General features: G+C 33.6%; 1 protein-coding gene across 2 annotated transcripts; it reads left to right on the plus strand.

Moving 5' to 3' along the window:
* The first annotated feature begins 27,009 nt into the window (after positions 1 to 27,009).
* LOC149544929 (uncharacterized) lies at positions 27,010 to 39,423 on the plus strand. Of its 2 annotated transcripts, XM_089795473.1 has the most exons (7): positions 27,010 to 28,430; positions 29,321 to 29,461; positions 30,562 to 30,673; positions 30,860 to 30,921; positions 35,476 to 35,706; positions 35,930 to 37,861; positions 38,110 to 39,423. In XM_089795473.1, exons 1-7 carry the CDS (start codon positions 28,398 to 28,400, stop codon positions 38,680 to 38,682), a joined length of 3,084 nt encoding a protein of 1,027 aa, XP_089651599.1. In that variant the 5' UTR covers positions 27,010 to 28,397; the 3' UTR covers positions 38,683 to 39,423. The 2 variants fall into 2 exon arrangements, with proteins under 2 accessions (XP_089651599.1, XP_089651600.1); XM_089795474.1 differs by lacking the exon at positions 30,860 to 30,921 and having other exon boundaries at positions 27,024 to 28,430.
* Positions 39,424 to 72,089: the final 32,666 nt, after the last annotated feature.

Raw genomic sequence — 72,089 nt, forward strand, 5'->3', positions numbered from 1 at the left:
CTTTAGGCCCATTTAAGGGTTATTCTTGAAGATCCATCTTCTGATTTTCCTAATGTGACATTTAAGATTAGGGTTGATCAATATATAAACTTAGTTCCTATTTCATATATTGAAATCTTCCTAATTTTTAAGTTAGATTTTAGTTACCTTGTAGCTCTTACATTATATACCTTTTGATTGGGTAGTTAGATCATCCCTATCTTACCTTACTTGCATTTTGATTTTAGATGTCATCATTTTTGTTATCTAGATATCTTTTGTGTGCATTGGTAGTGAGATTCGCTTTTGTATTCATTTAGATACATCTAGAACTACTTTATATGCACTTCTCTCTTCCTAATGTTGCAAAGTTTATTTAAAGCATATTCTCACCACTCTATCACCTTTGGGATAAAATAACATCCTCTTATTAACTCACCTTTACAATACATTCCCCCTAAAAGAATCAATTTAATGTATGTGATGTTGCTTTGTCCACTCTTATATCACCTTATAGGGAACTATTAGAGAAAGAATATGATTTTAACCTCTCTCAATGCTCTTCCTCTTTGTGGAGGAGAGTTGAGGATTGATGTTAACTCTTCTCCTAATATAAGCCTTGTCTATGAGGACACTTTTTCTAGAAATGATATTATACCTTCTTTCATTTTATCCCATTTTTCTTCTAGATTTTTCTATCTTGATAAATATATTCTGACCTTTGATGATTCTCCTATTTGGGATGAACCCTTGGATAATGACATGGATTACTCTCTTCCTTATGAAAGAACCTTAGTCCAACAATATTATTTATTGTTTGATACCTCTTCCATTTCCTTTCGACATGACATGCTTGATGTTTCTCCGTCTCTTAAAATATACCCCCCTCGTAGGGATATTTTAGAGCAAGAGTAAGATGTTATAAACTATTTGCCTTCATTTGACACTCCTATTAGTGATAAAGCATTGATGGAAGTCCAAATTTCCTATTCTAAAGAGTCCTTAGTAAAAGAGGATAATATCGATCTCCATAATATTCTCCCTTCTAGTGGTGACCTAATTAAGACTCTAGAGCTTGATCTAGCTAATGTTCTCAATATTCATGCTCAATATTTGATGGTCAACAACCTGTGATAAGTGTTTTCATCTCAAACTTCTAATAAACCTCTCATCATGATTAAGGATTATCCTCAAATGAGTATCAAAGATAAATCTAGAGATCCTTTGGATTATCATTTGGTGGCTTACACCTATCATACAAGAAATAATCATCAACCTACTATTTCTCTACCATCTTTTCAACCCAGTCTTCCTCCTCGACCATGTCTTCCCCAAAGTATTGGAAAGGACTATGATTTAGTAGAGAACTTACATAATACCCCTCCCAAGATTTCTCTTTGGAATATTCTTCAAACTTCTCCTACATATTATGAATCTTTGCAAAACTATTTAACCACTCTTCCAACTCCTCCTCCTAGATAAGATAACATCAATTGGTTTTTTCAATGCAGGAATGCTACTCCTATTTCACTTTAGATTGTTTTTAGTCAAGGTAATTTTCCTCCTAAATAAATTTAAGACTTATATGATGCTCTTATGGCATCATTATTCACCAATTAAAGTAAGTCCAAATATTTTCTATACACCTGTTCATCTTATGTTTGGACCTCTTAATTATAACCTTATTTTGGGTAGACATTGGTTACATAATATGCATGCTATCCCTTCCACTCTTCATCAGAGAGTCAAGTTTATATACAATAATGAGATGTACATAGGTCACACAGATGATAGACTAAATAGTTGTGTGAATGCTAAATCAAGCAATACTCATGTGTTTATTGAGGAAGAATAATCTCAAGAATCTAGCAATGATCCTCCTTCGTCTAGTTTTCTTTCAAATAATGATTGGACATCCTTAGATTTCAAACCAAATTTTGTCAAAGAATAAAAATTTCTAGACCTTCAATTTATACAATCTAAATATGACAGACAATTCAAAGTAACTCCTATTTCTAAACACTTTAGTAACAATTTTGTCACTACATCCACTCCTAATAATTTTTTCAAACCTAGTTGTGATGACATAGTAACTAAGGAAGCTCCACTATCTCTTTTTGATATGGCTTCTTGTTATGGTTTTGATTATCATTTTTTAGAAAACATGGTTTTACAAGGATTTAAATGCCCTTAGGAAATGGGGGCACAAGCATTCTTATGTACTAGGATTTAATCCTTGTAAGAAAACACAAACAATTAACATTATCATCAATTGTAATTCAATACGTGTTTAACAAAGTTTTGAATCTCATTCTTTTTCCACATCATCAAATACATCTTCTCCTATTAATCAATAAATAAATTTTCCAAAACTTCTTCATTCTAAGGTGATTACTAGTAAAAAAATCTATGAATCTTCTATTTTGCATGTATCACTACTATTGATCACTCTACTAATGATTGTCAATATTTACATTTAAAAATAAAAAATAAAAATTACAGTGAGCTTATTCACATATCTTGTCACAATGCTTTCAATTTCAACCCATGGTTTTACGAGTATTTAAATGCCCTTAGGTAATGGGGGCACAAGCATTCTCATGTACTAGGATTTAATCCTTGTAAGAAAAAACAAATAATTAACACTGTCATCAATCGTAATTCAGTATGTGTTTAACAAAGTTTTGAATCTCATTATTTTTCTACATCATCTCCTTCATCATCAACTATATCTTCTCCTATTAATCAATAAATATTTTTTCCTTAACTTCTTCATTCTAAGGTGATTACTAGTAAAAAATTCTATGAATCTTTTATTTTGCATGTATCACTGCTATTGATCACTCTACTAATGATTGTTAATATTTACATTAAACAATTAAAAATATATATTTGTAGTGAGATTATTCACATATCTTGTCACAATGCATTCAATTTCAAACCTGATTTCTCTAAATAACATCTAAGACCCTATTATGTTGTTCCACACTATGTAACATTGCTAGTCTATCCCTTTAGGGATTATTATTTTACATGGTCCAATTTGTGAGTGGCATAATGGGTCATATTTTCCCTTGTTTCCACACTTGGGGGCAAGGGCACCGTATCCATCTCTTTCATTCTCTAAAGGATCCACTTTTCCCTTGGTTTAGTGTTGTTTGTTTATCACATGACATCCGATCTTACATCATTTTCAATTGGGTTTCCCATGGTAAATAAATCTCTTACCTTAGACCCTAAACAATGTATCACCCTTCACAAGGATTTATGTTTTACTTCTTACATGGTATCTCTTTGCGTTCTTCCTTTCCATGACCTCAAAGGATCTATGACCTCTTTGGCTTGGACTAAGTGTTTCTTGTGGATATTATCTTGTTGAAATTACTTTGTCCTTGTTCATCACTTCCGTAAGATGCCAAAATGGGCATTTATTTTTCCATCTTATGGTATTGCATATATTATTTGTTCATTTCAAGCATAAATATATAATACAATAGCATTACACAACTTTCTAGGGCTAGATACTCTTCCCTTTTACATATTTTGGATTGGTTAACTAACATAACACAATTTTCTAGACCATTTGACCTATCCTAACACATATACACACCATCCTTGTAATATAGGAGTACTATATCATAGGACTGTATACAGGTGAATTCTCTAGAAGGTGTAAACTTTGTAAGATTGGTTATTGGGAACAAAAAGCCCCTGGACTATTTGATCCTACATATTTGATTTTATAAAGGATTGACTGCCAGACACACAACCTTGGTAGGCTATTCAATCCTATCCTTGGCAATTCATAGTAAGACACACACCTTATTAAGTGAGGTAATCATCTCTCTCTCTCTCTCTCTCTCTCTCTCTCTCTCTCTCTCTCTCTCTCTCTCTCTCTCTCTCTCTCTCTCTCTCTCTCTCTCTCTCTCTCTCTCTCTCTCTCTCTCTCTCATGCTAGTAGGATTAAATCATGGAGTTATATTATTGTTGGTGGTTCTCTTTTTTTTCCTATGTGATCACTTATGCTCTTGTAATTTCTTTCCATATATGATATTAGTGGGTGAAGAATTTCTAATTGAAACCTCTTTTAATAGTTGATTTGGAATTTTTTTTAAATTACCAACCCCTTTTATATCTCTTTTTTGCATTCTCATGTGTATGGATGTCAAGTTTGGATCCTTAGTCTGGGAACTTATGTCCTTAGACTTAGTGATGTCATATCTTTGAAATTTGTTTCATCATTCATATTCTCTCTCTTCCTTTACTATGAGTTTGAATTGCATCATACTCCCACTAAAGTGGAGGCTAAATGTATCTGTTAGATAATTGAGAAGGGGGGTGGGGGGGATGAATCAGTTATCATCAGGTCCTTCAAAAATTTTCACCACACTTCTAACAACTTTAACTTCCCAGTAATTAACTCAATAAATACAATAAACTTAATCAACGTTATGCATAAAAGAAGTTCACTTCCTATATCAAGTCTCCGTTTCATTAACTGAGTCACAAAAATTCATAACAATTTCAACATTAAACATGATTTAACAATCGAAACATTCATGAACACATTAACATCGTGATTTTTAACATGGAAACCCGATCAGGGTAAAAAAACACCTAGTACTAGTCCCAAAATAATTTCATTCTTCTGAAGTGAGCTCGGTTAAGTGTCAACCCTATTAAAAGTTACACACACACTGTTAAGTATAACCCTATTAAGAAATTCTCACCAAAGATCATCTAGACCTTGTCATTCTTCAATAAGTGGCCTCTCTAAAGTACTTACAAATATTCAATGCAATGTCATCATACAGATGGATTTACAAATTAAGACTATCTAATCTATTGATTAAGAGATTTTATGCTACAATGGTTAGAGGGTATTAATGAAATGATATGTTAGAAATACAAACTCATTTTGTTTGATTAGATCTCCATTTTTCTCAATACCTCTACTCACTTACTGGCCATCACATCAACACTTCAATTATCCTCAACTTTTCTTAATAAGATCTCTTTCACCACTTCACATCTACTTGGCTATCAAATGGACCTGCAGTAAATTCCTTCTCAATTATCTCTTATATAGACAAGTTTTTGCCAAGCTCTAGCCCTTTCATAAATTTTTCCACTTAATCACAATTGTCGATTAATCTTTTCTAGCTCAAATTAGTTGAATCTAGACACACATTCACTTCAAACTTTGAACTTCTCCTTTGATTTCCAAATACACTTCAAATATCCATCATTATATCTTCTCTTGTTTATTCCAAATGTTTATCTTGCTAACAAACTTCATCCTTATCTTAGAAACTTCTCAAAAAATCTAGATCTTTGTATTATGTCGGTTGCAAACTCAAATTTTCACAAGCTATTTTACCTTTACCAAATTGTGTTCTTCCTTTATCCACCTTCTCCATACCTGATTAATGTTGTGATCAATTAATGTTGTTATGTAGAGCCTAATCAAACTCAAAGGTTAATTTTTCCCCACTTTATTCGGTGTGGTTTCTCCCTAGATTTTTCTTGGGGGGGGGTTTAGGGGCATCACCCTCAAGATGGGGTCAAAGAGTAGCACCCTTTGCGAGATCCTAGGGAAAAGCACTAAATGTGCCCCCTTTCGCAGTATAGGGTGGGATCGAGGGGCAATGCCCTCATGAGGGTTTTAGGGGGTAGGGCCCCTAGAAGTTCAACTGACTTTATTATTGTAAAAGGCATCAACTGCTATTTTTCTAAAGGGTGACTTATTCTAGTCCTAATTTTGTAAGCAACAACGAGATTAAATAAAATGGATTAGGGTTGGGGATTTCATAATGAGCGATGAGATTGGAGGTTCTTGCGGTAGTATTGAGATGTAAGGGATTACACATTGTAATCATGTTGTAATCATTCGACAATAAGAATATTTGACTCGTTGTTGGTGGACGTAGCCTAGGGATTGGGTGAACCACATTAAATCTTTGTGTCTTGTGTTCTCTACTATGTAATTTATTATTTTTTGATATAGGTTATATTTGCATGTAATTATTATTTATGTCTCTTTAATCCTAATAGCTAACATTAGACTTGTTTAGTGGTGTAGAAGAATCCTTGGGTTGTTGGCAATCTTGCAACACCCAACAATATATTTGTTATGTTCTATTTTACACTTATTTGTCTGATGGTTTGTATTGGAAAAAAACTTGTTTTTTATTTCTAGAATCAGTGTTCTTGGCTTCATATTGGGGACATATAATGGATTATTAACCTAAGTGCATGTAATCCTATGTGACATTTAGTGAAAGTTATGCTTCATCTTCTCGGGTGTTGATTTCCTAGATTGTTCTTCATGCAATGCGTGATATTTAATTTAGCATGGTACTATATTTAAGAGTTAGCTTATATGCTCTTGGATCTAGGAAGTTTGTTGACATGTGGACCTATACTTGAGGCCACATAAAGTTATTTGATGTATTATGTATTTGGTCATTAATTCATTGGATTAGTCTTATATTTAATGTAATACACAGTTCCTATTATTGGAGATTGTAAACACAAAACCAACATGTGTGTCTTGAAGGTTATATATGTAATGTCCTTGAGTCTTAAAAGGTAGTGGAAAGTGGAGTTACTCGTGAACAAGAAGATAGAGCTTGGATAGAAAACTTTGGTTTGTAATATGGAATTATAATTAGTTGTAACCAAGAAGGCCTTACAACTTGGCATGTAGTATATTTTATCATGTGATTTGTGGAATGTATGGTAAACATTTGATGTAATTGGGGATTTTCTGATAATAAGGTGTTTTATTACAATTATATCTTGTGTACTTTTATTGTGTTGTATTTGTTGGGGGCTTGGTAATCTCCTTTGGAGACTCACCTTCCTTGCATTGCATCACTCAGTTACCTCTCCACTTTCTCGGTTAACACTGACTCACTTACTTAACCTTTCATCTTCTTTATTTATCGATCATCATCTCAAGCTCGATGTAACTTACCAATTCTTCATCTTTTCACTTGCCAACTCCATTCCTACTTTTACCAACCAAAGTAACTTGTTTATATATCATCTCAACACTTCATGAAATCATGTAAAATAATCAAATGCATATTATACTAGCATAGAATGATTCATCAGTTTCCTAATTAATATCACATACTCAATGTCACTTATACATTCAAATTCTTTCGTATATCAAACACAATTGCATCTACATTGTTAGGATATTCTCTATTGAAAGATTTACTTCTACTACATGTTAGATTTCCTTTATTTAAATTTAAGGTTGATTGTTAAACCAAGGATTGAACAAGAAAACCCCCTAGCCACCACCAAAATAAAATTTCATTGTTTGCATGTGCCTATATACTGGTTTTCAAAGCAATGAATAGATCTCAAAACTATGTTTTCTATACTTGATCAAAGTTTTAAATTTTGTGCAACAACCTCATCCCTTAGTCCCTTGACCCTCCAACTCATCTTTGACCCTCTAAGTCAATCCTATCTTGAGGCCCTCAAAATTGTAGGTCTAATAGATGCTAGTTATCATGTCCCAGATCTAGAACAATTTTTGTTTCTAATTGAGCTTGATAGTAGTTCTTTAGATCCAAGTTGATCTCCTTAATTGGATTTAATATTATTTTTGTACCTCATTTTTTTTTTTTTTCATATCATTAATCATTATGTTCCATACCTGATTAGTACATGCACTTAGCTCTCATACATGGTTTTTCATCACTTGCATTTCAATTGGCCAATCTACTTGCACTTTACATATACAAAATCAAATCAAATAAAAAAATAACATAACAAATAAAGGGAAATACATCCTATAGAAAAATTTCCTTTCATACATCCTTGAAAGGGATTGGATTTAGCATTAGCACCACTACATCCATTTAGGTAGTGCTAATCAACTTTACACTCATTTTAGGGTTATGGCTTAAAGCCCCTCTTTCTCTTTCCCTAATGTGATATTTAAAATTAGGAAAAATAAATATACACACATTAATTCATATTTGACACATATTGGCGATTCCTATACTTTTATGTTACAATAGCTTGAGCATGGATTGTTTATATAACTTATACAATACTTGCATGAAATTAAGTAATCATCAGATGAAGTGAGAAGGTCCTCTTTAACATCAATTTGAGGATCAAAAGAAAAAGGGCCAACTGTACAAGATGAGAAAATGATAATATTTTTCATTGGGGCTAGAAATTGATAGGGAAGGTTTCATGAACCAATCATAGGTTCATGATCTTATTCTTCTTGGAATAATTCTAGGGTGTCTTCACCACATCACTCATCACCTATAGGACCTTTATTGTCTAATGATCCACTAGACTCTCTAGCCAACCCAACTACCAAGAAAGATTCACCAATCAAGCCAAAACTTGATGCATTCTTGCTCCACTAACCATAGCCCTTAAACCATCTTAAAGGCTCTTGACCTCCAAATATTGTACTTAGCCTTGTAGAGGTATGGAGGTATCTCCAAGTGCTGCAATTAAACCAACTAGGGGTGTTAGAGTCCTACTTGGTTCAACTCTCCATATGATTTCATCAATTCTTCAAAATAGGCCTAATAGGCTACTAGCCCCAATTAGGTCTCCTACTCAAAGAAAATAGGGATTTTCTCTCAATACTTCCAAAGAAACCCTAAAAATTTTATTAGGATTCTTGGATCATGTGGCAACCCCTCAAGGATTTTTGGGGTCTTGGGGTCACCACCTTTCATACAGTACCCTAACTCAAATTGTGTGAACTTAAGGTTTTTTAGGCTCTTACTGGCTGCTCTGCAAGTTGGAAAGTTTTAGGCTAACAAATGGATTGGTGTGACCACCCCCTATAGTGCCTCTCCCATTTGCTTTATGTAAGTCGTCCTGATGGATGCTAGCTTGACGATCTTTCTTTGTGATTTGATTGTGCTACGAATATTTACATTGTTGTTGCAGTAATCTTTTACTATTATGCAAATGAATGATTTAAATAGATTATTTTAATTGAATTAATTAGATGCTTTAATTATGCAATTTTGTATAATTGTTGCTTCAATTATTATATATTGTGCATCTGCACTTGATTGTGTTTGTTCATTGTGTGGGACTTGTATCCCTGGCAGTGACATATGGAGTTAGCTATCAGACCTTTCATGTTGAGCCAATATCGTCCCTGCATGGATGATGTATCTTGTATTGATATTTTAATCCTCTTGTAATTGGTAAATCTAGATTCATAATGCATTATGTGATTACACCCGTAAGTGTGTCTATGCATTTTGGAATCCACAGTGATTGTGAAAGTTATCTAATTATTGTGATTTAATGTCTTAAGGAAATTTTATATTGATTTAACTTATTTTAATTATCGACAACTTTGTTGTAGTTGAATTCCATTTAATTGTAATTGCTCGATTTTGGTTTGGGTTGAGAAGGGATTTAATTAAGTGAGACAAGTGTTTGTGAGACTCAAACTCCCAGATATAGGTTAGTTGAGGGATTGTTCATTTGGGGTTGGGTTGGGAACTCCCATTGCCTTTGGGCACTGATTTTGAGATGAGCATGGGTATGTAAGGTAGATGTGTGGAGTGGCTTCTCTTGTATACCCCAGTTGTATTCTGATAAGGTAGCATGAAGAAGTTTTAACAAGTGATAACTAAATTAATAAATGGGTACTAAAACTTAATATCAGATAAGTAAATGCCTGTACAACGTATCTGAGGGCATGGTGTGATGGTTTCCTAATGGATTCATTTTGCATTAGTGCGGTAGTTTCCTAAGGGATTCATTTCGTACCCAATATAGCTTGGGCTTTCCAATGCCAAGCAACTTACACGCTGCTAGAGTCTCTATATAGTTATCCATAGAGGTTTTGACAAGTGATCATATGTATTGCATTATCTTCATGAGCATATAGATGTTGGTATCACGTTCTTGTTTGGTGTGTGTGTTATCCATAGGTGGTTGCCTTATGTGATTGTCGTTGAGTCATTATCTCCATTAGCACGACGTGAGTGGGCCTATGGGTTCCACATGATTGGGAGACATAACTACCTATACCATTGCTAGGGATTGGTCCACAAAGATTGTCTATTTCTAGTTTGAAGCTGGTGCTGGATATTCACTTGATACTTCGGTCTATCTGGAGTATGTTCTCTAGTGATTTATGTTTTACTTTGGATGCATTTGCTATCATGTTTAGATGATGATTAGTATGTTACTTGATGCATTCCTTTATCATGATATTGTATCACATTTCTAGATGATGTTCCTTACCATTGCTTTGGATAGTGTTTCTATTGATAGATTAGCATGATTGGATGTATTTTTCCCTTATGTTGTTATTGATAATATAGGTAAGAATGATCTCATGATACAACTCCAACTATCTTGTTGGCAATTTGAGATTCATGCTTGGGGGACGGCTATGACCTTTGAGGTCTCATGATGCTATTATGGATGGGAGCAACCGAGCATAGTTGGTTTTAGTTTGGTGGCTTCACTACTTATGTTTTCCTTCTTATGATAGTTGATTTATGCACATGTATGTTCATTGCAATGTTGATTTCCATGTGATTACATTAGATGCTATGGATTAGATGTTGTGGATTAGGTTGTATTATTTGATCTCCTTTATGCTCTTGAGTGATCATTCCTTGATTTACGTGGATCTAGTACTCCCCGGTGTGGAGGTTTCATGTTTTTATGCATTATCTTCATGCTTTGATGTTGTGCTATTAGCATTCCTTGCATGGGAATGTCAGTTTCTTACATGAGAATGTATTATCTCGCACAGTTATACATTCTCCCTTGCATGAGGATATGTTCTCTCGCACAGGCATCTACTTCCTCATGCACATCCATGCAGTTTGTCACATGCAGTAATGCACTCTCTCATGTGCAACAATGCAAAGTCTTGCATGAGATTGGAGGGAAGAGTTTCCTCGCACAAAAAATAGTGGGCATGTAGGTTTGGCCAAGGGAAGTTTGGAAGTTGATTTTGGATGGCCTATTGGATTCCACACCTTCCTAATTGAAATTTTTTTTTGTACAGGGTATAAAATATATCATCTAAGTATATGCAGTGATTCATTTGAGATAGGCTCTAGACCTCTTTGAGTTAAGATAAATATTCTAAGAAATTTTAGGGCTTCAAAAATTCAAACTTAGCCAAATTTTAGGGCTTTAGGATTTCAGACTCAGCCAAATTTCAAGATTCAACATTTATCTTTCAACATTGTGTCCAGTAGATGAGTGGTTGTAATTTGGAGCTCTTGTCTTGTGCATGATCATTGTTGGTCTCTACTTGTAATCCTTGATTATGTTATCATTAGTGGAAATGGACTTGTATGTTTAACCATGTTAGAAACTTGTTCTTTGGGGCTTAAAAGAACATCTCTCCTTGTGAATTCTCATGATTCATGTGATCATTGGTTCGTAAGTTATGGTTTTGTGCTTGATCTTTGGAAGAGTTTGTAAGACTTCTGCTGGTGTAGGTGAACATGTGAGTTTAGTCGTGTTTCCTATTCTTATTGCTTTGTTTAGATGTTTCATTATTGTACTTGATTACTTTATGTTGTTGTTAGTAACTTATCTTAAGAAAAATATTATTGAGTGCATGTTTATCCTTGTGTTCCAAGGATCTCTAGGCACAATATTGCACCCCCTATTCCCAAAATATTGGCAAGACTCCTGTCTTTAAATTCCAAAAGGAATTTTGACTCTATCCATTCACCTATGCAAGTTATGTTGTTTGCACTTCAGTCTTCCCTAGCGAGATTCACCACAGGCTTGCCTAGGGAAAGACATTAAAAATAGCTTCACAACATTTTAGGGCCCAAGCGTCTGTACAATGTATGTACATGGAATCTTCTCACTATTCCCAAGAGGCCATTTAGAATGGATGGTGAGAAAGTGAGTTAGTACCCCATCTTTGCCAACTGCCTAGACAAAACCAATGACAAAGCCAAAACAAGAATATTTACAAAAGGAAAAAAATGTGCACAAAATCCCAAATTAATGCCACACAAAATTAATGAAACATCTAAAATACTCACAATAGGTGTTACAACACTAAATTCAATCCTCTAACTAACCACTATCATGGAAAATACACAAAAAATGCCCCAAAACTTCAAACTCCAATATTTAGAAGTTCTCTTCATACAATGGATCTCCAACCCTACATTTTGGTCAGGGCATGTCTTATGTAGGGTGGTTAGGAAGTTACTTACCCCTCAGGGCTCCTTCTCATTGATTTGCAATATTTGGACAATGTTGTCCAATAATTTTTCGAAGTTGCAAAGTTGCACAATGCAACTTTTACACTTTTTGCTTCTTTTTGGCAAGTTTTTGCACAACTTAACTAAATGAGACCCAATGCTCTTTTAACCTTACCAAAGACCTTAATTATGGTAGAAAAATGATTCTAACTCATCCTATACCTTATTAACCTTATGCTGATGTCATCATCAACTTTGTACAAATCAGGAGCTTTTACATCTTACTAATCCCTAATTGCACCTACAAGTGTCCTAGGACTCTTCAAACAAAACCCTATTGCACTCTAACCATGGTCCACGTGACCTTAAAATAAATACTCCCAAAATTCCCTTAAGCCACACACACACACAACAAAATAAAAACTTGGATTGATTAAGCAATCCTTAGGTGCTCATGTGCACTGTGAACCAATGAAAAATTACCTTTAAGGATGAGGTTGACCTTGACTTGAACCCCAAGGTACTGACTTACAAGAAAAATGTAACGCCCCGCCAAGGGATCCAAAAGAATTAACCTAAAGTTTCACTAAGTTTGCTAAACATTTTTTTTTTTAAAGTAAGAAAGTATAACATACACATCAAACACATAGTAGCGGAAGCAATAACATGTAATCATTGACAAACATACATTGCAAGTTACATTTCTTAAAGATCCCAAGACGTTGAGTCACGTTTAAATTTAATTAAATCTAAGTCTAACAACTATCACATACATATGAAGAATAATCAGAAAGTCTCATGTCCATAATATACATTTGTTCCGAATGCCTCTCGGCAAATTAATTCGGAATGCTCAATCATCCACTGTACAAGTCACAGGGTATGAAAGGCTTAAAAGAATATACATATGTAAAGATCAAGATACAACATCCTCAAATCCATGATACAAAGTACAGTAAAAATACATGAAACTATTCACCATACATGATACATCCATACATCCATAATGATAAAACATCTATCATAAAATCTAACCATCCATCATAAAAATCCAAGAACATAGTGAAGGTAAATGCCAATCACGAAAACTCCAGCCACGGTGACCACGGAACGGATCTCAATGGTAAGAGTAAAAGCACTACCACCCGACTGCGTGGAACCTAAATGGTCCACTCCCACCGCGCTGAGGAGATAGTCTCAAGTCTCAAATAGGATAACAAAACCTATAATCATAAATACTCTCTAAGTCCAAGAAATCCTATAAGTATGCTAACTCAAGGGTTCCTAAAAAGATCGACATCTAAATCACAGAGGTACCACAAGACACATAGGAAACCTAATATGCAAGCGGGAAAGTGTCATCGCAAAAGTCACGTAGAAGTTACCCGAGCAATCCCTTAGGAATCCCGGGTCCCTACTGATCCTGCGGCCACTGGTATCCTCTCGTACTGACGAGGCCTACTATGGAATGCAAGGTCGTAACCAAGCGTTCTCTCTACCCCATCCTAGTCTGTACTAGCACTCAAGGCATGGGAGAGAACATACAATTATCTTGTTAGGTTCATTTTCTCTCATTTAGTGTAAATGTTTTCACTTATTAAAAACGACTTACAATGGGTTTCTCAAGGCAGCCTCTTAGGGCTCCGACCCCCATTGCAAGCCACTTCCCGACTCTACACATAGATAACCTACCCTAGGCTCACGAAAACATAAATCAAAGAATCATAATAAAACCACCTCAGTCCTATACAAGCAACTGAAAAACATCATAAAAGATAAGCCACAAAATTACATCAGTTCTTCATGAGCAACAGATAAGCATCAAATAACAATCACATGATCACGACAATTCTCTATCAGCAACTGAAGGTATCAATGATAGATCACAAAATCCAATGGTTCTCCAATAAGCAACGAGAAAGTATCCCAATAGTAAATTACAATACTGATCGAAGACTCCAAAATGGTCATCAAATATAACTGATCGAGACTTGAAAATGGTTAAGTCAAGTATCTCAAATACGTACATCTCAGCTTCACACAAAGAAACTGGAAAGCAATAACAAACAGTAAATACAATCATGTCATAGAGCACTTCATCACATTACCATGGTCAGGTTAAGAAAGATCGAAACCAAATCATCATGACATCACATATACAACCCCGAGCCTCTGGTAACAACCTAAACTGGTCAACGCTAAACCAACCCCAAAACATTCAAAGCACAAAGACAACATCAAAGTCTCAGAGATTGGATCTGAAAGTATATTATTTGAGTTAAGGTAAGGTTTATGTTTCAGTTTAATGTCGAATTTCAAGTAACAAAGTTTTCATATCTACCCCTTTACGATTAACCCATTTCTATAATAACTTCCATTAAGTCAATCTTCCAAATCTACTATTTAATCAGATAATATTCATTATTAATTAACTTTAATTAAACTAATTTTAATTAAATTAATCAATAATCATTTGATCTAATTACTTATTTTAATCTAACCATTAATTGTTAATTTATTAATATTTAACCAAAATTATTAATAAATTAATATTTACAAACTATGTTAAATGCATTATTATTTAATTATTAAATATTAATAAAAATTAAAATCTTTATTAATTAAAAATATATATATTAAAAATTTATTAATTAAAAATTTTATATAATAATAAAATTTGTTTTTATAAATTATAAAAATTATATAAAAAAAAAAAAAACCAAAAACATGTTTAAACATACGTTTATAGCCCGTCGGCTGAAGAGACCACTGCGGTCGCAGGGCCTGCGGCGGCAGGTACTCTGTACCTGCCGTCGCAGTACCTGCGACGTAGGTACTGTCGGCCCGCCGACAGTGGGGGTGGGTACGGGGTGATTCCCTCCCCCCACTAAATTTTTTTTTTTTTTTGTTTTATATAATATTTTTTTTGAAATTTAATTTTGTTTAAATATAAATATGCATATATAAATATATAGATTTATAAATATACTAATTCAAATCCTTTTTAATATATATAAACGTATAAATATATATTAAAGAATTGCCTCTTTTCTTTTTTATATATTGGTATAGTAATAAAGTCAACCATCCAAACTTCTAATCTAGAATTTCGGTATTAGATTCAACCCTTCCCATTTAAATCTCATGTATACAGAATTTTATAAACAAGCATCTGATAAATTCCAATATCATAATGTTTAAGTATTCCTCACAGAGAATTTCATATTTACAAACCCCAGACACGAAGAAGACAGGAAAGGATAATTGCGTAATAAATCGATAATCGAAAACACAAGACCCTACCTGATCTTGATGCTATTATGCAATCTCCAGGAACTGTAAAAGAATTCGCTCCTCTCAATAACCTTCCTCTGGAAAACTTTCTTGGTATCAGCTTTCTGAAATTCGCTTCCAAAAATTGTCTCTCCAAAAATTCCCGTCCAACTTCGTATATCCCAAAAATGAACCCCCAAAGTTGTGATAAGCAATTTCTCCTCAATTCGGGGCACTAATTGTGCGTTTACCCGAGAAGACTCTTTGCACAACTCAGTTAACTCCAAATTAACCTTTATTATCTTTTCTTATTTTTTTGCATTCAACTTTCATGCACATTAAGTTGAATTATTAAATAACTTTATTTAAAATTCCACTTGACTTCTATTCTTAATTAATTTATTACTTTAATCTTATGTGCACTTTTAAGAAATTAAAATAACATTATTAATTTCTATAATTTAATCTTTTAATTTAATTCTCATATTTAAACTCATGCTTAGATCATGCGATCTAGAATTCTTAATAATTTAATATCTTTCAACTTTTAATTTATTTTAGAACTTAATTGATAACATATTTAATTAATTTAAATAACAATAATATTTAGCATTTATTTAAAAATGAACTCCAAATATATTATTATTAAATTAAATAAATATTACTCTGTTCTAAATTCATCTTTGAATTTTAATCTCCAAATTTAATTCTTTTATTTAATTAATTAATTAATTAAATATAAAGATATCATAATAATTCTCTATTAAATTAAATCATTAATTAATCTTTTTAATTAGACTTAATTAATAGAAAATACACCAAGGACTCATAAAGCAACATACGAAAACCCATCATAGAAGGATACATACCAAATCAAACAAAAAGGGTTATAATCACGAAATTACATCATTTGATGCATTCAGAGGGTACTTAACTCAGATACTTGTCCTAATTATCAATTAGGACAATTGGCTAAAGGGTTTAGGATTTGGACTTAAGAGTTTATCTCCCCTCTCTTACCATTGAGACAGTGCGATAGGGTACGCTCATCTTGACAATTCAGGGAAGTTGATACCCGATACCTGCAACCTGCATAAAATCCACGCATGTACAAACACAATATTCTAAGCTAAACAGACAATGGCAGGAAGTGGTGCATCATGTAGATCCCGACTAGCAGGTGACTACGACTCCCTTCCTTAACCATATCAGAAACACCATACATAAATAAAACAACACGCACACCATACACATGCAGTATGGGGTAAGTATCCATAAGGAGCACATGGAATAATAAACCATCTAACTAATCATCATCGATAATTGAAAACATTTGAATAATCATAATACATGCGTGAAATATAGAGTACCAAGTAATCTCATCATATAATAAACTGAGTGTAAAACAACATCTGATAATCTCTAGAATAATAATACTAATCATCAAACATAAATTGGCCTAAAAGAGTTTGGCAATGATAACAAAAATGTAACTCGAAAATGTAGACTAGGGGCAGGCACTACAAAAAAAATCCTAGATCCAACAAATAATATAGGATTTGGGGGAATATGATGAGATATGTGGGAAGCATAAGAAAATATTCAATGAAAGCATTATTTTCATGATTGGAGGAATAAATGGGAAGCTAAGCATAGAAATGGATACCAACTTAGAGTTCTGAGAAAGATTGGAAGAAGAAAAAGGACCTTAAATTAAGTTATTAAATGGAATAAGAGGTCCTATTGTACCAAGCCACTAAGGAGGGATTAAAGGTCTTACAAAAAAAGTATTTAATTTTTTTAAGATGACATATTTAGCCTCCACTTTAGCAGGTGTATGAGGCAAGTCATGCTCATGGTAAAGGGAGAGAGAAGCACAAATAGATGATGAATAAGGAAAAATACAAAGAGATAGGACAACACTAATGACATGATCCCCTTAACTAAGGATCCCAATTCCACGTCCATGCATAAGGTCATGAAAGTAAAAATGAAAAACTAAAAAAAAAAAAGAGACATACTAAGGGGGTTAGAACTTAAAAAAAACTCCAAATCAATTAGAAAAAGAGGCCTCAATTGAAAAATTCCCCATCTACTAATGTCATGTCTAGAAAGCTATTGAAAGAGCATAAATGATTAGATAGTAAAAATAAGAGCATTGGCAATGATGATACAAAATCCATGATATAATCTATTAGCCTGAAAGCAAAAGAGTGAGAGGGAGAGAGACATAATTACGTCACCTATAAGATTTGTTTTTCTTACTATGAATCAAAAAAGACTAGGATTGAATAGTCTAGAAGGTTTTGTGCTTGGTAGTCAATCCTACAAAAACTTTGTGCATTTTGGAAGCTTTGCATGGATGTATGCATTCTCCTCATGAATGGATTGGGCTCTGCAATCCACTTTGAATTTTTGATCATGGGAAAATTAAAGAAAAAAATGCTCAAATAAAATTTTGCAGAAGTACTTGACATATTAGTATTTTAAATATGCTATTTTTAATTCTTTATTTCTTTTTTTAGAACTTTCTTAATGTAGAAAACATGTATGCAAATGCCTTATGGACAACAAAAAATCTCATAGCTCATACAACCAACCTTCACATCTATTCAAAAATTTCAATTACATTAAAAGCCTACCATATAGACCATTATTTCATAAAATTTTACACAACAATAAAGAACAAAGAAAGTACTAGCTTTGCAATATTTTTTAAGTTTATGTAATGCCTCTAATATCTTGAAAAGACTATTTCGACTTACAAAGAAAGAGAGATACTATTTCCAATTGTTGTTATGTTGTCCTGAAATAAAATGATATAAATAATAAATTTTCATAAACTTAAGATCGTGTAATTGTTGAAGCAAATAAAATCTCTTATTAAAAATTGGTGGTTGAAAAAATGTTGAAGTATATGAAATTATCAATTAATAATTGATGCTTGAAAACATGTTTTTGATAAAAGCAACAAGAAGAGGGTCTTGGCCTGTGGTACAAGTAGCACTAGAGAAGCATATTAACAAAGGATTAACAACTTCCAGAGAGCAGAGACAAAAGGAGCCCCACATAACTTATCTCTATAAAAAATAAACTTAGGAAAGGATTAAATGAACATAGTTGCACCATTAACGTCTAAACAACAAAAAACACTATGAGACTTTATCATAGTAAAGTAAACTAAATTGTTAAGCCACATAGGGCTAGAGTTTTTAAACATCAACATAAAGATAAAAGTAACGAAGCCTTGAGGTCTATAATAGCAAATAAGGACGAACATAGCAACCTAGATATCCCCACGCCTCTTGGACAATAGAATATCTTCCCATTCTTTATTCAGGAACTAGAAAAGCTCCTTGACCTCTTTTTCCTGGGTAGTATCAACACTAGGAACCATTCCTTGTAGAGCACATAAGTTGGTAATACTAGCATGCATGATCTTCAAGGAGGACTTGCTGATGTCCTTGAACCTTCTGTTCAAACCAGTAACCCATCTTTTAGTTGCTCTACCGTTTTGTTGAGTTGATCCACTTGGTTCTTGAGCAAGCCAAACAACCCACTAGAATTACTATTTGCAACATCAACACTTGCATAAACAACATTAGAGGGAGGGGGTGGGGGGAATTGGGGCTGACAATCTAGGGGAAGTGGAGGACAAAGGACTTAGCTCAAAATCATGCATAAAAGTGGGTGTAGGATTATTCGTGACCATGTGGCTGATATTTGGGTTTCTAGGGAAACTATCCATTTTACTTGGCACTTTGAAGGTTGCTCGTACGATTTTACCTTCATTTTAAAAACTTTGGATAGAATTTGATGTTTCCACACCTTCCCCCAAACATCAGAATTAGTACAACCATTAATAAGTAGATTATAGGCCAATTTGACAAAGAAGTCCTCATTTTGATTAAGCCTCCAAAGCACCCTATCTAGGTTACCAATGAGGGGGGATCTTATAGTCAAGTAGGAGAGAATCAAGATCAGCTACAAGAAATTTCATACCATGGTTATCCCCAACCAAAGATTCCAAGCCAATCCACTTCCCGTTGGAAATGTAGCTACCAACCGGTGACTTAATCTAGAGAAGGAGGTTATTTTAAGTAGAGGAAAACTTGTTGTTCATTAGAGGAGTATTTAGGAGCCACGCATCATCCCAAAATTTGGCATCCCGGTCATTAACAATTTACCAATGTACAACCTTCTCCAGGATACAATGACTTTTGGTGATGCCATTCCAAATTTTAGAGCCTTGGGGTTGGCCAATCTCCATAAAATGTTTATAGTAGCTTGTCCGGTCTAGGTACTTAGCCTCCATGATTTTGTGCTAGCTAGCTTTCTTGTTAAGGAGATTCCAGGTAACCTTAGCCATGAGAGCGCTATTCAAGTTACAAATTTTATGCAAACTCAATCCCTCCCCTCACTCTTAGCTAGGCATACACACCTAGTCCCAATTAACCAATGATAATCTCTTTTGTTCTTCTCCCCCTCGACCACAGAAAGTCTCTCTAGATTTTCTCCAATTTGTCTGCCATAGCTCCCACGATTTTGAAGATAGAGAGGAAATAGACCAAGATGCCCTGGAGAGTAGGAGAAACCAGTTGGAGCTTGCCAACATTGATGAGCAAGTTCCCTTTCCAACCTGCAAGCTTCTTTTGGGATCTTTCAAGGATGGAATTCCAAAATTCCCCCCTAACTATAATGTCCTGATCTCTTTAGCCTCTCAATAGATTTCTTAGCCTTTCATCCTTCAAAGGCTAAGTGGTACTAATTAAATTGATTTATTATAAAGTCATTAAATAATTTAAAAATTAAAAAGATGACTTTATATTTAATTAATTTAGGGAATTGTCAAGAAACACAACTCATCTATTGTTGGAAAGGAGTAAGCTTCCAGAATAGTGTGATAAGATAACACTTATGATTCTTCTAGAAGGGGGGGTAGGAATAATATAAAAAGAGGAGAGAGCCTCATGGGAAGGCATTCAGATTTGTTATAAACATTTACAGGTGCATTTGTGGAGCCAAGGGTGTGCAGATAATCAATTTGTCTTTGGGAATGAAAAATCCCAATGATAGCAATTTTGAGGGTGTGAAACATCACTTGAATTATTGCCAATTGGAGGTCGTATTGCAGTCACTTCATTGTGCCAAATTTGTGACCAAGGGCTAGGTGTGAAGAGGAAGAATAAGTAGGGCATTTGCTATAGGAGCTTGTTGCAGGAACACTGTATTACCTTGTCATTAGGGCATAATACCTGGAGATATTGATTGCATTGTTAGTGGAGACTCAAAGCAACTTCAAGAATCAGGTTTCTCCTGTTTATTCATGCATATTATATGCTACTGCTGTAGGCGTTAGTCTTTATTAGAATTAAGAATTTATTTATATATATGATACCAGAGTTTTGGCTTTTATATTAGTTTGTATTTAGATATTGTAAAGATGTCTTGGTTGTGGATGCATCATATGCTTTTAGTGCATTAACAGATGAAAGAAAGAATTACATTCATTGTGGATCTTACAACCATTTATTACAAGTAGAAAATTAGGGTAATTTGTGACCAGTTTGAGCAAGGCTCATTACAGTGGTATCAAAGCTTTCATCTTGCCATCCTATGATCAGTCAAACAATAGATGAGTGAGAGAGAAATTAGATGTTATAATAGGGAACAACAGAAACAACAATATTAGAATCTATAGGTTGAAGGGGATACATCCTCAAAAGCATTAAGAGAAAGAGATACCAGCAAAACAATTCAAAATATGGCAGAAGAAGAAAATAGGGATGCAAGAGCTGAAAGGAAATTTGGTACGATGCTTGATATGATGTCATGCTTATTAGCAAAAATGGATCAGTACGCCACTCAAAATCAAAACACAACCACTCAAAATCAAAACATTGCTGAACATAGTGGAGATAATGAGGGAAGGTCTATACATCGTGCTGAAGACACTAGAGGAACAACCTCTAGGCCTCTTTTTCCCACCTTTATACCAAGAGAAGAACAACCACATGCTACTTCGGCTATTTCGTTTGGAGATGAAGCTAGACAGCTTTTCGTTGCCATTGTGGACATTTTGAGTTTGTGGTTATGCCGTTTGGGCTAACCAATGCCCCTACTACATTCCAGTCTACTATGAATAGGGTATTTCATTCACAGTTGAGGCAATTTGTGTTAGTCTTCTTTGATGGTATCTTGGTTTATAGCCGGACATGGGAAGAGCATCTTGCACATCTTGACATAGTTTTGGGTATTCTTGGTAAGGAATCTCTATATGCCAAGGAATAAAAATGTGACTTGGGCATGACAAAATTATTGTATTTAGGTCACATCATTAGTGTAGAAGGAGTTCAAATGGATCTAGATAAGGTCAAGGCAATTATTGAGTGGCCTACTCCGACGAATCTGACACAACTTAGAGGATTTTGGGGTTTATGTGGATTCTATCGTAGATTTGTCAATGGGTATTCTCGCCATGCAACACCACTTATAGATTTGACTAAGAAAGGGGCTTTTGTTTGGACTCGTGAGGCACATGAATGCTTTGAGATGTTCAAATGACTTATGACTACTTGCCCAGTGCTTGCATTACCCGATCTCACTAAACCCTTTGAGTTGTAGTGTGACGCTTCAGGTGAGAGGATTGGAGCTATCCTTATGCAAGACAAACATCCAATTGCATATGAAAGCAGGAAGTTGAGGGGCCTTGAGAGGAGCTACAATATATATGACAAGGAAATGTTGGCCATTATGCTTGCATTGGCCAAGTTCAGGCAATACTTAGTGGGCAGTAAGTTCATTGTTAAAACATACCATAATAGCTTGAGACATTTCCTTGGGCAGCGAGATCTTAATGACTGTCAGCAAAAGTGGGTAAGCAAGTTGCAATCTTATGATTTTGACATTTCTTTTTTCAAAGGTTCATAGAATATAGTCGCTGATGCCTTGTCTCATCGACCACATTTAAGCTCTATGGCTAAGGTTTCAGAGGATTAGAGTCATTTGATTGTGGCAGAATATGCTAATGATTCTTGGGCTTCAAGTATTATTGATGGGTCACTACAAGATAATAGGTACATGGTGGTGAATGATCTTATCATTTACATGGGGAGGATTTTCTTGACTCCAGGATCCAAAGTAAAGAACATAGTATTAAGGTCTTTTCATGATTCACCGTTGGCAAGCCATCCTAGGTATTTCAAAACCTATCAAAAGATTAGAGAGAGGTTCACTTGGAAGGGTCTAAAATCTGATGTTCTACGATATGTTAGAGAATGTGTTGTTTGTTAGCAGAACAAATAGAACCATACATATCCTGCTAATTTATTATAGCCACTTCCAATTCCAAACAAGAAGTGGAAGTGTATATCTATGGACTTCATTATAGGGTTGCCAAAGGTGCAAGGCAAGGATTATGTTTATGTGGTGGTTGATAGCTTGACCAAGTTTGCACATTTTTTTCCGATCACTATTTCATATTCAGCCACATAGGTTGCCAAACTATTTTTTCCTGTTGTGTTTAGATTGCATGGATTACCACAAAACATTTTTAGTGATCGAGACAGTCAGTTTATGAGCAATTTTTGGAAGGAGCTTTTAAGATTGTGTGGGACTGAGCTTTCTCCGAGTACTAGTTACCACCCTCAAACAAATGGACAGATGGAGATAGTCAACAGATGGGTGGAAGAGTACAACAAAAATTATATCCCTGGGTAGCAAAAAGGATGGGTTAAGTGGATATACCTTTGTGAGTACTATTACAACACCACTTACCATATTTCTATTCAGATGACACCATTCATGGCCTTGTATGGTTATGAGGCTCCTAGTTTTCTTGATTTGTTGATAAGTGATAGTAGAGTGCCTAGTGTTGGAGACATGTTACAGGAAAAATTAGGATATCATGAGGGCCCTTCGTGAAAACATCTGGAAGGCACAAAACGAACAAAAAAAAATGCGGACCAGAAGAGAGTGGAACGCTCTTTTGAGGTTGGAGACATGGTGTATTTGATGTTGTAGCCCTATAGACAGTCTACTCTCAAGAAGAGTGGTGCAGAGAAGCTCAAGCCACGATACTATGGACTCTTCTGGGTCATTAGGCATGTGGGTGAAGTGGCCTATGAGCTAGAGTTGCCAGCGGACAACAAAGTGTACAATATTTTCCATGTATCATGCCTCAAGAAGGCATTGGGACATCATGTGGCTCCTTCTGCGATTCTACCGCCCTTAGATGATGAAGTTAAGTTGATTTTGATACCAGAGGCTATACTAGATTTTAGAGAGAAGAAATTGAGAAGCCGTGTCATTAGAGAATATTTGATTAAATGGAAGAACCTACTTATTGAGGATGCTACATGGGAGAGTGAAGAGATTCTGCAACATCCAAAGTTGAGATTGCTTGGGGACAAGCAATTTCCAGAGGGGTGGACTGTAATGTCCCCATCTCTTTAGGCTCTCAATGGATTTCTTAGCCTTTCATCCTTCAAAGGCTAAGTGGAAATAATTAAATTGATTTATTACAAAGTCATTAAATAATTCAAAAATTAAAAAGGTGACTTTATATTTAATTACTTTAGGGAATCATCGAGAAGCACAACTCATCTATTGTTGGAAAGGAGGAAGCTTCTAGAATAGTGCGATAAGATAACACTTATGATTCTTCTAGAAGGGTGGGGGGGGGGGGGGGGGTAGGAATAATATAAAAAGAGGAGAGAGCCTCATGGGAAGGCATTCGGATTTGTTATAAACATTTGTAGGTGTATTTGTGGAGCCAAGGGTTTGCAGATAATCAATTTGTCTTTGGGAACGAAAACTCCCAATGATAGCAATTTTGAGGGTGTGAAACATCGCCTAAATTATTGCCAATTGGAGGTGGTATTGCAGTCACTTCATTGTGCCAAATTTGTGGTCAAGGGCCAGGTGTGAAGAGGAAGAATAAGTAGGGCATTTGCTATAGGAGCTTGTTGCAGGAACACTATATTACCTTGTCATTAGGGCATAATACCTGGAGATATTGATTGCATTGTCAGTGGAGACTCAAAGCAACTTCAAGAACCAGGTTTCTCCTGTTTATTCATGCATATTATATGCTCCTACTGTAGGCGTTAGTCTTTATCAGAATTAAGAATTTATTTATATAAATGATACTAGAGTTTTGGCTTTTATATTAGTTTGTATTCAAATCTTGTAAAGATGTCTTGGTTGTGGATGCATCATATGCTTTTAGTGCATTAACAGATGAAAGAAAGAATTGTGTTCATTGTGGATCTTGCAACCATTTATTACAAGTAGAAAATTAGGGTAATTTGTGACCAGTTTGAGCAAGGCTTATTACACTAACCTCCTTGACCTTGAGAGAGAGACCCAAATACGTAGAAGGGAGAGTAGCTACCTTACAATCCAACATATTGATGATTTTATCCTGAAGTTTTAAATCAATATTAAAGAAAAAAATCTTGCTTTTCTAGTAATTAATGTATTGACCAGAGGCAATAGCCTAGATACTTAGAAAAGTTTTCCATTCTCTCGCCTCTAAAATTGAAGAAGCCCCAAAGAAGGTGTCATCAACAAATTGTTGGATGACCTTAGGGGGGAGGGTGGATGTAGGTTTAAACCCTTTGACAACACCATAATTGACAACGTGGGTCATGTTTCGGTCAAGTACTTCCACAATCAAATTGAAAAGGTAAGGGGAAAGGGGATCCCCCATTGAATACCCTTGGCAGGTTTGAACTTCTGGCTCAGTTTATTGTTCATGATGACCACATATCTGACTGTCTCTGCACATTCTTTGATGATATTTATGAATTTCTGATTGAAGCCAATGTGGCTGACACTTTATAGAGGAACATCTAGTTGAACTTATGATACGCTTTGGAGATGTCAAGTTTGAGCACCATGCTAGGGAGTTTACTCTGTTCCATAGACTATATGACCTCATGAGAAAAAAATGCTTGAAAAAATGTTGAAGTATATGAAATTATCAATTACTAAAATACACTAAATCCAAAATGTTAATAAATATCTATTTAAACCTTGTTAAAATATTTCAAACCATCCCAAAAACATCTCTAACATTGGAACTAATAATTATACTAAAATGAATATATTAATTTATTTTATTGCTCACGATAATTCAATTTATATTAACCAAACTAAAGATATTCTTTAAGAATGATAATAAGAACAAGCGCCACGTAGTGGCTTGTATTTGCCTTGAGTTATACCAGTTTAATTTGATAAAGTAGTAGAGATTAAAAAAAAATGATTATATTAAAATAAATTGAATTAAATTTAATGATTATATTTAATATTTTAATATTTGATTAATATTTTAATATTTTTAGATGAAACTTTAATTTTTTTAAAAAAATATTAAATATTTTAATTTTAATTTTTAATTATTATTTGTTGTGATTTCGATTATTAGTTAAGCTTGATAGATTTGAACCCAAGACCTTCCAATTAAGAGGCTCACAATGACTCTTGTCTAATTTATTAATTATTTTTATTTAAAACTCATATATATGTAAATATTTGAAAAGTGATTTTCATTTATACAAAAATACTTATAATAGTTATCTTAAAATAAAACAAGTTAGTTTAATTGATAATAAAAGATTTAAAAATTTATCATTTATTTGTAAAATACATATAATATTTATAATTCAAATACTTACTTATCATATTGTTATTATTTTAATTATATTAGTGTATTTAGTATATTGATTTTTAATTTGAGTAAACAAATCATCAAATATGTTTTATAAGTTGCATCCAAAAGTGTTTCCTCTATAAGACCCCATAAATGAACCAATGAAATTAATATGACATAATTTTAATGATTTTAAAACTTAAAAATTTATATATATAAACATTAGAAAAGTTAGAATTATAAAAGATTATATGATTATTAAACTAGGACATAAGGAAAAATTATTCCAATCACTTGCTCCAAGTCCCAAAATCCCACAAAGAATTTTCACTAAGAAAGAAAACCCTATAATCCTAGGGCATATGCTAAAAACAATAAAAAACTAATATTAACTCCGTGTTTTTCATCTCCCGATTCCTCGAAATTTCGAGACAGTACTTTCCCAGGCAGTGGATAGCAAAACATCTCCAACTATCTCGTGTGGGCCCGCATGGGAAAATGACGTGGCCCAAAAGTGAAAAGTTACATGATGACTAGGATCACACGTGTCCACGTTTGACTGAAGGAAAAATAAGAACATTGCGTCTTCTATTTCTCCCCTCTTGTTTTGCGTTTTAAATTGTTAAAGACTTTTTCCAGCCTTAAAAACTCTTTCGTGGCTCAAACTGCTCGCAAAAAGAAAATTAATTTTTAGTTAAAAAACAGAGACCATTAAAAACAAGCTGTTCTAGATCAATGACACGTGTCCCGGGGCGGGGTCGTTCCCAGCCACAAGATTAAAATTTATTGAATTTCCGAAATTACGATCAAAAAACTTATGGCCAAGCTTTTCCGCTTTCTTTCTCTCTCCTCGCTTACGTAAAAGATGAGATAAAGAAATGGGCCGGTCTTATCGGAAACAATCCAAAGAAAATCGGGGCTTTTTGTGTGAAAGAGAGAGGGGGAGATAAAGAAATAGAAAAAATTAACGACGAAGGGGCTCGACTGCGGCCTCTGGCGAGTACCCTGGCGTGTTGTTGGAGGAAAATTTGGGGGCTGGAGAGGGTAGGAGCTGGGGGTTTTTCACCACGGGTGGCTGGTGCGTTGTGTGTAGATGCCTGTGGAGTTTCGCGCGGTTCGATTTGGTGAAGTTTGAGCTGCATTTGAAGATTTTCGTCAAGGTTGGTGTCTCGCAGATTTCTGGCTGTGCGGTGGAAGGAATGATGCTGGAGATGATAGCTGGCAGTTTTCACGGTTCGATTTGGTGAATTTTGAGCTCTGTTTATGGTGAATTTTTGTGGATGTTGCTTTGGTAGAGATAAACTTCGCAAACAGGGACAGTGATGGTCTTAGTGACGGTGCTGGTTCTTTTCGCTGCTAGATTTGTTTAGGTCTGAGCTTTCTTTCTGGTGTTCATTGAGAAGTTGAGTTTTGCAGTGTATTGCGGTTGAAATCGCTTTGCCAAGTGAGTTGGAGCTTGTGGAGGGAAACTTGCTAGTATATCTTATTGATTTCATTAAATTTCTCGCTTCGCAGAAATTTTCGCTTTGTCTTTTGGATTGGAGAACGTTTAGGCAAAATATGAGCTCTTTTTCAGCGGTATTGGTGGGGAAACTGTGCTTTGAGAGGTCGGCGATTGTCTCTGAGTAGCTTTTTCTTCTGATTGTGAGCATTTTCATAAAAAAAAATTCGCCTTAGCACGGTTTGATTTTATTTTACTGTGATGAGGAGATCTTGGAAAATTGAGTCAAGATGCTAATGAGCTAGATCGAGGGACTTTGCATACGGGAAAGCTGGTGAAACTCTGCTTTATTTGTATTCCAAAGTTACTTATTGTATTTGGAAAGGCTAAGGACTTTTCTTCTCCTATTTGGAGCATCGGATTTAGCAAAGCTGGTGGCTGTGTTGCTGATTAGTGGTTTTTACCTCCGAATTATTTGTTTGTTTGCCTTTAATTGACAATTTGTTTTCACTCCTGACCACGCGGACGGTAGTTAAGATCATTTTCACTTATGTTGATACGCTGCTTCCTGTTCATTTTGGGCATGGCTGCTTTTGATTCTGTTCATTTAAAGTGGAAGACCATGGAGCGCGCCTAGCACATGCTTTTTCTTTAGATATCCTACAATAAGGCTGTCTCGGCGTGTAAAACATGATGGCGGATGCTATGTGTCAGTTCAGAATCAATTATCAGGCAACGAATTGACAGTTTATTTTATCTTTTCTCTGGACCTTGATAGCATTGTTGATAGTATTTCGAAGAAGGGAGATTATTTTTTGCGTCATTGTACACATCCTCGATGGCTTCTTTTGCTGCAGTAGCCGCTCCACAGGTATTTGGGCTTTGTTATTGTGTTTAAATAGACCTTATTTTCTCTGGTAAAGCTTTCTCAACTGCAAAGTCTGTTTAAGTTACCGTTCTATTTGGAGATTCTGGAATTTTTCTTTTTTTTCCTCATCTGAAAAAATAACCTAGTAATTTTTTTCCCCATTGCAAATCATTTGAAGTTACTTTCTATCTATTTTTATATAATTTTTCTCAGTTTTCTCTCCACAGTGAGGTCTTGACAAAAAGTTTTTAACATGCAAACTCCATTCAATTGTTTTTCTGTTTAAGAACATTTTATTTTCCTCGTTTCCTCTCCAAAAGATTCTGTTAAAGCTTTTTTAACTTTTAATCTCATTTCGATCCAATTGTAGTTTGAGTAATATAGATTTTTTCTTGTTTTCTCTTCGAAGTGGATTTTAAATGCTTTTTCATAGTAGAAACTACAAACTCTGTTTCAATCAATTTCTGTTTGAATTGTATTTTGTTTGGGTTCTCATATCCTCTGCACAACAAGTTATTGGCAAGCCTTTTCCATTTGCTAGCTCTGTTAAAATCAATTATCTGTTTGAAGATGTTAGATTTTAACCGTCAAAGCTTGTGATGAATCATTTGGATAAATTTGTGCTCATGTTCTGTTGCTTTCTAATATTCAAATTCACAGTACTCCTCTTTGAGATAACAAGTTTCCTCTATAAATATACACACGTTGAGTAGAAGTACCTTGTTTCTGGTAAAATTCGGAAATAATCTTCACCAATAAAATGTGATCCTAGAGTCTTTCATACTTGTTTTATTTTAGATTATTATTTGTTCCAGATAATTTCTTTCCCTTTCACAGTTAATAGTCCTGTTTACGTTGTTTATAGTTAATAGAAAATGATTTTTTTTTAATAGGAGGAAGGGGGCGAGAACCTTGCAGATTGGCAGCAAGGTATTCACAGCAATATTGTTCATTATTCAGAAACAAGCAAATCTCAGTCCCCTCATTTCCAGAATGACGAAATTTCTTCATCAGGAGATGAACTTATGACCAAGGTAAGATCTACTTAATTTTTTCTGTTCAAAGAAAAAAGTATTTTAACCTTTTCTGAAGTAAAAACTAATACTGATCTCTGTAAGCATCTGTCTGAAATTAAACGTGTGAGACCTCCAAACACTATTTGTGGATACAGAACCACTTTAAGTGAATGATAAAGTTTTGGCAACAGAATTTTGATATTGATTTTGCAGGTTTGATGTTTTAAAAAGTATCATGATTTATGGTATGGGAATTAAGTTTTCTTATGGTCCTTCCTAATATCAAGTTCTCCAACATATTCAAATGTGTCTATATATCTAGAGTTTATCTAGTAATTTACTTTTAGGTGGTGTTTTTCTAGTGCTCATATTATAGCATCTTTTTCCAAGATTCAACTGCTTAGTCTTGAGTCGGTATATATCATGCTTATGAGAGGTGGGTTTTTATGAACATTCATGAAATACAGGCCAATAAAGGTTGATTCAAAATGACAGTTGAATACTGATAAAACATCACATAACTTCTTCGTACATGTGTGTACTGTTGATTTTTAATGTGAAAATAGGCAACAATTTTCACAATTGGAAATTTTTCTCTATTGCCAATTTGTTCTTTGTGCCCATCAATTAGGCATTAAGATTTCTAAATTTTTTTTTTCCCCTTTTGCACATTCATTTCTCCTTTTTCCATATTCAATATCCATTGCGTATTCCTGATTCTAACCATATCAGCGAATTCCATTTGTAGTTCGCGTGAAAGCATTGGCTACAAGAGGAGGTGAAAACCATTTTTAGGATAATGTTCATCCTTATATCAAAATTATCCTCTAATTTAAATGATTTTATATGCAATTAAGTAAAATATCCTTATTCTTAGCTGTTTACTTCTGTATATGTTTGGTTTGCCTTTCTTCTGTATTTTTAATTTTTGGTATACTGTATTTTTAATTTTATACCATGCTTTCAAATCGATATATGCATTTTGAATATACTTTGGTTCCAAATCCTTAGGGTCCCTTTCAACAAAGCTCGGGTTGGTTTGAACAATTTTGATCAGTAACCATATTTATAAGATGTGAAAATGACATTTTAAAATAAATTATCTTTGTGGCTACTAGGTTAGAAAACCCTATACTATAACAAAGCAACGAGAAAGATGGACAGAAGAAGAGCATCAGAAGTTTTTGGAAGCACTGAAGATGCATGGTCGAGCTTGGCGACGAATTGAAGGTAAATTCTTCTGTGCTTGAGGTTGTTGACTTTTATAGGAAAAGGCATTTTCATGAATTTTCCATGCACTTTGATGTTTGAGCTTTAGACCACTTTACCATTTCTCACAGAAGATTGATTTTATTGATTGATACTGTCAAGCAATACTGTGTAATATCTTACTTATTGCATTTGAATTGTTTATAGAGCACATTGGTAGCAAGACTGCCGTCCAGATTCGAAGCCATGCACAGAAGTTCTTCTCTAAGGTCCCTACCCTTTTCTACCATCAGTTAGGCATGGTGCTATGGAATTATCATCTCAATAAATTGTTCTCAAGCTTGTGCATCATATATTTACATTATATTAATATTATGTGGTTAAAATAACTCAATAAGGGAGTTAATTGTGCTTAAACATGAAATTTGTAAATCTTTTCAGTAATTCTGTGAATAATAGATAATATATTAACAAAATTAAAGGAACTCTGGGTGGACTATTATAATTTAACCTGTCATCAAATGCCCAATTATCTTTTTTTTCATATAAACTCATTAGATTTATGTTGTATTTGATTGTTGAGAGAGAAACCATGTAGATCTTTAAGAGGTTTGCTTCACTATTTTTTATGTTCCTGATTTATCTAGGGATGCAAGAGACCTAGGATCTGAGTTTTAACCTGATTTATATGAGAGCTAGTTCATCATGAGTTTCCTTATAATTGATTGTGCATGCATTACTAGTGATTTCATAGACAATTAAATTTTGGCAAAAGCACTCAATGGTCGCTGGTGTCTGTTTGAATACCAGCCATTAATCCCCACTTTTAGTGATATGCAGAAATAATTATGTAGTAATGAATGAAGAATGAACATTTCATCTCTTCCATGTTGTTGCTCGATGGAAATGAAAAATGATTAGTGATGGTCTTATGGTTTCAACTTTTACTCAACTTGATTCTTTACATTTAGTTATATTACTAGAACTTTTGACTGTTGAAGTTTTCCAGTTTCATCTGAAACATTTTTGAGAACTTGTAAATTCTTAAACATAATTAAACTTGTAAATGAATATTTTTCTATCAACTTAGCAAAAACGAATTTTTGTTCATGGATAACATAATTAATAATTGAGTTTCATTTTCACCTGACTATATGGATTTTCACATTCGTTTCTAAGTTGATTTTGTTGCTGTTTGCAATGGAAGTTTACGTATCATCACTGACTTTATGCTTTGCATTGGCTATATTGTGCCTTACTTTGTTCTGTATCCAGAGTAAGCTATTTTTAGGAGAGTCATTTGTGATCCTACAGACCGCCTATACATGCAAGTGCAGTGGTTTATGAAGATGGATGATCTATGTTAAAATGGAGGTTGTTGTGAATCTTTAGGTTATGCCAAAATTTAAGAAATGAAGTGTAAACTTTTAGACTTTATGTATGTCTTTTCAACCTCTGACAGAGTAAACGAGTAAGAATGCCATTTCAATGGTTTCTTGTCTTTTTTTTGACTAAAATGCCATTTCTGTCTATTATTATTATAATAATCTTATACATATATTTATAAATATAATATACATACATACATATACATTTGTGTGTACAAATGTATATATTTATATGTGTATGTGTGTATAGATATACAAATATACATTCATACATATGTGTGTATGTATATATGTATGTATGTATGTGTTTGTGTGTGTGGTTTTTGATTATGCATATTCTGGATATCGTTGTAGAGCCTTTCAGTGTTGATTCTGTGAGTGTGAACAAAGTTCATTCAATGTTTGGTCATATGCATTGCATGCCAGGTAAGAATATCTATTAAATGGACTGACATTGACCCAAGCATGCATAAGATCACAGTTTCAGACTTTTGACATTGGGCATATGAAATCCTTTTCTGAATTTAAGAGTTACTTCCTGTTATCTCCTGCTTGTGGGACTGATAATTGACAGAAATTCATCTTTTACTATGTAGAAAACATGTTCTCAGGTAATACCAATTCTTGATTATGATTTGTATATAGGCACTCATCTGGATTCTATTTTTGGGGCTTTCTTTTCTAGTGGCATGTGAGGCGATAATAAAGCCTAATGATCAATGCAATTAGATTTCCACAATCTATATGACATGTTTTTCTTTTTTCTGGATTTGATTGTGTGATAATTTTTAGCATCTAAAAAATTATTATACAATCAAATTCAGAAAAAAGAAAAAATAAGCGTAATGATGCTAATTATGTGTAGAAAGATCTGGTTTTATTTGGTAAGTATGAAAAGTTGTAAGCGTCCTCATCAATTTATGTCCTCATGTTTTTGTTTTGGCAGACCACAATATAATTTATCTACTCCTCTTATGGATCATCACTGGATGAGAAATGTATTCTTTGATGCTCCCTGACTACCCTTTGTATTCTGGTATCTGACACGAATATGTAAGAACATAACTGGTCATGTGTCATAGAATAAGCTTCTGAGAATTCTGACATTACATAAGTAATTAGTTGTTCAATATTTGCTGAAGGAGCTTCCTTGTATGTTAGATTAATTCAAGAGATCTCAGCTGGCCACCTAAGGTATTAAGGGTACAGTGTCCACTTGTGTTAGTTGTGTTTACTTCTGTTCTTATAATTTAAGAATTTAAGCATGTGTAATATGTCCGAATTCCTCATTGTAAATGCAATGCAATAGTGCAATCACTGTTTTCTATTTGTATTGCATACCTACACTCTAAAGAGGCCAAAGTTTACATCAAATACAATGGAAGCTTCAAAGTAATCTCAACATTATGATATATTGATCGCTGGCTCAAGTATTTAACTTGCAGATGCTTCAACAATAAAAAATATTCTTCTACCTTATTCATCCATCAGTAATCATTAAATGATACATTCTACAGTTATTTTTTCCTCCACTTTATGATTAGGAAGTTAAACTGCCAAAAATCCTAGGCCACTTTCATTCAAAACTGTGTGTTCATAAGGTCAAACGTCATAAACTATATGCCATTATTCTATTTGTCAATCACTAAATGCTCTTGCTGCATGAGGGAATCTTTAGCCTTGAACTTGAGCTCAACCATGCTCTGTGTGCTATAAATTCATTGAACAAAAGAGATCAACCAATAGTAATGAACTAAAATTTGTATAGGATGTGTTTATTACTCAAATTCTTCTGAATGAAGAATTTTCAAGTTAGTGAACGCTTGGAATATTTCTGAACAACTTGTAGTTATCAATTTTCTTAAAATTCTAGGAATGTGAACATTTTTAGAATATTGAAACAAAATAGATCTACCATCTTCATTGATGAGATATAAGAGCAAAATCAATGTTTAATGTTTATAGCAACAACTTTTTTGTTTATTGCTTTTGAGAAATACACCCTGAAGAGGATGATTCAACTTGCACATATTTTCCTATAACCTCAAAATGTTCTCTCTCTTCTCTTGGGACTCGCTCTTGCTCTTTAGTGGATTATATCACAAATCTTTCAAATGACCCAGGCTATATGGCCAGACTGGTTCCTTTGTGGATGGTTTGAAATTTCATTAAATTAAACAGTGAGCCTAGGCTGTTTCTACTAGAGTTGCAATTCAATGGGGGCACTAAAAAGCAGTCCTGCTATGCTGGACAGTTTACTTCATCAATGCTGCTTCAAACTAAATTTATATAACTGTTACTCACAGATGCGCTTAATTCTTTTGCAGCAGGACAATCCATGACCTGTCTGTGTGATATCTTGGTGCTTGCAGCAGTTGCCCGTTACATGTAATTGTGTTTGAAATTTTGTTATTTGATTTGTGCACATGAGAATAAAGAGTGCTTTGCATTCATGAAATATTCTTGATATGGGTTTAATTGTAATTATTAGCAATGAATACATTTATATTCTATATAATGATATTCTGCATCTGTGATGGATGAACCTCAAAATGTGCTGGATGATATTTTTGTTGTGTGTACTTTGGTAATTGAATTTTGAAGACTTCTTTTTATGGATAAAATATTGAATGTTATATTGTTACTACAGTGGTAGGATTGTTTTTAACAAATATCATTAGACCTTCCAAGAAATTTCACAGTTGCTAGCATCATTTAGTTAAAGCTGCTATAATGCAGTAAATCTTGCTTCAAAAAGTAGGAAAAGTAGATGAATTTCATTTAAGAAAAGATGGCCTTATATATTTAGCTGCATGCAGATTAAAGCTGGTCAATAAAAAAATTTAAGAATTCTGAACTACATTTTAATTTTTTTAAAGTGGATTATGAGGCCCGATTATCATACTTGCAATTCCCACTAACATTCATCAATTCCCATTCTTAAAGTATTCATAAAAGATGTCCTAGTTATTTAGTCTAAAGTAGAGCTCTCCTACAGAGCATCCCAACAATTAGCATTTCTCATGTTTGTGATTGTACAAGACAAAAATAAATGTACAAATCATAGGGAGAAGTCCTTCCAATACATAAAAAATGCATTCTACTGCCTACAATTTTGACTAGTTGCGTCTACTACTTAAGGATGACTTGTTTATTTATATGAGATCAAACATGGGTGTTACACGGGCATTCTCTGATCTGTCTAATTTTATAGATGAGTTTGTCTACTCCAGAATTTCCAGTTATGAACTTAGGCCTGAAGAAGGTTACTTCATGTTTGAAAATGCAATGTCATTCTCCTTATGCCTTCATAATTTATTTTTCAACTCATGTTCAGTGGTAAAATAGAGGATGCAAGTTTTACATATGTGATAAAAGGATTTTATATCTTCATAAGCCCTTAAGAACATAAACTTTTCTTGACACATTTTGCAGCTGGAACGGGAAGCTTCAGCAAGGGGCGTAACTGTAACCAAAACACAAGATATCAGTATTCCTCCCCCACGACCTAAAAGGAAGCCAAGTCATCCGTATCCTCGGAAGGCAGGTAGTGTCATTCAGAGTTGCTCATCAGTGACTGAAGAGGAGAATCGATCACTACTAGCAGTTTCTTCTACTTGTGATAAATTATCAGTAGGTGTAAACCTAAGTGGAACAACTCACAAGGTGCGTGATTGAACTATGCAGAATCTAGTATTTTTGGAATTGTTTCTGATCTTATGTACAACATTTGTGTCAGTTACTTTAGCACCTCACCAGTAGCTATTCATTGATTAGGCAAGTTGTGGTCCTTTTCCCACACTGGTCTTCAAGTTCTGTCATATTTCCATTTTTTCACCCATTCAATGATATCAAGAGGTCTCATTTTATATTTTTGGTGGACTTCCAGAATGCAGCATTTGCTTCATACAATGCAAGGCCAAGTCCACTTCAAAGAAAGGGAAATATTAATATGCAGAACACAAAAATGGAATCTTCCAGTACAAGTAGTTCTCCATCAAGCCTCAAGCTGTTTGGCCAGACTGTTGTCGTTCCAATCAATGAGACAGATTTAGATGCAAACGCTAATGGAGTTTTTTGTGAATTTACCTCCCTCAAGCAAGAGTTTACCCCATTCGAGGGCCAAAATACCGAGTATTCAAAGCTGGAAAATGGAAAAGTATCTGAAGTTCAACAAACATGCAGTCTGAAGCCTCAAACAAAACTAGTGAAGTCTGGAAATGCTTCAGTATTAACTTCCAATTCCCCTCTCACAGAATCTGGTGCCAGTCCACAGGAAGGCACTGGTGAGTCAAATGCAAATTCGCCATACTTGGAAAATCATACAGGACAGCAAGATTCAGATGAACATTTGTCTAGCGAACTGGATAACAGTTCAAACTATCTTTCTAGAAAACTCCAATCTTCTGCCCCTGTGCCAGGTTATCCAAGACATGTCCCAGTACAGCATGTCGAGACAGGCAACTCTGACAATGTTCCTGACTCCATTAAATGCAAATCAAATGCATCTTCTCTGGCTCATGAATTTGCAGCAATGAGTATGCTGAATGTCAATGGTTCATCATCCAATTTGACTGGGCAGATGCAGACTGACATTCAAAATCCTTTAGTACCTAACTTTGTGCTTCCTTTTCCTGCTGTGCCAGGTCCGTATCCAGCATACAACAATTTTAAAAGTTTTGGATGCATTCCTGGATTCATTGCTCCTGGATCTGCTCCAAATGGTCCGCTCCCACCATGGCATCTTTCCCCATCGGTGGCTATGCACCACCCAGCATATGCTGCTGCCACACTGGCAGCTGCCAGATATTGGCCTGGGTTGGTGTCAGGAGTCACTGGTAACACAATGGGAGATCCACAGCATTCAAGTACAGGGACGAATGCACATGCTCTTAGTGATGAGACAAGCGCAGCTGCAGCAGTTACAGCAGCAACAGTTGCAGCTGCATCAGCATGGTGGACCTTACATGGTGCCATTCCGCCTCCTTTTCTCCATCCTGGTATTTATGCTCCTTTTGTAGCAGTGATGGCCGCAGAAGCTGCCGCTGTCGCAGCTGCAGCTGCAGCTACAGGAAATTCTTCGCCTGGATGCAAGAGTGAACCTGTAACAGGAGGAAGAAAGCAAGACCAAGTTACTACAATGAAAGAAGCAGACAAGGTTCTCGAGTCAATGCCCAACAATCCTTGTTCTAAATCCGAGAGAAAAGTATCCATGCAGCAATCGAATGATGGTAATACCAGTTCATTGTGTCCCAAGCCTGGAAGCCTGGAGAGTTCGCCACAAGGTTCACCATCAGGATCGGACCAGAATGCAATTAGTTGTATGGAAGAATCATGTGACGCAGAAATGCACAGAGAAAAACAAAATCTTAACCTCAAAGAAAAGGATCATAATGTGCACAGTACTAACTCACCCATTGGAGAAACTACAACAAACAAGAAGTTTGTAAAAGAAAGGTCATCGAGTGGTTCAAATACTCCTTCAAGTGCAGAGCCTGAAACAGATGCCTGTTTGGAGACCAACATTGAAATGATCAAAGAAAATAATGAAGGGGACTTTGAACTAAATGGGACTGGAAATTGCACTTCGGAAGCAGGGCCAGAAGATAAATTGACCGAGGTTGGAGGTTTTGCCTTCCCTCAAACTCTGGGCAAGATCGAAAGAGAGAGAAACAATTCATCAACAGTGCAGGCAGAGAAAACGGATGATATCAGAAAACATATTCCCAAAGACAGGCACCAGAGTCATGGAGGAGATTCAAATCGTCGATCCAAGTCAGGAGCTCATCCCAGTGATATATGGAAAGCAGTTTCTGAAGAGGTGATTCTATTTTAATGCAACATTATATTTATGATAAATTTGAAATAATCTGCAGGCAGAACTTGAAACAACTGTCTTCTAGAGTCCATTCTCAATTTTTTTGTAGCTTTAATATTTAGTTAAGGCTTTGAGTGAATCATTTTTTGCGTTCCAATTAGATCCATTGGATTCATATCTTAATTTATTATATATGCTTTACTGTTCTTGTTTGCTCAATACAAGCATTTTCTTTGGTATTTGATTTCCAGGGCCGCATTGCATTCCAAGCTTTATTTTCCCGAGACATTTTACCGCAGAGCTTTTCTCCCCCTCAGAGTACCAAGTTACAAGAAAAAGTATCAAGATCTAGTGTCGAATCTTTGAGTGCAAAGCACAATGCAATTACACCATCTCCAGATGGAATGCAGACTGATACCCAAAGTAGCTTGCTAAATGAGAGCCAAGTAAACAATTCAGTTACCCAGGCAAAAGGTGATTGTGCTGGAGAAATGCCTTCAAATGCTGTTGTTTCACTTGCGCGAGAAACGAAGTTATTACAGGACTCAGAAGCCACAGTCAGCGACCAGTCATTAGAGGAATGTGGAGACTGCGGAACAAGCCCATTGCCAAATGAAAATGCAGCCATTGATATTCAACCGACTAAATCATCGGTTATCCCAAGTTTCGGAAACTTCAGATCTGGTCGAGGTTTTGTACCATACCAGCGGTGTTCCGTTGAGGCAAAGAAGGGTAGGTTACATGCACGGCCCGTACACAACACTCAAGAAGGCATAAGAGAAGGAAAAAGAATTTGCCTGGAGCAAGAAGTGAAAGAGAGCTAGGTGAATGTAAATTCTCTCTAGTGAACGTTCGCTTAAAAATATCCATTGGCTTGAAGCATGTGCCCTTGAGAATTCAGGCTGCCTGGAACAAACGCTTATCCATCCCCAACTACTATTCTGGGGGTTGTAGAGAGTGCATGCCTTATTATTGTCCCATTTTCTTCATCTCCGGCAGTAGACAATTTCCAGCATCTGATCAGCGACCAAGATCCAGCAGGCAAATTTAAGTGCTTTGCAATGGATATATGCGTCACTTCTCACTACCTTGTAACCTTGTACAGGTCAAGTTTAACTTATTTTTCTCAACTCAAGCGTTGAGGCTGATTAAAATCCCATCCTCTATAAAGCCTCTTCGGTCCTTTTACCTATCCCCATCAAGGCTTGAACTCTGCAAGCTCATTTCCATATGTATTTCAAGCCCAGCTTGGGTACGTATAGGAGAGGGCATGGAAAATAGACAGGAGCCATGACGCCAAGAAATGCAAGTATCAAATTTAAAGTAGAGATCAAGTTGTAAGGGGATAAGAGTTTTGTACGAATTGTCAGGACTGGTAGATTCATTAATTTTTATATGGAAATCACTGTGTATATGTAGAAAGTCGAGGGATAGGAGCAATCCCCTCCCCGCATCAGAGATCAGAACACTATAGATGACATCATCCTTTCCCAAATACAAGGATGACAAGTTTCTGTAATTGTACAAGTAAAGCTTTCCATTAAGCATTCTTGAATTTCCTATAATATCTCTTGCATTTTCGGTGTGTTTGTATCATGAAGTTCAAAAGAAGATGCAATGGCACTGGCTAAATAGCCGAAAATTTGCACTGCTCTCGCGCCTTTTTATGGTCATGCATGCCCCTTCAAATGCCTCTCGTACTTCGTTGTCCTTTCATTACTCTCAATTTTTTCCAGTCCATCAAATCAACAAAGACAGACATTAAAATCTAAATGCTAAAATAAACTGCGATTATCTAAACATATGCGTTGTTGCCAAAATGCTAACAGCTCTTTGATCTTTGAAAAACTGATTTATAAAGTAGTCGTAAAAGTTTACAAGAAACATATGAATATGGAGAATAAATGAAGTATAATTTTTTTCAAAAATATCAACTGTACACTTTAAATTACATTTTGAAAATAGTTATCAGTGAATAAAATGTATTATGGTTAAATTATTATTATAATAATATTTCTTCTAAAATTTTATTAAAAATCAAATTTCTATGAAAAAATTATTCAACATTTATAGTTTTAATGTATTGTAAGGAATTATAATTATTAAAATTTTAATATTCGTAGTTTATAAAAATATAAAAAAGAATATAATGAATTTTTAAGGTGTTATAATTATTCAATGACTATTTTAATTAAAATAATGTAATATATTTTAATAGATTATAATTTTCAAATTTAAATTTAGAATTATCACACTTCAAAATATAAAAGTCAATAATTATATTTTAAATTTAATAAAAAATAAAAATAAATTTAAAATATGAATATTTTTACTTTTTGATTATATTATCTTTAATTATTTTCTATGAGAACCATTGAAATAATAATTAGAATATTAATAATTGTGTAAATTCTATTTGTATTCTTAATTTATATGATTTTAAAAATAGTTATAAGATAATATATTTTATTTTATTTATAATCATTATTATAATATGTTTTTCCTTAAAAATTGATAGTTTTAGAAGATCAAAACATAAAAGAACAATAAATATAATTCAACAAAACAAATAACAACCAACAAAATTAAAAATAAGATTATATTTTTCGTTCAAAAATATTTCAACATAATATACAACAATCTAATACCCAACAAAATAAATAACAAACACTAAAAACACTAAAATAAAAAATAAGGTTTCATTTTGAGTTCAAAAAAATTCAAAATAAAATATTTTTTTAATAATTATTTTAATTTAAAATCATAATAGTTTTTAAATTAGTAATAAAAAATATAAATATTTTTATTATTTTTGTAGCCAACTTTTACTTGACTTATGTTAAAATCATAATACATTTAATAATTTTCTAATACAAACTTAAAATAGTAATAAAAAATATAATTTTTTTTATTAATTTTGAATCTGTAGAGATTTGGACAACGTTCAAACAACAAATTAGAAACATATTTTTAACGAAGAAGAACACTTAAGTTTTCTTTTCACAATTCCATAATGTGATGGTTTAGATCTTGATGTCTATTTCCAATGGTTTTAGATTATAATTTGTTAAAATTAATCAAAGAATATAGTAGCGAAATCAATCATATCTTTGATTCGATGAAAATGTTAGCAATGTGAGTAATGAGGACGATGACATAATGAGGAGTACAAGGTAGGCAGGCAAGCAGATGGGCATACATGACCATTAAAAGGGCCTCGAGGTGGTGCAAATTTTCAACAATTTAGCCAGTGCCGGATGCAATGGCGACACTAACGTTATGCTTCAACTGCTGGCTATAATGGTCAAAATATTTATAATATTTTTTATGCTTATTAACAATAACATACTAATGATAATATTTGTTAATATATTAACCATTAATATTAAATAATTGTAGGCATCGGCTACCCAGGTAGGAGGATCGACTACCTCGGGTATGCCCCCGCCATGCCCCCATCCTCATGCCATATCCCTCCTTCGCATGCCATCCGGCCGCCTTGCATCCCTATCGTACTCGCCTCTGATGGTGACGCAGCGAAGTACCTGCCCCTGGACAGACGTGTTCAGGAAGGTGGGGAGTTTAGGTAGGAATTTATGCCGAGATGGGATCGCCAACTCCAAACAAAATTTACATGCCAACATGGATATCAATGTCATCAAGCCCACACCAACTTCCTTAAAAAGAAGAAGCGGGAAGCCTGCTCATTTGCCGTTGCCTTTCTTGTTCTTTCTACTCATCCCTGTTCTGGTTTGGAGCATTTTGTGTTCTGCATATTGTTTGGAGCATATTGTGTTCTGCTGAAGCTTCTCAACTGTCCAAAAATCTTACTGTTGCTACGCTGGTAAAAGGTATGTGCGTAGCATGTTTTGCTTTGATTTTGTCATGTCCATATAGTTTTGCTTCAAACATGCATTTCAGTCATTGTTGAATTCAAACATGCATACTGTATACTGTCTTCTGGTCACAGTAACTGTAGATCGTTTTTCTCTTTCAATGTTATCGTTCGGGCTTCTTTGCTTCCGTATTGTACATAAATTCATCATGCAATTTGTATTGTTTTTCAAGTTACATTTCTTTACCAATCAGTATATGTTTAAACCTTTTTTTGAAAACTTATTCATTCAGTCGTGAAAGGTAGATCAAACTCCACATATTTATTTTTACCTCATTTGTATAGATGATCACAACAATGCTCTCTTTGCCATATTTATGAATATAAATCTAATACTCAGTTTTTGTAATCATGGAATTCTAGTTCATAATGACTAATAATCCACTTAAATCTTAAATAATAGCTTTTGGATTAAATTATGTGTTAGTTTCTCTATTAATATTTAGAATTATATTTTTAATCTATTATTAATATGGAGTAGTGCTAATAGATATATAAAAGACGTAATATTATTTTGTTGAAAAATGTTGTATAATTATATTTTTTAATTTATTATGTTTCTTCGGAGTGGCTGTTATTTAAGAATTGTAATAATATCTCATTATTAAAATTAGTTATAGAATTTTTAAAATATTTTTTGTTTTTCATTTGGTATAATTATATGAATAGTTGTAAAGAATACGATCAATGCCTCTTTCTATATGTTATCACTCATTACATTCTATACAATTATATACGGATTTATATGATATAAATGAAATGAAAAGGTTTGTAAGTATAATATTAAATTTTCAAATAAATAAAATGATTCATTGTATAATATTTTTAATGAAAAGTAATGTCTTAAGATTTTTTAACTACGTTATTCCTATTTTAGGTTTCTTAATATCTATTTGAAATATAAAATATAATCTCTTTAGAACTAACCTATGTTATTCATATTAATATACAAGTACGCACAAACTAGCTTACATAAATGAGAAATAATTAGAAATAGATAATTTAGAAAACTTAACTTGCTACTTTGCGAAATAAGATTGAAGATAAGAATAATTAAATCTATACTAGAAAAATGTATTTAAAATTGGCACAAAAACTAAGACATATTGGAAATAAAATAGATAATGATAACATGACATTTGCCTTAGATTTTATATTGGATCAATAGCCTTTCAAAGATGAAATCATACGTCTAGGGTACCAGTTTGATAATGGACTAATCTTTTGAGTGTTAATTCAACCTACACTTTTTTAAATCATATACTCTTGTTCACATATTCATGGGGATCTTACTGAACCTAAATCATAGCATGCATATTTGTGACATACTATAGAATCCTCTTATTTTCAAACAATAATGCCCCAAAATTATTTGTTCTTGTCATACGAGACAATGTGGGTCACCACAAGTGAAGAAAAAAGAGTGTTGATCTTATTTCTTTTACCACATTCAAAAGGGAGAAGACCCAAACAACTAAAAAAAATTCAAATATTGAACAAGTGCAATTAATTTTCACTTAATGAAATGGAAATGAGATGATTGACAATGATATATAAGATCTAGAGAAAACTAGGAAAGAAGGTTGAATTTCTAAAAAAGGAAATCCAAAGAAATATAATAGACAAATTTTGATGTTGAAAACAAAATTATAAGATAATAACTAATCTAATGATTCTAAAAATTAAATAAATGATACAATTTTAACCATAATTAAACATGAGTTGAATATGACTGTTTTAATAATAAAATAAATAGTATACACATAATTAGAATAATATCTATTATATTATTCTACATTTAAAATAGTATGATTAAATTAGGTCAAGTAATTTACATTAGATCATATAAAAAAGATCTAGTTTTTAAATTAAGCATGCATCTACATCATCTAGTATAAAATACATGATTGTAAGTTTGGGCTCCTTGGGGCATTTCTTTTATACTACTATCTATGAGTTATATGCTATTTGCATTAAGTATTATAAGGGACTTTTATCAACACCTATGAAGGTTATAGTAAATGTATTCAAACAAGCACTTATGGGGCTATGTAATGTGTAGTGAAATTATTATAGCTTCACACATAATTATGTCATTTATCTATGTATTTGTATTAAAATTGTACTCATAAATCAAATTTAAACTTTACAGATTTGTAAACTTGCGAAACTTTCACATTATATCACAATTTATATTTATAATTAGCTAAGTAAATAGTCATAAGAAATAAATTATAATCTAATAGGATCAATGGGTTATGGGTACAATCTACTATCTATAGTTTCTCTTCACCTTTACTTAATAAAATTTCCCACATATTTAATTTCTCTTGAATTAAAAAATAGTACATAGAAAGCATAAGATGTGCCTAATTATAAAAGTTTCAAAGGCTTAAAATAAGAAAAGAAAACTACAAAAGAGGGACATTAATGGGAGACAACAGGTGAGAAGAGCTTAATGATCAAAAGGTGATAAGACTAGGGTCCCCAAGTATTCTCCATCCCCTGTGAAGAACTAATATTTGTTGTGAATATAAAGTATAAGAGGATGATAAGGTGAGAAAGGTTTTTATTTCCCATCCTTTATTGTATTTTTGGGAAATGAAAGATTATAAAACAATTTTATTATATTAGATGTTTATAATACATTACTAATATAAAAAATGATTTCTATAAAAAGATGACAAACCTATTGTCCCAAATTTTTGTAGTTTCAAAACTTGGGATTGATTATTAAATTTTAAATCTTTTAGGAATTTGGCACACATTTCAAGGTGTATTTTTATCTCTCAATAAAATTGTCTTGGGATGTGTGGTCTAATATTTGAAAATGTCCCTCCCATATTGTACTATGGATATAGGAATATTTTGACAACTAACTTTACCTTTTTAAGGAACTGACATGTAGAAAACTGCCAACTATATTTTTGGAACCATCTAGAAAAATTGCAAGGTTGAGATTCATATTTCTCAACATTCTCCCCCTTGTTGAATACCTTACAAGTATATAAAGGTTATCTAATGTACCAAGATCAAAAGGGGAAATATGATGGATCAAGTTCACCAAATGGATTATGGTGAACCCATGCATATAATGAATATCTAACTACAAAATTAGAAAGTATGAAGCATGAAAGCATCAACTTCACCAAAATGTATATGGTGAACCAATGTGTACAATGACTAACTAGAAAATTATAAAGTATGAAGGATGAAAGTTTCGGGTTCATCAAAATGTATATGGAGGAGAACCTAATAGTATGTAAAGGACATCAAACACCATGATGAAAAGGGGAAATGTAAAAGGTTTGGCTCACCAAAATGTATAATGTAAAATGTTAATAATGATAGATTTTCACTTCGTCGGGCCATACATTGGAAAGGGGGATCCTAAATTATTATCCCCTAAAATATTTAAATCTAATTAAAAAAACCCAAATAGATAAATGGGTGCCAACACAAGATCTAGGTCCTTTTAAGATGTTGATTCTAGGATCCCTTTTGGGTGGGGGGCTTTCTATTAATATATAAGTGCATAGAAAGAAATGCGATAAATATGCAAGGATAGTTAAGTACACAATAATGCAATGATAAATAATAAGATAATATATCTAGTGTATCAAAGTAAGTGATATGAAAGAAAACAAAAGAAGATGCACTCACCTTGAGAGTTAGTAGAGGAAGTCACTTTAGATCTATAGAAACCCTTTCAGCCTCTACTAAAACTGAAAATAGATTAACATCTTGTAATCTTGTAATCTAAGAGTTGAACCTTTTCATTTAATTTTCATTTTCCCTCTAATCTAGGAATACCTCTTGGCTTTGTTATATTATTGCATATCTTGTGTTTTCTTGTTGCTTTGTTCATTGCGAGCGAGCGTTCAAGCATAAACGAAAGGTACAACAGAGAAAAATGCGTTGCAAGGATTACTAGGTATTTTGTTGGATCTCTATAACACTTGGATTTGGAACTAGAACGAACATCTCATGTGTTTGGCTTGAGTGCTTTTACATGCTTTCATAGAGTCACACTTCATTTGGTGCTCTAAAATTGGATCTAGATTTGCTTTCATGCATATATGTTTCACATAATAATTAGGCCCTATGAACACTATTTGGGAGATCTTGAGAGACTGAGCTTCATTCGCTTGCTTTACATGCGAAGCTCCTCTTGATGATGGATCCCCTTGTATGTAGGGAAGGATATTGTTATTGTCTCACTATTCCGCTTGGGTTTGTCCTCAACATCCACTAGTACTTTCTCTTTTGAGACTGGTGGTGTTTGTTGTTGGATTTTCCAAAAAGTTGGTGAGGTGATTTCAAATTAGTGTGTCCAAGAATCTTGTTTGCTATGTTTGGGTAAGGTGAAGAGGCTAGAGGAGTATGTTCTGTTCCCTTTTGGGCCCATCAGAAACTTGGAACCCTTAAATCCAAACCAAGTCCTCATGTGGTACAACTTTGTGAGTCTTCTTTGATTAGAGAGGGTTAAACCGTAGTGAAAATTCCCTTTATTGGGTCAACCACATGGATGATACCTCAAGCGAAAATAGCCATTTTTGATGTGGTAGTAGCAACCGCTATATAAATGTCCATGTGGGGGAAATCCCCACAAGTGTAGTCTTTTGTTGGGTTGTCAGATCTCCTTAGTATCTCTGATTGATTAAATTCTCGGAATATGTCAAAACCCTGGTATGCCAAGATTCGATTTCACCCACTCTAGATTGCAAAAGCTGCAGAGTTGACCATTACTAATAACCTTAGTGCTGCCAAATTTTCTTTTCTAGGACTATGTGCGTGGTTGAAAAATATTTTGAGAACATACACAGTAGTGGTTCTAGGGATCAGATTCACACTATGACACTATTTTTGTTCATGCGCAAGGTTTCTTTGTGCCTTGCCCATTGCTTGTAAACGTTTGCTTGAAATCCCTGATTGTTGTTCTATGTGCCTGATTATTATTTATAAATATGAAATTGATCTTAGTTGGTTAAGTGGACTCATCTTGTACCTTTTGTATTATAATAACAACAGTTGTATATGCATGCTTGAGAAGTGGGCTCATCTTGTACCTTTTGTATTATAATAACAACTCCTAATAGGGTTGAGGCTTCTAATAAGACCTAGTTCCCTAACAATAATAGATAAACTATATAGTTGTAATAGATTCCTAATAGGTTCAATATCTTTCACGAGATACTAAATGGACTTAATCGTGGAAAAACTCCATAACCTCACAATGTGAAAATGACCTAGACCTTGATCCAATGAAGGCTAAGTGAGCTTAATCATAAAAGAAACTCCATAAGGAAAAACTCCATAACTTCACTATAGTAGAAAGCTAAATGGACTTAATCATGGAAAAACTACATGACCTAGACCTAGACCTTGATAATTAAATGGACTTAATCATGAAGAAACTCCATAAGTTCACTATGTGAAAATGACCATAGTGAAATGACCTAGACCTTGATGCAATGAACACTAAGTGGGCTGACCAATAAGTGGGGTTAACACTAAATGGGTTGAAATTAAGTGGACTGAATCATAAAAGAAACTCCATAACTTAAACTAAGCAGGCTTTAATCATAGAAGAAACTCCATAATTTCACCTTGTGAACATATAGCCTAGATGTTATGCTATGAGTTATGATCTAGTGTCAATAAGACTAGAGTTCCATAAAGTTTTCTCCTAAATTAGATTAATAAATGATGGATAATATGATAGTTTTATCTATTGATTTAATTGTTCATGTTCAACTAGAAAACAATTTATTTACCTTCATGAGATGAACACTAAGTGGGCTAAAATTAAGTGGATTGAATCATGAAATAAACTCTGTAACTTCACTACAGTGGCAAACTAAATGGACTTAATGGTGGGAAAATTCCATAACTTCACTATGTGAAAATGATTGACAAAATGATGGGAAAACTCCATAACTTAACTAAACTCCAAAATCATAGAAAACTACATAACTTCATTAGACCTTGATAACTAAATGGACTTAATTGTGGAAATCTCCATGGACTTAATGATGGGAAAACTCCATAACTTCATTATGTGAAAATGGCAAAATCATGAAAACCTACATAACTTCATTATGTGCAAATGACCTCAAATGGCCTAGACATTGATAACTAAACAGACTTAATCATGGAAAATTCCATAACTTCACTATGTGAAAATGATCTAGACCTTGATACAATGAAATTACCTCAAATGGTGGAAAACTCTATAACTTCACTATTTGAAAATGACCTAGACCTTAATACAATGAACACTAAGGACCTTGATAACTAAATGAATTAAAGCTTGATAACTAAATGTACTTATCCACGAAAAACTCCATAACTTTACTATGTAAAAATGACCTAAAACTCCATAACTTCACTATGTGAAAATGACCTAAGACTCCATAATTTCACTATGTGAAAACAACCTAGACCTTGATGCAATGATGAACACTTCACTATGTGAAAATGATCTATAAACCTTGATACAATGAAATGGACTTAAGTCATGAAAAACTTCATAACTTCTCTATGTGAAAATGACCTAGACCTTGATACAATTGGACCTTGATAACAAAATGAGTCAGATCTTGATTGCTAGGAAGGTAGGAGAATTACATCCCATGTTAGTTGTACTCAAGTTCATTCAAAATTATTTTAAGCTTAAATTAATGTACATACATAACACGAAGCCTAGTATTAAAAAGTAAATTAGGTGATCATCTTTAATGACACAATAAATGAATTAGTTAGTGATAAATAATGATGAATTAGAATATATGACTAGTGGACTAATCATATTAGATTTTAATAACTATAGATTTATAAGTGACAACATGATTTCCTAGTAAAGGTTTTGAAATTATAGAAATTTATTTTCTATATAAGAGGAATTTGCTTATTAGGGCAATATGAATCATGTGTCCTAGGCTTGCAGTAACATGCATCTCATTACTAGATCACAAGATTGGAAAAATATAGAATAAAATATATAATATCAACTTCTAATATAATTTTGAGAAATCATTTCATTGATGGTATGGTGAAATTATTTCATATTGAGGATATAAATGTATTTATTGTGATTTCAATATAATAATTGTTTTATTGAGGATATATGTAATATCGCATTAGTTTTTTTTTAACATGTTTCAACAAGTTAAGGATCACTAACCATATTAATTTTTCTCAGAATGGATACAAAGTTTAAATGGCAATCACTCATCAAACTACCTATGCAAGATGTCCCCAATGAAGGAAATGATTTTTCAAGCGCACAACTAGAGTGGACACCTATTGGACATCATAATGCATTTATGGATTTATGTGCTGCTATCCCTCTTGAGAGACTGTCTCACTTTGTCAAGGGAGAAGGTCTACTGGATGGTACAGAAACAACATTCATACGAAAAGAACATAATGTGATAAACGTAACAAACCCTAATAACCAAGCTACCAAGATGCATTCAAGGTTTGTTTAGATTTAGTATAATAATTAAGCATGCAATATTTTAATTTTTTAAAATTTATTGATTATAAATTGGTATAAATATATTTGTACATGTATATACAAATATCAATGTACATTTGGACTTGATGATAATAGAAGAAAACCCCAAACAAATATGCAAATGTTACCAAGGTTTGCAAAGAAAAGGGGTTGTAAAACACACTTTTGTGTTAGAGTTATGTATGGAAGACCAGATATTGCCATCATTAATTATAGTGAGTTTAGTCATCAAGATGCTAATGGTGAATTTTGTCATGGAAAGGATGACCCTTTTGGTGATCCAAGTAGTATGGTTGCATCGAGATTGTCAAATGAATATAAATCTTATATTGAGTCATTGTTATTGATGGGTGTGGGGGTTTCCACAATATGTGAGCAACATTATTTGGATCCTAGTCTTACAAAGTTAATGAATAAGAGGGACACATTTCTGTTAAGAAAAGATGTAATGAATGCATGCAATAGGGTGCATTCCCTTTGATCACAAAAAAATGAAAATGATGCCAAAAGTGTAAGTTTATGGCATGCAGAGGAGAAAGACAACTTCTTTTTCTATAAAACACCCAATAGTGGAGAAAACATTCCATTTATCATAGGTATTCAAACACCATGGATGCAAGAGATGATGGTGAGATATTCACATAACTCTATTATAGCAATCAATTCCACTTTTTCAACAAACAAATATGTTGTGAGTTTACCAATGTCAACTATATTAATATATTTTAGTTTAATTCATCTAAAATTTATCTAAAATCTTAATTTATTGATTTCTTTATGTGCAGTATGAGTTATATTCATTACTTGTATTTGATGAACAAGAGGCCGGCGTACCTATTGCATGGGCCATATCTTCAAGAAATAAAATTGATGATATACATGGGTGGTTAGCAGAAGTTAACAAAAGAGGCAAGCAATGTAAAGATAATTGGCAAGTCAACGTGTTCATGACCGATGACGCTAGTGCCGAGATTGAAGCAATTAGGTTTGATTATTCTCCAATTATATTTGATATATAGGTTTTCAAACTATACATTTCATTATTTAAACATATAATTTTAGTTTAATAATTGATTGTGTTTGAATGCTACTTATTAATGCTTATAATGTAACTTGTAGATCATCCTTCAATTGTCAAGTACTTTTATGTATCTGGCACGTACGCAGGGCATGGTTGAAGAATGTCTACAAGTGAGTCATTTCTACTTAAAATACATGTAAAGTTATATTTGTTAACATCATAGCTTGATATTATCTTTTTTTATTATAAGTTTGTAAGCAATAAGGATGTTGCAACAAATATGTTTACTAGACTAAGTGAGATAATGTATGCCATAAGTGATGATGGAGATGCCACTACTCATCTAATAAAAAAATTTATGGACAAATTCAAAAAACAAAAAGAGTTTATTGATTACTTTAGAAAGACTTGGTGTCATGATGAGAGATGCATTGGTAAGATCTTATACATTATTCATCACATTACATTTTTATTTTTATTGCTTGGTTCTTTTATTATATATATGCTAAGACATTATCATATTTTTGTCATAGAAATGTGGGCAAAAAACTTTAGAGGTTTCTCTCATGCAAATCAAGATACTAATGCTTCCATAGAGTCATACCACATGCACATCAAGAGTCACTACTCGACTGACTGTTCTAGAAAATGCACAAGGAGAATGGATTGGCTCATTCATGTTCTTCTTCATAAGGTAGAGCCATACTATAAAAATAAGAGATACTTGCAGTTATATGGGTTTCTAACCAACTTCAAAAAGGAAAGATACTACCTAACTTCTTTAGAGAGATAAAAAAGAATAGCAAATACAGATTGCTACCTATATGACCTTCCTGATACAGTCAAAGTTAGAAGTCAAACGATTTCAACCAAATGGTATCTTGTAAAAAATTTTGGACCAAATTTGCAAGTGTGTGATTGTGAGTGGGCAAAAAGAGGTAACACATGCAAACATGTGCTAAAGATTTTAGATCTACTAAAGAGAACCAATATAAACTAGCAAGGTCAAGTGGTTGGTAAGTATCATTTGAGAGTTAATTTTAATTATTTATATTATATAATCGATTATTATATTGTTAAGACCTACTTAAATTGATCTTAAATACAGATGATGTTACTGCATTGGTTGAGGATTACGACAAAGTTGGAGGGAATTTTGGTCATAAAAACTATAACATTCGTAATAAGAATGTGTGTTTAAAAGTAAATATTAAATTATTTTATGGATCAAAAATTTAAGTAATTTTTTTCCAATTGTAGATGGTTCTATACCTTCATAAGATCAAGATGTGCTTGGTGTCAACATTGGTGAAGATGAGAGAACTGGTAAGTTTTAATACCAATTTTTTTCTTAACAAATATATAGTATTTTAAAATAGTATTTTGACTTTACAATTTTATTTTTTTTACTACAAATTGTGTGAGATCATTTGATACATCTCATGATGAACTTCAAAATTGCATTTATTATGTAAATTCATTTATCCAAAATTTGTCAACTAGAGAAGAATATGAAAAACAAATATTCATTCAACATGTTGGGAGATTTAGAAATGAGATACATACTCTTGCTTCAAGTTCCAATTTTGAATCAATTCCTGGTTCAGAGAACATGCCTATGAGGTGAAAGAAACCATGGTTTAGTCCAAGAAAAATGTGTAAGCGTCAATTTATTCATAAAAAAAAAAACATATGACTCAAAATTTAAGTGAAAGAGTTGATGAGCATGAAAATTTTCAATTCCCCTCTATACACTCTAAAAAGAAAAAGGAAAAAAAAAACCATTAATTGTTCAAACATAGCAATACAAGGAGAAAGAGTTATTCTATCACAACAAGGTGAGTACATTTATTTAAAAGTACTTTATTACTTTCAACATATAGCTCAATACTTGTTATTTTTATTTCATATTTTTAACATGTGTCAATATAGGTTTGGTTGATCAAGGAGAATCTCCACGACGTCGATTGCCTTTCTCTATTGATTTGAACCAAACAATAGCATATGACACACAAGTATAGATAGTAATTTACTCACTATTAACTATTTTTATTAAAATTGATTACTTAGTTCACATTTCTAATTGCATTTAATGCTTTATCAAATAACCAAGATGTAGTTTGTGGAGATCAACCATCAATGTCAAAGGTTATTCATCCTCAAACATTTCAACAAACTTGTGGAGGTAATGGAATTTTGATTTTTCTTATTGTTACATAATGTGATATAGATTATGAGAACAATATTCTGATTTAGAATTTGTTATGATAGAAAAAATAAAAATTTGAAATTATATTTGAGTTTTTAGTTTATAATTTAATTTTATCTAAATGGATGTGTTAAATGTGCATTGTTGTATTAGATGATCAACAAACTAATCAACAATATGGGTCGCCCTTTTCTATTGATCTTAACCAAAACACAACAAGTGGAGATGGTAAGGAAATTATGAAATGATATTCAATTTTTTAAGACCTTATTTTTAAATGAATTTTATAACTAACTCATTCATTTTGTAGGTATTGATGATATCTATATGGAGGATTATGGCCAATAAATTTTGAGACAATCATTAAAGTCTATAAAACTTTATATAAACGTATTCATGAGTATATTTGTACGAGCACTTTATATGGCTATTTTATAAAGCTTCATTAGTGTTCCAATATGTAGTTAGAGTTTGAATAGCTAGAAGATATAAGGGAAGCCTTTTGGGTTTCTTAACAATTTTAGTTTAGGGATTACACTTTACACATCTTGAATATTATGAGTAACGAATGAAGGTTTTCTTTTTGGTTCTTTCCCTCAGGAGCTCTTTTTGAACCAGTTTATTTATAATAATATATGGTGATATTCTACTCTTGTTAAGAAAAATAATAACACTCATTGAAATTAGACCACTAGTATGTACATGGAAATTCCACCTCTTATTTTTGATAACTAGTTAATTACTTTTAATAAGTCATATTATTCTCTCTCTCTCTCTCTCTCTCTCTCTCTCTCTCTCTCTCTCTCTCTCTCTCTCTCTCTCTCTAAATTAATTAATTAATCTTGAGATAATCATTATAGTTTATCAAACTTTATATAAATGAAATCATGATTATATTTGTATCGACACTTTATATGGTTGTTTTGTAAAGCCTCATTAGTGTTCCAATATGTGGTGAGAGTTTGAGTATCTAGAGGATATAAGGCAAGCCTTTTGGTTTCGTCGACAATTTTAGTTTAGCGATTACACTTTGCACATCTTGTATATTATGAGTAATGAATGAGAGTTTTCTTTATGTTTGTTTCCCTAGGAGCTTTCTTTGAGCCAATTTATTTATTATAATATATTATGATATTCAATAAGTAGTGTAAAATAGTTGGCCAGATACATTATCCAAAATTATGGACGAGGAACACAAATTATATACTGAAGAAATAATCAAATCATAACAAATTGAAGGTAGCTCTTGAGTCTACAAGCAATACAAAATTATAAGAGTGTATATCTATGAGTTACATTTTTACTCTCTATTTGAAAGTTTTGGGGAAATTCAACATTAAAAGCAATATGATGAAGTTTTTTATATCACAAATATTAAAACAATAAATACAAAGGATGTATTTAAACAATTAAAGTTTGACATAGAATTGGTAGGACATGATTAAACAATTGAGAGCCATTCAAAAATTGGGCTTAGAGATTCTAATTGAACCCAAGTAACAAAACATAAATGCCACTTGTAGGTTTGAATTTATTCATTATGAAACTATCAAACTAATAAAAAAATGAAAAATAATTGAAAAAAGAAACACAACTATTGCAAGTGTTTAAATATAATGAATAAAACACTAAACATTAATTCTAAATATGTAAATAACTTTTAGAAAATAAAAAATAATAATTTTATAACGAATTATTTATTACAATTCTCATTAGTATTTTGCTTAAATAAAATTTTCATGATAACATATTAATTTTATTTATATAATAGCTTCAACACTATTAATTTATACCACATTAACAAGGATACTATACCATTAGTATTCTTCAATAATTAATTATGACAACTAATAAAATATCACCCTTAGTATTCAAGTTAGTCTACAATACTTTTACCTAGTAACAATAGAATTGACTTTTACTAATTAAAAAATAAAGTCTACTACTAATAACATACTAACCACTAACATTGTCCATTGACCCTCTGACTAATTTTCTAAAGTAACCTAAATCCAAATTACACCATCTACACTTTGCACTAACCCATGACAACACTATATTAACTTCTAACTACCTTAGCTATCCTAACCTCTAACCTTGCAAAACTTCAAAAAACCACTTTCCTTTACACACCTATCAGTCCCATCGAATCCACAGGTTATATCACTCGCATAGCCCAATAATAAATGAATTTATTAAGTTGGTGTGTCATTGATGGCGTTGATATCGCCATGTTGGCGTGCAAATCTTGTTTGCAGTCAGCGATCGTATCTCAAGGCATAACCCGTTTGTTCCAGGTACGCGTCTGCTCCAGGTAATTTGGTTTGTCACAGTTAGGGATGCAGAGTATGGCCGCAAGAGAGGAAGATGGCATGGATGCAGGAGGCGGATGGCATGAGGCATGAGGATGGGGGGCGAGGATACCCAGCAGTCGATCCTCCTTCTTGGGTAGCCGTTGCCCATTAAAAGGGCCTCGAGGTGGTGCAAATTTTCAATAATTTAGCCAGTGTCAAATGCAATGGCCACACTGCAAATGTTACGCTTCAACTGCTTTCTATAACAATCAAAATATTTATAATATTTTTTATGCTTATTAACAATAACATCTAATGATAATATTTGTTAATATATTAACCATTAATATTAAATAATTGATTTGATTATTTGACCTTAGTTAGAGTTGACTTCATATAAGGAAATTTTGTAATAGAAGATTTTTACAATTCATGAAATGTGTAGTTGTGGTTTGGCTAAGATTGTGTGCAACGTTTTTGACATCGACATTTCTAAAACATCAACATTGTGGATCATACACAATGATTCATTATTAGAATGAGGGTATGATCTCATCTTAATGGTGATGAAAAAAATTTGCACACAATCTTAACCCAAAAACACAATTGCATTCTTTACACAAAAACACAATTGCATTTTGTAATAATTGATTTATGAACTGAATCTACCAAGTTCACTGTGCTCTATAATATAAATGAACGTATTTAATTATGAATTTGAACAAGGATTGACCTTAATAGGTTGATTTTTTTTTTTTTTTTTTTTGTGGACTGATTTTTATGAGTGGATGACATTGGAAGGGACATATTAGCCGCATAGTCGAGTGTACACATTATTTGAATTTAATTGTCTTGTAAATATATTTTAGCTTACTTTTGTTGTGCATTCTATTATAGCAATGACTATCACAATGCTAGTAATATTAACGAGTATTACGGTTTGGCTGGGCAATGGGGCCTATTGGTTTTTCAGATTTGCTGCAAAGGTATTAAGCACTGCCTAAGTAGGTATGTGTGTCCCAAATGCAACATCCTCTTAGATATATATATATATATATATATATATATATATATATATATATATATATAGAGAGAGAGAGAGAGAGAGAGAGAGAGAGAGAGAGAGAGAGAGAGAGAGAGAGAGAGAGAGAGAGAGAGAGAGAGAGAGAGAGAGAGAGAGAGAGAGAGAGAGCCATGAATAGACATATCTATTCATTAATCAGATAATTATTAATAATAACAAATTTAATCTCATATATAAATAAAAAAATAAATAAAAAAATAAAAAAAAATATATATAAATATATAAATAAATAAATTCTCATATAACAATGACCTTATATCTCAATATAAAGAAGAGAGAGAGAGAGAGAGAGAGAGAGAGAGAGAGAGAGAGAGAGAGAGAGAGAGGTTTTATATATAGGTTTATCCGATTGAAGCTATCAAACATCAACACTCCCTCTTAGCTTAGAAGGATAAACACATAAGAATAAATATTACTTCAACGTAATATTATAAATAACAATTTTAAGGATATCTCATTTGATATCTCAGAAGATTTTCACCATTTTATTTCACATTCAATATCATGAGTATTGGTCTTCCAAAATATCAACATATGATATTTACCAAGTACCCAAATAAGCTTTGATATCACATCAGATATCAAGAGTACTTGCCTCCCAGATAATCAATGATATTCACTAAGTACCCAAGTAAGGTTTGATATCACATCCGATATCAAGAGTATTGGCCTCCCAGAATATCAATGATATTCACCAAGTACTCTTTGAGTAACGGCCTTCCAGAATGTCGAGATGAAAGACATTCACCATATACTCAATTTCTTTGATCTCATGATACAAGTTTATGTAAAATAGTCATCTTACATTAACTTATTCAAATACAAGTGATATCATTTGGAAGTCATCACTTCCTCATGATGTACACAAGGGGTAGGCCCATTAAAATCACATAGCCATGAGGTATATTCATGAATCATAGTCCTCTTGATCGCTACAATTTATTGATCACTGGAGAATCCATGTCAACATGGTTTACTCCCTTCAAATCAATAAGACCGAGACCATCGAAGGTTGATTGAATCACATCCTTTTTTTGCTCCCTCTCTTTCAAGGTTGCCTCTAATGAAATATCAGGCTCCCTCTGAATCTTGATCTCCCTTTTTGTGCAATAACATTCTTGGAAGAAAAGAGCAAGGCACATAGCTCTCCAACATCATTTCAAGTGTCAAAAAAATGAGGAGCTTTCCATCTCAATTTTCTTCACTTACTCTAGTGTAATCCTTCTCACTCCACATCAACTATAAAATCCCTTTGGGCTCACCAAGTTTCATGCCTACTCATTTTCTATCTTAATTCTGACTTGTGAAAAAACCATTTCTTGAAAACGATAACTTGTTGTAACACAGATTGAATTGTGCGATTAATGAGGGAATGATATTGTTCTCCTTACTAACCATCACACTTCCATGCAAAGATATATTTATTCAATAACTGTTCATCCCTGCGGTCATATATTCTTCATTTACTATGGGACAAGGGTGGCTCCATTTTTGTTTTTGTCATTATTAGTGTATGAGTTCAAGCCTATTATCCTCTATCTCATAATAAGCCTGGTGGCAAAAGTAAATTATTTTTTGTAATCATATTCAAGTAAGAACCACTTACCTGTACATAAGTTGATTCAATAACTGTGCATGTTATATTTAAACATGCATACAAAGTATTGTTTATATTGGTAACTCTAGTGACCCTCTCAATTATTATTCCTATATTTATTGTTGACTTTCTTTCACATCGACTGAGATAGAGTGCTTATCACATATCAAAGAAAATGGGAAATACAATTAGAGTGGAGGATTCATTTGTTAGACAAAGACTATGAAATGTGTGGCTATCTTAGACCACGGTCTACATATGGACACCAACACTATTATTCTTGAATAATAATTTCTTTGTGATGATGCTACTACACATATATTTATCGCTCCTTAACGCCTTGTCATCTTGATTCAAACTTTCTCATTTTGTATATTCTATCCATTCACTTGCCTGTAGCCATTCATGATTCTTGTCATACTGTCCCGACATTCTCCTCTATGTTTTCAATTATACTACTCCGGACCATTCCTTCCTTTGTTTGCCTCTCACTTGGATATTTCCTTACTCATTATTGGAAGTTTATAGTAACAAAGAACGAATTGCTCCATCTTCTCTCTTGGTTTGGTGATTTCAAATTATGCGTGGTTGCTCTTAGTACATCTTGTAAATTCTTCGTCTTCAATTTTACTTTCTTACATTTACAGTCTATCTTTGATACCATGTTGATTTTTTGGATTTTCTGCAAATGTATTAAGCATTGTCTTATTAGGTATGTGTGTTCCAGATGCAACATCCTCTTAGATTTATATATATAGAGAGAATAGGACATGAATAGAGATGTCCCTTCATGGGAAATATCTATTCATTAATCAGATAATGAATAATAATATCAAATTTAATCTCATATATATATAGAAAATCTTTCTCATATAACAATGACCTTATATCTCAATATAAAGAGGACACACACATATAAATTATATCTCATATAATGTTATATATAGGTTTATCCTATTGAAGCTATCAAACATCAATAGAGCCTTGTGCGAAATGGTGGGGATTTTTAGTTGGGAGAATTTTTAGTAAGGTTGATTCAAATTAGAGCTTCCAAGCTCAAGATATTATGAGAGAGAGAGAGAGAGAGAGAGAGAGAGAGAGAGAGAGAGAGAGAGAGAGAGAGAGAGAGAGAGAGAGAGAGAGAGAGAGAGAGAGAGAGATGGTATTAATGAACCTTGCATGCTCATGTATCATGCATAGATAGTCCCTTGATATTGTTGCATCCTCTATTGTAGGATGGACCATGACATCATTTGGGCTCTTTGTATGTGTCATCTCTATTCATCTATAGTAAGTTGTGGTAAGGTCACATGCCTCTCTATGTACCTCTACCCATGGTTGTACTAGGGTATAGGTGCGGAAGGACACTGTTGAAGATTGAACTATCGTAGGATTATCATAATAATAGGGCATCACAATATAGTCATGCCTGCCCTCTAGTAACCTATGCATATGCATCCATCTCAATTGACCCATTGAGTTTGACCATGATTTCATCTAGCAAAAGGGTCTCTATATCACATCAATGCTTGACAGATAGACATTAATGTTATAATATATCAAATTGGTGAATATCATATGTTGATATTCTACAGACCATTAGCTTATTGAGTACATGGTGAGTATCAACTATTGATACCTAGGAGACCATTACTCAGAGTATTCGGTGAATATCATATATTTTGAAGACCAGTACTCATGATATCAAATGTGATATCAAAATGTTAGATATCTTTTGATCAAAGATGCCCTTAATCTTGTTGACTTGTTGGATAAACCTATATATAAAAAATATATGAGATATAATTTATATATATATAAGTTTATTGTTATGTGAGAGAATTATATATATATATATATATTGTTAGATTAAATGATTAGTTTTATTTAATTTTATTAAATTACCTTTAATCCCTTCTTAAGATTTCCCTTTATGCACATGCATTCTCATTTAATATTTAAATATTAATTATTGAATGTCATTTACCTCTTAGGGTTTCCCTTTTAGGTTTTACAATCTCCTTCTACAAGGACTAATCAATTGTAAATTTTAATTCATTCTTTCAGTCTGATAATATATTCTTCCATAATTTTAGAGCCAAACTCTTGCCTTCTTTTTGTCTTTTCTTCTTTGTGACAGGTTCTTGCATGCACGTGTTCTTTGGGTTTTGTGGATTTGTATTGCTCAAATCCACATTGGTCTATTTATCGACATAGGAGCTCTACCATTTTGTGAGTGGGTTGGGGGGTGGTGGGGGTGCTGCAAAGTCTCAATCCTCTATTATGGGGGGTTTCATTGTAATTATGCTTTTGAGAGAGTCTCTTGGGACATATCATTTGTACTTTCCTTTCTATCTCTTTTTGGAGTATGGTTTTCTCCCACGAGCTTTTCTCTATTTCTCCGTTTCATAGAGATTTGGTTGTGATTGGGTACCTCATCAAGGATTGTTGCTGGGACCCAAGTTTGCTTTCAACATTATAGTTTCCTTACTTTTTCTTGTATTGTTTGTAGTTTCATTTTTTCTCATCTTAAGTGGGGGTGTTAGAGTAAATGATTATTTTATTTTAATTTAATTAAATTACCTTTACTTCCTTCTTAAGATTTCTCTTTATACACATGCATTCCCATTAATTATTAAATGTCATTTACCTCTTAGGTTTTCCCTTTTGGGTTTTATGATCTCCTTTTATAAGGTTTAATCAATTGTAAACTTCAATTCTTTCTTTTAGTCTGATAATTTTTTCAGAGCCAAACTCTTGCCTTCTCTTTGTCTTTTCTTTTTTGTGACAGGTTTTTGCATGCAAGTGTTCTTTAGGTTTAGTGGATTTGTATTGCCCAAATATATATATATATATATATATATATATATATATATATATATATATATATATATATATATATATATATATATATATATATATATATATATATATATATATATATATATATATATTTGTCTAAATGATGATTTACCATCAACAATGTATCTCATGATCAAAATAATCATAATGAAGCTACAAACTTACTACTCCCTTAGCTAGGGAGGATTTTTATAAAACACATTATGCTCTCAAGTATATGAAGAGATATCATCCCAATATGATATTCCTAGAATGACATATTTAAGGATATTAACATATATCCATCAACTTAGATGCTATCTTTCAATATAATCTGAAGCATGTTTCAACAAGAAATATCAATCATATGATATGCATCATACTTATATTCTTTTGGTATGTGTACTAGCATCAAATCCTTGATGCCTACCAAAAAGAATATGTTTTATCCAAGTAGCATATGAGTTATCTAATTTTTGACACTTCGGGACAACAACTTAATGAAGTCAATTAGATAAGTAGTAATCAACGTGTCATGAACTCTATCATGAAAAATATCATGATCTTTAGCACTTTGGGACAACAAGTTAATGGAGTTTGATCATGATACATTTGCTATCATGACCAGTGACACTCTGAGACAACAACTTAATGTAGTCTATCATGATAATAGGTCAAGCTATTGATAAGATCATCACCTTACAATAGCAACCCTCCAAATATATATTAATGAAAGATCATCACCCTTTCATGACATAATCCACATATGCAAAATAGTAACCATCATGAACCAAGTCAAAGGGTGGAACGAGGGCTTTCACCTCAACTTCTCTCTCACAAAGAAGAATGCATTACAAGGAATTTCAAGCAGAACTTCTCCCGTACAGAGAAGATATCATTCACAAGGGATTGCATCTCAAAATCCTCCCTTTGAACAATCATCTCAGTGATGGGGAGCTTCTTCACTTAGAGCCTTTTTTGTCTACCAAGACTACTTATTAGCCTTATTAGGGTCTCTTCTCTAACCTTAACCTAGAGGACTCTCTCCTAATCCCCTTCCACCAAGAAACTTACCAATCAATTCAATTTCCACTCCTCTAACTCCAAAGATTCAAACTATGCACTTCTTGGCCTATCAAGACCAAAGTCCACCAAAAGCTATGAGAAAAGAGAAATAAAGTTTAAACCTCCCTCATGAGGTTCTTGGAATATTCCAAGCCATTCTACATCATTTTTATAAGTCTCACACACCCACCATCCAATATTGCTTTGTTTGTCCTTGTAGTCATAAGAGCCCCTATTAGCCCTCCTAGAAACAAGGAACCTTCAATATCCCAAAAAATATCTTAACAAGGCCTATTTGTGCCTTCTAGACTTTGTTTCCAATTGAACTATGCTCAAGGATTTTCTAGGTCTTAGGTTATTAAAGTTTTCATAAAATACCTTTTTAGAAAACCCCACGTTTAAGGGTTTCAAGGGCAATATCAACAACAAAGCTTCTAAAACAAGAAAAACTTCACCCCAGACTTCCCCTTCTAGTTTATGGACACTAGACATAGTACTCTACCATTTCACAACCAAGATTGGCAAATGCCAATCCATTGTTCCATCTAGAACTTCCTTGCAAGCATCACTGCACCTTGCCAAGCTTTCACTTGCTTTCAGAATTAGAAAATTGTCTCTCGCAACTTCCAAAATTGTTATTTATATAATGTAAAAAGGCCATTACTTGATTCACAAAGGCCATAGGTTTTCAATGATGGGAACTCAAGTTTTAGCTATCTAATTGAAGCCCTGTCAAAATTGGACAATAGGAATGAAGAAACTAACCAATTTTTCAAAACCCAATTAAATGGAAATTAGTGATAAAAAAAAGAATGCATAGAGTTATGCCATGACCAAAAGCTTCTAATCCATTCAAAATAGCAACCAAATCAATCAAGTTCTTGAAGCAATCCTTCAAAATAACATTTCCTATCAACAATTTCTCCTTCTCACATGAATTGCCTATACATATGCATAACCAACCCCTTGTAAGGTGTTATTTCCTATTTAAATAGCTTCCCTAACTACCTTCTCCCTTGGTTCAGGTTACAAACACCCATCTTGCCTTTTCCTAGAAAAGTGCAAAAATTGCAAAGTTGTCAATGAGCAATTTTGACAACTTTTAGCAATCTTGTGTTCTAGGCCTCCAAAATTATTTTATTTGGTTTCAACCATCATAAATTAATCCTAAAACATCTAAGAAAATTTCTTAAACACTTCTTGCCCTAGTTTAGGCAATTTTCTATATTTTGCCCTTTAGAGCAATTTTGAGCATTTCTAGGCTTAGTAGTACCTAAATGCTTAAAAAAATGACGCAACCATAACTTATACTAAATCACACCTTCTAAACATACCTTAGGACTTCATATCTAGTCCTTATTCACTAAATGGTTGGCTAGACCATTTACAAGCCAAAATTGTATTAGGATTTGCCTTTCTCCAAGGTCCTCTTACACCATAGTCCTCCTACAAGAAGAAGACTAAGGTACCTATGGAGAGATGAACTACTTGTTGATGCCATGCTTCTTGAAGTCACTCTTAGTCACCCAAGTTGCCATAGCTTCAGGTGTATCCTTCCATTTGGCCAAACGTTCTTTGTAAACTCTATTGCTAGTACTCTTCTTCACCCTAGAGTCCAATATCTTCTCCACTTGTGGTTACTTATTTTCAAGTACTTGCATGTCTAATATATCATTGTATAGCTTTTTTTGATACTTCTCTTCATCCATATCTGGGCCCTTGTAAGGTATCAAGTCTTTGATATTGAAAATGGGAGAGATAGACATATCTTTTGGTAGGTCAACTTTGTAAGCATTGGACCCATATTTCTCTAGCACTTTGCAAGGCCCAATCCTCTTCATTTGTAACTTGCTAAGGATGCCCTTCTATAGCCTAGATTTTTTCAAATAGACCATGACTAAATATCCTATTTTAAATTGTAAGTCTCTCCTCCATTCATCCTTCTTTTCCTTCAACTTTTGATTTGCTTACATCAAGGTCTTCTTAACCTGATCATGTATCTCCTTCATAGACTGAAAAAAACCAGTATGTCCACTAATGGTGTCATGTGTTGGTAGTTATCTCAACTCCATTACACCCCTTGGATGTGATCCATACACTATTTGAAAGGGACTCAAACTGGTTGTACTATTCTTGCTATCATTGTAGGCATACTCTACCTGAGGGATGACTTTCTCCCAACTCTACCCATATTCTTTAGTAAGACATCTTAAGAGGTTTCCTAGGACCCTATTAATTATCTCTGTTTGCCCATCTATTTGGGGATGGTAGGTAGAACCATGAGGCAAGTTTGTACCCAATCTCCTCCATAGGGTCCTCAAAAAATGCCCCATAAATTTGAAATCTCTATCAGCAACAATGCTCATTGGTAGCCCATGAATTCTGACCACCTCCTTGAAGAATAGGTTCGCTATATTGCTAGCATCATATTTTGTTTTGCATGGGATGAAATGACTCATCTTGTTGAACCTATCAACTACAAAAAATACATTGTCTACCCTTAACTTTGTCCTAGGTAAGCCCGCTATGAATCCATGTTTATGCATTACCATGGCCTATTAGGAATGGTAGTGGTTGATAAAGTCTTGAATTAGATGAGGTACCCTTTTCCTTCTAACATATGCCACATTGTTCTACATATCTCCTCACATCCCTTTACATCTTAGGCCAATAGTAAAACCTTTCCACTAGGTCTAGGGTCTTGTTGAGGCCAAAATGACCACTCATGCTTCCATTGTGCTTTTCCTGAATGAGATTCTTCCTCATGGATCCCATTGGGATGCACAATTGCTGACCCTTAAACATCTAACCATTATGCAATATATATTTAGAGAATTTACTATGGAAATGATTTTCAAAAGTAGTACATACCTTGTATGCCTCTAAAAAATTAGTATCCTCACCATACATGTCCTTGATAGAGTAAATGGTTCTTTTCCATTTAACTTTTATATTAAGTTTACTTAGGTGAGCTCATAAATTAGGAGGAATTATATATTCTTGGCTATTATTATTAGGAGGATATTGCAAGTCATCCTTTTGACTCCAACTACTCCTAAGATATCACATGTGGCTAATTCCAATTTGGACATCACCCTTCTAGATGGTAGGTGGTTGATTCCATCAGGACTACTTCCTCCATGTTGAGACACTTGTCTCACTCTTGTCCAAGTATCCTCCCAACTCTTGCCTATATAAACAAGCTAGCTCTTAAGTATTATACATCAAGAAATATTGATGTTATTATGCCTTTGAGCATTTACATTAGAGATTGTTCTTGTATTGTTATTTTGACAATTTTATTTCCTCTTTATCAATTTGTCTTTTATTAGATTCTGGTTATATTTTTTTATACAAATTCTAACATGGTATTAGAGCAATTTTGAAAAAATAGATTTTTTTTTTTCAAAGGTCTTGGAAAATCCTATATGCTCTTCTCTTGTGTTTCTATATGAACTAGAGAATCAAAAAGGATTTATGAAGACTCAATAATCCCTCTTTTGCATATATTTGTTTTTTCTTAATTGGTTGATTGAAACACTCTAGTGGATTCATAGAGCCATTTTGACCATTTCATTGCATTCAAAAGGTTCAAAAAAATCAAAATCAACTTTTGTTTCATCCAAATCAGAGTTTGTTTGCATCGATTACAAACACATGCTTGAAGCTCAGATCTGGAGGAGGGCATGCATAATGAGGCATTTTCAGGCCAAACTGACCTTACCGTTGCATCCAGAAGGCTCGAGAGACAAATTTTGATATATTATTCAACCTATTTCGGTACTTGGAGCTCTTTGTGTGATATTTTTTTAATCATTTGACACACAAATCAAGGTAGAAGCAAGTATTTTTTTTTGAAATTTTATATATATATATATATATATATATATATATATATATATATATATATATATATATATATATATATATATATATATATATATATATATATATATATATATATATATAAAGCACATGAAACATGTTGGGAAAGCCCACATGAAGAACCAACCCACATGCACACTGACCACCTACATGGTCGGCCAAATCAGCCTACAAATTTAGGTGGGAACGCTCATCATTTTTAAAGTGTAGAATTCCCTTTACATTTATGAATGTGGGACAAATATTTTTGCCAAAGGCTGCCATCTTATTATGTTAAATTTGACGTCTATGTGACTATTGAAGTGAGAATTGTTTCCTTTCCATGACATTCATTTGACCATCAATTTTAATCAAAGAGATTTTTGGTTTACCCTTCTTCAATTGCATTTTATGTTTAGTAGTCTAACTTTGAATGACCATAACTTGGTCAACTAGACTCCAAATTGGATGTAATTTTTTTGGATTTGGGGTAGAATTCTCCAAATAATGCAGTGGTGGTGTTAGTTTTGATTTTTGGATGCATATGGTAATATGAAATTGTAGGTTTTCATGATTGTACTTGTGCAATCCTACATTTTGCAACTTTTGGAGCATCATATGGACTCACACAAATAGATTTTGGAGTGCCATTTTTTTGAAAGTGCATGGTTTTTCTAAATTTACTATAAAAATATAGTCTTATTTGGACAAAAATTGTACTTTTAGCCTTTGGCAAAAATTGACACTTGTAATAGTTTGGATTCACAAAAATCCTTTGTCTAGATTGTATAATTCTTCATTTGCTTTAGATTGGAAGTTTTAATTGTAAAATCAAGTCTACTTTGATGCATATTTTACAAAAGTGGTAATTGTATAAGCACTGAATTATAAAGTGCCAATATCATTGCATCTTGGGGGGTGATTCTCGATCTAGTGAAAGGGGGGGTAGTCTCGTGTGTACTCTCTTGTGGTCTCATTACTCTCTTGTGTTAACCTTACTTCTCTTTCATTTTGTAAAATAACCTTTATTTCTGCACTAAAATGGATCACTGAACAATACCATTACTCACACCCTATAACTACTATGAGTGGAAGTCTAAAATGATAGTTTATCTTAAGAAGCTAGGGTTGTATAGAGTAACAATGGGTCTTGAATTTGAACCAACACTACTTGTAGAAAAGCCTAAATCACACAACAAATGCGATGAAGCTTATGGTACCTTGTGCATGGCTATAACTCTAGAGCTTCTCTTTAATGTGGAATCATCTACAACTCCTAATAATGTATGGACAACATTAGAAGGATTATTTGGAAAAAAAGATGAATTGAGAGGGCATCAATTAGAGAATGAATTGATAGGATTAAATCCATGTAACTTTGATACTATTCAAGACTTCTTCACTAAATTGAATGCTTTAAGATTGCAGTTAAAAGAATGTAAAATTGAGAAGAAAGATTCACAATTGATACTAAGTATTCTTTCCAAGCTTGTTCCTACATATTCTATGTTTGTTTCTACCTTATATGCTACTGAAAGTGCCTTAGAAAAAAGCTACACAATGCCTTCTCTTGATGAGTTTGCAAATAAACTCACAAAGGAGTAGGATACGTTGATCCATATGGGCACGATCAAGCCATCTAAGTCTCATGCCTTGATTGAAAATTAAGACACAAGAGAACAAAGACGACCTCCTAAGCAAGAAAAGAAACAAAAGTACCAAGTAGAAAAGAATCAAGAAAAGAAGTTTTCTACTCCAAGAGCAATAAATGATGCATCTTCTTCTTCAAAAAAAAAGCCCAAGAAGGAGAGAACAACATGTTCCTATTGTAAGAAACTTGGTCACGATGAAAATAAATGTCTGAAAAAGAAAATTGATCACTTCTCCCATCTTGTTGAAAGAAACAATATCAAAGTACCTGATTTAGTCAAGAAAAATTCATCCCAAGAATCTTCCAAGGAATCAAGTAAATGAAAAGGAAAAGGAAAGGCCCTAATAGTTGTTACCTCACAACAAAATTTATGGATTATTGATTCAGGTGCATGACACCACATGGTTTCATCAAAAGATTGGTTTTCCTCATTAGATTCATGTTCTATACCATCCATTCTTTTGGGTGATGACACTCCTATTGAAGTGCATGGGAGAGGGTTTGTTGACATGAACAAAGGGACATTTCATGATGTTCTTTGTGTTCCATCTTTGTCAACTAATCTCCTATCTATTTATCAGATCACTCACACAAGCTTTGGCAAGCGAGTTGAGTTTACTCCAAATACAATGGTTATTAGTGAGATGAGCAACAGGTTTACAATTATAGTGGGAAAGGCATAACATCAATCAAGATTGTATCACTTCTCTCACTTTGTTCCTGATTCAACTTCACTTGCATTACCCACTCACTCTGATAAAGTGAGTCATCTACAACATCAACAGTTTGGCCACTTGAACTACTGCTACTTACAATTCAATCAACAATATGATATGGTTATAGGGTTTCCTTCAATTTGATTTTCTAATAGAGTTTTTTAAGGATGCATTCTTGGAAAGCATCCTAAAGAAAAATTTGATAAAGACAAAGCATAGAGAGCCATTCAACTTTTGGAGCTAGTACATAGTGATTTGGCAAGAACATTTTCACATCCTTCTTTTAGAAAAGTCAAATATGTTTTAACATTCATTGATGATCTTTCCCGATATGCATTTGTTTATTTTCTCAAACAGAAGTCTGAAGTCTTTGAGTATTTCCAAGAGTTCAAACCTTTTGCAGAGAAGCAAACTGGGAAGTTCATTAAGGTCTTGTACAGGGATAATGGAGTTGAATATGTCAACCAAAGGTTTAAACACTTTTGTATCTTAGAATGAATTGATCTTCAACACACAGTTCCCTATAGTCCACAACAAAATGGAGTTGTAGAAAGGAAGAATAGGTCCTTAAAGGAAATGGCCAATAGTATGATTCATTCCAAGTCATTGGCACCTCAGTATTGGGTAGAGGCCATAAACTGTGCATGTTACATTTAGAATCGGGTTCCTCATCAAGCTATAAAGAGGGTTACTCCTTTTGAAGCTTGAACCAGTAAAAAACTATAGTCAAACACTTTTGAGCGTTTGGGTCTCTAGTATGGGCCCATATTCTAGCTGAGAAATGTAAGGTAATGGATCTATAAACCAAGCCTTGCATATTTGTTAGGTATTTAGATGGTGTCAAAGGCTATAGGCTTCTCCATCCCAACACACATGAGCTATTCATTAAAAGGAGTGTTCATTTTGGGGAAGATACACTAAGTTGTTCTTTCAATTCTCCATCATTCATTCCTATGAAAATATTACGACTGCATGATGATAGTTCTTCTGATGTTCTTGATCCTCCTGATCTAGATGAGGAATCTTCTTCTACTTCAAATGATGATGATGAAAATCTATCTTCCTCATCTCCCAATCATCATTTGAAGAATGACTCTCCTCTAGATTCTCCAGATATTGGGCCTCGTTGGGCTTGACATATATTAGAATCAACAGGAGATTGGGTTGGTGATCCTTTAGATGAGACAAGAACAAGGTCTCAGTTTGAGCAAGCTCCACATCTCTTTATTGCTATGATTTCTAATCCATAAACATTTCAAGAAGCTTCTAGTGCTATACACAAAGAGTTTAGTTCCTTAGAGAGGAATGATACTTGGGACTTAGTCCCTCTTCCTAAGGGAAGAAAACTTGTTTGCTGCAAGTGGATATATAGAACAAAATTTGTACCAGATGGGTTAGTTGATAAGTATAAGGCTCGCCTAGTTGCCAAAGGATTCTCCTAGGTTCCTAGAATCGACTTCTCTAAGACCTTTGCACCAGTTACAAAGATGAATGCTATCTGCCTTGTCCTTGCCATTGCTACAACCCATCATTTGAAAGTTCATTAAATAGATGTGAAGAGTGCATTTCTTCATGGTGACCTTCAGGAAGAGATCTATATGGAGCAGCCACAAGGGTTCACTGAGGATCATACACTTGTTTTCCACCTTCAAAAGTCCCTCTATGGCCTTAAACAAACTCCACGAGCTTGGTATGCCAAGATGGACTCCTTCCTTCTATCAATTGGGTTCACTTGGTGCCATTCTAATCTAAACGTCTACATTTAGTTGCAGTATGACACACTCACTTTCCTTGTCCTCCATGTTGATGATTTGTTGATTATAGGGAATCACTCATCTCACATCATAGCAGTCAAAACCACCCTTCATGATCGGTTCTTAATGTCTGACTTAGGCACTCTTCATTATTTTTTAGGGATTAAGATCTCTCAGTCACCTTCTGATATATTTATTGGCCAACCTAAGTATGCTTTTGATATGCTCTCTAGATTTCACATGGCTGATTACAAATTTACACTGACTCTATTTCTGTCAAGGGTCAAACTTGAGGCTTCTTATTCTTCACCCTTGATTGATGCTACCTTGTATCGTCAATTGGTTGGTAGCCTCATATACTTAGCACACACAAGGCCTGATATTACATATGCTATGGGCATGGTCTCTAGATTTATGTAGGAACCACATGAGCTACATTGGAAAGTAACTAAGTGGATTCCTCATTACATCAAGGGTACTCATAGTTATGGGACTCATTATGCAGCGAGTGTGGATATTGAATTGGTGGGATATATAGATTCATATTGGGTAGGTGATTCCTTTCATCACAAGTCTACTTTTGGGTATTGCTTCTCTCTTGGTTCTGGTCTAGTTTCTTGGTCAGCAAAAAGCAGTCTACTATTGCTCTTTCATCCACAGAAGCTAAGTGTCAAGGATAAATTAATGCAACCGCTAAGGCTATTTGGCTTCAACACATCCTTATAGAGTTTGGCATTTCTTTCCAAAAGCCAATAATCATCTTCAGTGACAGTCAGAGTGCTATTCAGATTTCTCACAATCCGGTCCACCATCAATAGACCAAACACATCGAGATTCGCATGCACTATATTCAGGAGATAGTTCATGAGAAGGTCCTTGACCTTCAGTTCTGCTAGACATCTAATCAAACTACAGACACCTTCACCAGACCCTTTACTGAGAGAAATTCCATACAATTATGTGCCTTGCTTGGTGTGTGGTAAGTGTCTTCTTCTAGAACTTTTTATCTTCATTTCTACTCTCATTTTGGAGAGGAGTTTTGTCCCACTGGGTTTTCTCCTTTATCTCTCATTATGAGAGGATGATTTTTAGTTATATATGGGTACCTAACATTACCTATATATTGCATTATAGTACCCCCCAAGTTATACTTATGGGGGGGGTGTTAGAGTAAATTATTCTTTTCCATTTAAATCTTATACTAAGTTTACTTAGATTAGCTCATAAATTAGGAGGAATTATATATTCTTGGATATTATTATTAGGAGGATATTGTGAGTCATCCTTTTGACTCCACCTACTCCTAATATATCACATGTGGATAATTCCAATTTGGACACCACCCTTCTAGATGGTAGGTGGTTGATTCCATCAGGACTCTACTTCCTCCAAGTTAAGACACTTGCAATCTCACACTTGTCCAAGTATCCTCCCAACTCTTGCCTATATAAAAAAGCTAGCTCTTATGTATTATACATTAAGAAATAGTGGTGCTATTATGCCTTTGAGTATATACATCAGAGATTGTTCTTGTATTTTTATTCTAACAATTTTATTTCCTCTTTATTAATCTATGTCTTTCATTAGAATCTGGATATATTTGTTCTATATAAATTCTAACAGTCCTTGAATCCTTTTGATCCTATGCTTTGTAACTTAACTTCTTGAATTGTCAACAATCTCCTTCTTAAAGTATCTACCACCTTGTTATATGTGCCCTTCTTGTGTTTGATAGTAAAGGTGTATGAGTGTAATAATTCCATCCATTTTATGTGTCTCAAACTAAGTTTCTCTAGTGAATTGATAAAAAATAGTGCTTGGTTGTTAGTGAAGATAAAAAACTCCTTAGGCAGTAGGTAATGCCTTCATTTCTTAAGGGCTTGAACAAATGCATAGAGTTCCAAATCATATGTTGAATACCTTGTCTTGGCTTCATTAAGTCTCTCACTAAAAAATGCCATAGGCCTACCCTTTTGGCTTTGTACTACTTCCACTGCTATGTTACTAGCATCACACTCTACCACAAATAATTTCTCAAAACTTGGCAAGACCAATAATGGTTGGGTTACCACCTCCTTTTTCAACCTTTCAAAACTCTCATCTGTAGCTTTGGTCCAAGTGAATTTTTTCTTCATGCCTCCCTTGATGGTGTCATTGATGGGTGCACAAATTTCACTAAACTTTCTCACAAACTTCCTATAAAATTGTGCTAAGCCATGGAAACTTCTGACCTTAGTAGCTGAATTAGGAGTAGGCCAACTCAAGATTGCCTCTACCTTTTATCTATCTATTTTAAAACTTCCTTGGAAAACCACAAAACCCAAGTACACTAGCTCTTCCTTCATGAATTCACTTTTCTCAAGGTTCACTGTCAACTTCTCTTCTTGAAGCTTCTTCAACACCATTTCTAAGTGCTTCATGTGTTCCTCTTTGGTCTTACTAAAAATGAAGATGTCATCTAGTTACAAAACTATAAACACTCCTATATAATCCTTTAAGACTTCATTAATGACTCTCATGAAGGTGCTTGGTGCATTGGTAAGAAAAAATGGCATTACCAACCACTCTCAGTAGTCTAAATGTAAACTTCCATTCATCACCTCCTTTATCTAATTTAATAATAGCCACTCTTGAGATCAATTCTAGAAAAGTATCTAGCTCCACCAAGACAATCCATTAGATCCTCTATCCTAGGAATAGGAAATCTATATCTAATTG

The sequence above is a fragment of the Cupressus sempervirens genome, chromosome 8 (assembly GCF_028749045.1).
Source record: "Cupressus sempervirens isolate cs-2001-9-10 chromosome 8, ASM2874904v1, whole genome shotgun sequence".
NCBI lineage: Eukaryota > Viridiplantae > Streptophyta > Pinopsida > Cupressales > Cupressaceae > Cupressus > Cupressus sempervirens.

Excerpts from the sequence above, each read along its gene's own strand:
- LOC149544929 (XM_089795473.1), top strand. The coding sequence starts at position 28,398 with ATGGCTTCTTTTGCTGCAGTAGCCGCTCCACAG. Across the intron at positions 28,431-29,320 it reads CTGCAGTAGCCGCTCCACAG|GAGGAAGGGGGCGAGAACCT; the intron begins GTATTTGGGCTT and ends TTTTTTTAATAG. Across the intron at positions 35,707-35,929 it reads TAAGTGGAACAACTCACAAG|AATGCAGCATTTGCTTCATA; the intron begins GTGCGTGATTGA and ends GTGGACTTCCAG.